This window comes from Culex quinquefasciatus, chromosome 2, assembly GCF_015732765.1.
Source record: "Culex quinquefasciatus strain JHB chromosome 2, VPISU_Cqui_1.0_pri_paternal, whole genome shotgun sequence".
NCBI lineage: Eukaryota > Metazoa > Arthropoda > Insecta > Diptera > Culicidae > Culex > Culex quinquefasciatus.
Window position 1 is genome coordinate 38,266,741 of NC_051862.1, and position 65,629 is coordinate 38,332,369.

General features: G+C 38.4%; 3 protein-coding genes and 1 pseudogene across 3 annotated transcripts; 2 read left to right on the plus strand and 2 right to left on the minus strand.

The window, feature by feature from the left end:
- The first annotated feature begins 1,364 nt into the window (after positions 1-1,364).
- LOC6037804 (retinal-specific phospholipid-transporting ATPase ABCA4) lies at positions 1,365-32,880 on the plus strand. The gene is given in 16 exon segments (XM_038258405.1): positions 1,365-1,700; positions 21,065-21,643; positions 26,170-26,901; positions 26,963-27,996; positions 28,055-28,505; positions 28,566-28,764; positions 28,819-29,002; positions 29,066-29,549; positions 29,607-29,822; positions 29,876-30,636; positions 30,692-30,789; positions 30,792-30,871; positions 30,928-31,845; positions 31,897-32,292; positions 32,363-32,647; positions 32,712-32,880. Coding segments are annotated over 15 exon segments (5,991 nt in total). The 5' UTR covers positions 1,365-1,700; positions 21,065-21,562; the 3' UTR covers positions 32,784-32,880.
- LOC6037805 (zinc finger protein 502) lies at positions 32,873-36,013 on the minus strand. The gene is made up of 5 exons (XM_001847628.2): positions 35,768-36,013; positions 34,356-35,714; positions 34,175-34,298; positions 34,028-34,111; positions 32,873-33,094 (listed from the first exon to the last, which is right to left on the minus strand). Exons 1-5 carry the CDS (start codon positions 35,879-35,881, stop codon positions 32,916-32,918), a joined length of 1,860 nt encoding a protein of 619 aa, XP_001847680.2. The 5' UTR covers positions 35,882-36,013; the 3' UTR covers positions 32,873-32,915.
- A 2,237-nt stretch (positions 36,014-38,250) lies between these two features.
- On the minus strand, positions 38,251-42,962 carry LOC6037806 (annotated as a pseudogene).
- A 103-nt stretch (positions 42,963-43,065) lies between these two features.
- On the plus strand, positions 43,066-47,173 carry LOC6037807 (RB-associated KRAB zinc finger protein). Its single transcript, XM_001847630.2, has 6 exons — positions 43,066-43,332; positions 44,427-45,737; positions 45,800-45,889; positions 45,954-46,098; positions 46,214-46,297; positions 46,364-47,173. Exons 1-6 carry the CDS (start codon positions 43,219-43,221, stop codon positions 46,774-46,776), a joined length of 2,157 nt encoding a protein of 718 aa, XP_001847682.1. The 5' UTR covers positions 43,066-43,218; the 3' UTR covers positions 46,777-47,173.
- Positions 47,174-65,629: the final 18,456 nt, after the last annotated feature.

The window sequence follows — 65,629 nt, forward strand, 5'->3', positions numbered from 1 at the left end:
AAAGAAAGAAAATGCAACAAAAAGTTCTTTAAAATATTCTAATGAAAAAAATACAAAAATCGTTGAAGTTTAAAAACCGACAGTGTCTCATTGATGACTACCCTACCCTACAGTAAAAATAAACTAAGATTTAAACATTTGTATCCATAAGTCTTCCAAAGAGTTTAGAAAGATAACAATTCGCAAATTTCAAAAAAAAAATTAAGGTGAAGTAATTCAATTAAAAAGCGAATAAAGATTCATTCAAGTATCATTTATTTATCATTAATCAGTTGACGATCGTTGACACCATTAGATAGCAGGTAATCTGGCAGAGGTGAGATTATTCGTTAGCAGATTTTTTTCTATAGAAATACTAATAATTTATACACGGGTTAAGACACGAATGCGATTACAATGGTAAAGTGTCTTTAATAAAACTAATAATAATACACGGGTTTTTGTTTGTCAACTTGACGTTTTTGAATACGAAACGAACTTGCTAGGAGCAGCAGTATCATAACTTTTAAAGGGCTGGAAAATTGTATAGTAAAAAATAAGGGCACTGGCACTACCTACATGCTCAACCAATCTAGTTTTTTTTTCAAACGCCTCAACGCAACTACGCTTCTAAACGACTCATTCTAGGCTATCATCCAAGGTTCTAGACGTACTAAAAATGGGATATAATAGGCGTTCATATTTACATGCAAATGGTTTACGTTGTTGAACTCTGACTGGGCAAGATATCTCAACCCTGCCCGACAACGACAACGCAATGTCAAGACCGTGATGTATCTTCCAAGTGCACCTGATGTGAACAGATCCAAAATTAACCCACCTCATGCGTGATTGCAATAAAGTTGGCAATTTTCACTAATAACAGTGTGCGGATACGTTGATGGAAGGGATGATACCGGCCATTACAAGTTTACCCTAGCATGTAACATCCAGCGTAACGATCATCACTGCCGTTGCGAACGCAACACGAGTTCCCTAGACCAGCGTAGTTCACGAAATAGAATAAAAACTGAAAAAAGTGAAAAAATAAAGAGGAAGCAAAACCTGCTCCGTCACACCCCGTCCAGAGCAGCGCCGACGACGTCCAGAAAAGCTCGCGCGAGTTTCGCAACTTCACTGGATTTAAACGGCTCCCGTCTTCCCGGCATTAGGTCAATCCGCTGAACGCGGAAGTGAGTATCGACAGCTTGGAGTGGTTGAGTCTTCTTCAATTCGGCGATATCGGGCGAACCTGGGGGCGGCAAACAACGCCAAACAACGAACGGGAGGGGAATTTCGCGCCATCACCATGCCTGAACTCGACGAACACTACAGGCTTGACTGCTTGGGACGAGGAGACTTTATAAATACTGCACAAGGTAGAACCCGCGAGAACAGTCCGTAGGACGCCTTGCACGCGGTTGGTTCCAGACACTCGGGTCCAGGTGAAGATCTCGTTTGGCGCGACGTGTGCGTGAGTGGAAACCACCCCGGCCGTGTTGTGCAACAAATCGGCCGGAGACATTGCCCGCAAAGACTGCAGTTCCAGTCTGGCACCGCCGCCGTGAAGAGATCACCACTGGGCTGGTGTGTCGTTGCAATAGAAAGGAAAAGTTACGAGAACCAGTTTTTCCAAGTGGCCGCAACACAAAAACAACAACATAAGGTGGATGAGGCAATCTCACCGAGACTGCTGGCTGAGCTAACTCGGCTTGCTACAGGTTAGTTTACGCAGAAAGAGAGGGAGAAACTACCGAAAGCTTAAACGCCGCCACCGCGAAGAAAAAGTGAGAGTGGAGGTCGTGGAAAGTGAATTAGCAGAGACCTGCAAGAGAGTGAGAGAAATTACTACGAAATCGCGCCTGATCGCGTGGTGAGAGTGAGAAAAAGATTCGTGAGCGCGAAAATTGTGTTGGTCGAAACGCGTGTACATTAGCGTGGTTCACGTTTCTATGAAAAAGACAAAAGTTGTTATTTTGTCTTGCATCAACCGGAATTTCGTTCTTTTATGTCCCCAGAAGCACTCCTGAAAATTTGAGCCCATTTGGTAAGGTCTAGGAGCTCCAGTTTTAATTTGAAATTTATATGGGATTTTGATTTATTTTCCATGGGAAACTATCTTTTTACATTGTATTAGGATTTTTATAAATCGATGAAATGGCTTGATTCTTATAGTAGGAGATAGGTTTTGAACTGGGAACAACTTTGTAGAACATACCAACATGCTAGGAAGTGACCCTTTAAAGATACAGATACTTTTAGATGGTGGCTTTTGAAGGGGCTTTACTTCAAAAGCCACCATCTAAAAGTATCTGTATCTTTAAAGGGTCACTTCCTAGCGTGTTGGTATGTTCTACAAAGTTGTTCCCAGTTCAAACCTATCTCCTACTATAAGAATCAAGTCATTTCATCGATTTATAAAAAAATCTAATACAATGTAAAAGATAGTTTCCCATGGAAAATAAATCAAAATCCCATATAAATTTCAAATTAAAACTGGAGCTCCTAGACCTTACCAAATGGCCTCAAATTTTCAGGAGTGCTTCTGGGGACATAAAAGAACGAAATTCCGGTTGATGCAAGACAAAATAACAACTTTTGTCTTTTTCATAGAAACGTGAACCACGCTAGTGTACATGGAGCTATTTTTAAAAACCCAAACCACCAAATCACGAAAATTTCACAGTGTTGATTGGTGCAATCGCGATCAGTGATGAATACTGCGAAGGCAAGACAAAACCATTATCGATTAGTGAGAGGAATTGACAGGGAGGGATACACGTGAGTGAGCTGATAATAGATGATCGGCGATTTGATGGAGATCGGTTGCAAATGACTGGGTGCAGGTTTGCAGGCACTGATGATGATAGCTGTAACTGCTGCTGCTTTGTCCGATGAGCAACGTGACGACCTGTCGATACCGGTTTGAGCGGGGAATTTATGACAGAAAAGTTTGGTTTAGAATTCAGAACTTAGAACTTTTCATTAATGCGTCAGTCTATTTTTTCGAATGTTGTGGTTAGAGTTTCTCTTCCCAGTCCAATCTTAAATATTCGTAGCCTTTTCATCCGATGTTTTGATTGTCCGCAGGTTTAAAAAAATGGAAAAATCATCGGAATTCGGTACATTGATTGAACATAAAGTGCCATGCGTCTCCAGCAAAATGTACTGGATTCTCATTTCGATGGAGAAGTTCGTTGGATATACGGTAATCCGTTATTTTGCCTTCCTCACTGAGGTAAGGCTAAAATCCTGTTCTACACATGAACTTTTCACATATAGCTCGTAAACCCACCTTCACGTAAACCTATCGAATCGAAAACTGAACGAATGTCTGTTTGTAGGTGTGTATGTGTGTTACCAAAGTTGTCACTTTATTTTCTCAGCACTGGCTTAACCGATTTAGACCAAACCAAACGCATTTGACTCAGTTTAGGGTCCCAAAAATTCGATAAGTAGTTCAAAAGTTATGTAAACGTTTGTGTTTTAAATATCCGGAGTCTATTCACGCCAGGTTACACATGACGCCATTTTGGATCTTTCCGGTGCCAATATTTAGAGAATAATTTGTGCTATTTAGTGCTCCAAGGGCAGATTGAGTGCTTTTCAAATTTTCATACAAACTCCCATACAAAATATTGACACTCACGCCTAGTTACACATGCCACCATTTTGGATTTTTTTGGGGCAATTTAGATGCTTTTGGGTTAAAATTTAGAGCAAAAAAAGTGCTATTTAGTGCGCCAAAGGCAGATTTAGTGCTCTTAAAATTTCCATACAAACTCCCGTACAAAATATTGACACTAACGCCAGGTTACACATGCTGCCATTTTGAATTTTTTTTGGGCCATTTTGGTAGTTTTTGGGTAAAAATTTAGAGAAAAAATTGTGCGATGCGATGCTTTTGTTTGCCTAACGCATTTTTGGTTGTTACTTTTTTGTATTCATCAAAAAATAACACTATGTTCAGCAAAGTTGTACGATTTGGTGTGTTCTACAAGTCCTTCATACACAACTTTGTCAAATTCCGTAACTGAAAAGCACTACAAACAAAAAATTTGCCGCGAACCAAAAATGAGCGTCGCGATGGTTGACATTACTGGTCTTCAGGGTGGTTCACGATTAGGCTGTTTTAAAAAATCTAATTTTTCAGGAATATTTTTGGGTTTTTTGTCTTCTAAAATGTTTTTGGACTTGCCAATTCAAGCAACTTTTTCGAAGACACAAAAAAAAAATATAATTTTTTATATGATCCAAAATATTATCAAAAATCGGTATTTTGACACTTTGGCTCAATTCTGACGGCAGAATTCAAAATCCATGGACTTTTCCATGAATTTCGTTAGGGTGGTCCCATACACAAATACACAAATTAGAAATTTTCAAGTAAAGATAATTTTCAAATGTTCGTTTTTTAGAGCTCTGAAAGTGCGTAGAACATTACTTTTCTCTAAAACTTAACCCTGAATTGCTACTTTCAAAAAAACTGTTTTTTTTTTAAGGTTTGCTCAGATGCTTTCTCTAAATTTGGTCGTAGAAGGCGTAGAATGCAAGATAAAATTTTGATGTCTTCTACAAAGTTGAACCGCTCTAATTTTCAATTAAGCCAACAGTTGCCCCTTCCCATTTGCAACAACTCTTCTGAAGAATTGAAATATTTTTTAACAATTTGTCCGATAAGGGGTGACACGGTTATTCTCCCACTTGATACATCATTTGACGTATTGTTCACAGGGTAAATAAAATGTGGATTTTGTAAAATGTCTTATTAAATTATTTTTCAAATCAAATTTACAACTCCCTTATCTGTGAATTTTCCCGAGCATTCCTAATATGTCAAACGAACCCAAAAACTGCTAGAATTAAATGATTATTCTTTTCACTGCACGTCAGAAATCATTAAATAAAAAATGAATATCATTTTCTTGTTGATCCAAACAATACAACGAACATGAAAAACCGCTGGAGTTTCCTCCCCCCTAACTGACTAGTAAACAAACCATTTCCCTCCGCGGCTTTTTGCCCGATTAGTCACGACCAATTACGTGCAATGCTACGCCTCTCGGATGATCTCGATTTTTACGCCGCTAGTCGCGATCACCGCGCGAAAGGGAAAATTACCGACCCGCGTCCACGTGGGGTGTTTTTCTGCAATTATCTCAGCACAGCTGAGCGATGCTGTAACACAATGGCGACGCTGCTGTGGTGGGGATTCTACGGAAAAGCATCCCCATGTGCGTCATGGAAATTGTAGCGGATCTCATCTGCATTTTATTAAGTATATTGTCTTCTAAGGTGATGTATTCTAATTGATTGCTTTCTCACGACTATTCTTGGAAAATTGGACAGAAAGTAAACCTTTGGATTAACCAGTGCACTGTAGTGTGTCATAAGGTTAAGCAAATTCATAATAATCAACAAGAAACAGGGTGTTCTACTGTCATTTTCTGTGATTTCCGTTAAAAATACAGTCGACTCTCTGGCTGTCGATCTTCTCGATATCAATAATTCTCCATCTATCAATGAATTCTTCAGTCCCTTCAATCTGCATACTTCGATTGGCTTTATTCCTCGATATTTTCTCTTGCTTGAAGGATCTCTTCCTCGACGGTCCCTTGGATTCTGTTTGCTTTAAAAATCTCTTCCGGTTGTCAATAATTTCAGTTTCTCATGGCTTGCATAGACATTTTTCTTGGCGAAACGAAGCTTTGAAGGGTGTTTGACATTAGTTTGTTTTTGTTTGATGGACGTTGCCATGATTCTCTCCCATAGCTGGGTATCAAGAAAACAATATTTTCAATCGAGTCTTCATTTTGCATCGTTCTGTAAACTGATGATTCTCTTCCTCGACGGTCCCTTGGATATTGACAACCAGAGAGTCAACTGTAATAAGGAACAGTGAATGCATAACAGAAAAAAAATCTTAAACTGAGTGAACCAATGTCAAACAATTGAAACTTGACACGCAATAGCAAGTGGAAAGATAAATCCATCGCGTAACGTTAACACACATAAATCATCCTCATTCCGCAGAGTTGAAAACTCGGTGCACGTTAAACTAAAAATATGCGGAATCGATCAGCTAGAGTTACCTGGCAGGGTTCAAATTAACTACCGGCAGAAACGACAGTCGCATATCAATGATGATTTCCATCGCTCAAACGCTCCTCTGCAGGCCGGTAGAGTTCAAAAAGCATCACAATGCGGACCAGGCCAAGCCTTCGAAAGTTAATATCTTCTGGGACCTACTTGTCACAAGTATGAGCAGACACCACCATATGATTGGTTACACCTTTAATGCTGTTTGTGCTGCTCAGGTGACACAATCCCGGCAATGATGCTATTACCAGTGTGGAGAAGAGGCCCCCTTATTGGCGATTGTGGTCACGTTCCGGATTGGGGCTTCGGAGTCGGTGATGGGTTTGCTTGATTTTTAATGTTTCTTGAACTGAATTAACCATTTTTTTACCTTGCAATGAGCATAACTTTCAATCTTTTGATTAATGTATTTATGTTATAATTAATCCTGCAGCAAATTAATTTTTAAAATAGTCATAACTGGTGTGAATCTTTGTTAACAAAAACATAAAATTTATATTTCAAAAATCTTTGTAAAACTTGATATTTTCAGCTCTCTTCGTGTTTATCCAACTCGGTAAAGCACGTTGAGCAAATTAAACACTTTACTTTTTTTCAACTTAAGAGCTTAAACTACTTTTCTAAACCTGATTGGTAGCATTGGTATAGAATAACATTTACAACGGCTTTGACAAAAGATCAGACATTTTCAATTACACTCAACCCCCGGTGGTTGGTCACTTTTTCGTTTGACACTTCTTTAGTTTGCACCCCGTTGGTTGGTCAAAGTCAAACTGAAAAGTGACGAACTAGCACTTTTCACACGGCGCTCACGCACACTGTCAAAACAAACGTTTGGTAGTGTGTGTAAACTCCGTGTAAAAGCGGTGTCAAACTAAAACGTGACCCCGTTCGTTTGACATCAGTTGGTGTCAAACCATCGGGGTTTAAGTGTAATGTAGATTGCCTTGAAAAACGTTTTCTTTAAAAAGACATTATCTACATAGAAAAAAATCATGGTAATATTACATCTGCACGGAGAAAAAAGCGTTCCGGAAATCCGGAAACAAAGGTGCATGTTTTTGCGTAAAATATTTGTTCATGTAATCGTGAACTCGTGCACGATTGTATGAACAAAAACTACGTTTTCATGAACAGAAGTGAAAAAAATCATGAACTAAAGTTCACGATTGTAAAAAAGCGTTGCGTTACGTTTTTAAACATAATAATTAAAGAAATACCGAATCGAAGAAGCCTGGAATATTTGATGATTGAAGACAATCTAAGTTACCGTTTAACAATTTGAGAAACGAAATACATTCTGGACTGAACATTCAAAACTGAACAGTCGCATTTCAAATACACTCTGCTAAATTTCATGGTGTTAAGTGTGAATATAATGACCGTAAATGGGTTGATTTAATTCTTTTTGGTCTATAAAAATAAAGGCTATCCCTAAGCCGCCGTCACAGTAAGTAACGGCTTCTTACCAAAATTATTAGTTAAAACTGCATTTTGCCCACTACGGCTGTTCGATATGCTTAAAACTTTTAAATAACATTTTTATTAGCTTCAAATCCTTTTTTCACATTTAAAAAGTGTTCTTTGAATCGTGAACACATTCCCACGTTGTTCCCTGAAATCGTGAACAGTGTTCATGATTTCGATAACAAGCTAAGCGCTATGCTGCTGGCGTTACGATTTTTTGTGAACACCTGTTCACGTATTGCTAATTGTTCATGGAAATTGTTCATGGTACGTTTTCGTACCGTGGAATATCACCTTGTTCCAGATTTCGTGGCACATTGTTCACGATTTTCGGAACGCTTTTTTCTCCGTGTGGTGAGGGGTACATCTTTTATGTCAGAAAAAATGTTATTTTACCTCTAAAAATGATTAGTTTTATCACTTTTCTGGTGTAATGTCACTTTTCAGTCCAAATTGAGGTAAATTTACATCATAAAGAGGTCCAACCTTTCAAATTTACACTTTTTTTACTGTGTACATTACATCATATTCACGCAATAGCACAATTCAGCTTTTAAATATGTCAAACTAAATTAATGTGAAAATTGCTTGGAAAATTATACAGTTAATCCAAAGGTATAATAATTTTTAAACACATAATATTTAAATGTCTGAACATCCATCACAAAGCATTTTTTTTTTTTGTAAATTTGGAAGATGTAATTTTGGAAGGTTGAATATAACCACGGACGAACGGACATGATACGGGGATTCAAAAAGTGAAGCAGGTTTTCATTTACTTCTTCTTGGCGAAAACCTGCGCAAGCGAGATCGCTTATGTCAAAATATTCGTGCGACGTGGTTTAAAACGTAAACAAAGCCAGCTCATGATGCAAATTCATGAGCACTTTTTGAAATGGTCATATGAATTTATATTAAAAATATCAATTCTATCAATTTTTCGACAATTTTAGTATCAATTTTAAATTACATAGAATCATAAAGACAAAATTAATGCGAAAAAAACTTTTTCTAGCATTATACTAATGCTAAATGTTGAAATTGATTATTGCATAAGACATTTTGAGAAATCATGCGTGATCGCGCATTGCTACCTCGACAACTTGAATATAGATGGTGCAAGTGATAGGGGAAATATGCCCATTTTAAGCCTAATAAGCGGTCGTGTTTGAATGATGCTGGATAATCTGTATTGTTCCTTGAAATTCACTAAAACCAAGTACACCAACGAGTAGAGCAACTTTTTGTGAACATTTCTGTTTATTTTCACTTTTATTAAAAGTTATACTGTTCCTTCTACAAGCATTTAACAAAAATATTTCAAAAATGCATTCTAATCAGTCGAGTGCATTGGGCCACCCCCATTTTTCTATTTTCAGCTTAGTTCTTTTTTTCTTCCAGCGCTCTTTTGGGTCTACTTAGTGCTGCCAAAATTGATGAAATTTTAAGCGAACACTCACGAAAAGTAGCATTCATAGCGAAAATTTCCTGGCAGCACTTGCTCACTCTAACAGGCGCTGCACCAGCATGTTGGTGGTGTTGGTGGCCACCCTTTGTTCTTTATTTGCCTTCGGTTCTCGCTCGGTTTACTTCAGCCTTCGATTGGAATGGGTATTCAAAATTGAAACGTCAAAAGACAGCGCGTTTGTTTTTTTGATGGTGCTTGCTAATTATTTACATGTTTCGGGATTATTTTTCAAGTGAGTGACTAAGCAATGGTCAAAAGAACATGTTGCCGGTAGTTGGAAGCAATTTTATTTCTTAAGCGCTTTGAAATCGTTAGCGCAAGTGAAAAGATATTGATGGCGACTTTCGTTAAGCAGTTAACCTCTGATCTTGCGTGGTGAAGTGTGTGCCACCAAAATGATGAGAAATGGTCTCGCAAAATAGAAATTATGATCAAAAGTGCATTAAATTTTGTTCTTTTTGGCCAGTAAATGGCATAAATTTGCGTGCTTACTCGAGGCGGTGCTGTTGCTGGTAAGTTTATTGCCTAAATAGTATTTTTGGAGCTTTAATCGAGTATCAAACTCTCCGTATGACGAAGATAGGTGTTTGATTAGAAAGGGTATATTTCCCCTAGTTTGCTTCTGAAATTTGAAGAAAATTTGTTCCTGGTGTCATGTCCGTTCGTCCGTGATATAACCTCTTTTATGATGTAATTTTACCTCAATTTAGACTGAAAAAGCGTCGGAACAAAAAAACAAGAAATCTGACTTGAATTATTTGTGACGATAAGTTATGGCATAGATTACACATAGATTATTCTGGAATTGCAGTTTACGCAACTTAAAGCTCTAGTTTGTTCTGGTTTCGCAACCGCAAGAGTTGTATAAAGTGTCATCAACTAATAACTTCTACTGGGAGGAGATTTCAAGCTCAATTTCAATTCGAAAATACGGAAATCTTCACACAGGTATGGTTGAACGCCTTCATTATACAGTCAGACTTAGAAAAAAAAGTTTGATCAGACTTTAAAAAAAGCCCTCTAAATGTGCCTCATCATGGTTCAAAGTTTCAAGCGCCATTCTAACCGGACAGAAAAAAAACCACATCAAACATCAAACAAGGTAAACAAACGAGGTACAAAAAACTAACTGACGATGTCAGCAACTTCTGATCAACCCTTGTGCAGTGAGCACATTTGATTGATCACATGGTGCACGGTAATTTCAAACACCACCAATTAGGAATGCAAAATTGTAGCATATTACAATTGCACGAACGGTGACTGTTAGGTCTCAATATCGGGCTTTTATTGGTGAGTTATGGTCAACGCCCGTGGTATTAATTTTACGCTTCGACAAACTAGAATGGATGTGCGCTTCGTGATTGTTTTGGATTGGGAAATTGCTGGAGCATTTCGATAATATTTTATGATTTCAACATGGTTATAGATTAGAACTAGTTAGCATTGAACTTGTGTAAACTATCAACTTGTCTAGTGACTCATCACGATTATCTAAAGAAACGATTACACAACTCGACATTTTTCAAGTCGACGTTAGTAAACGCTTTAATTTCGTCAAGGTATCATAGATTTGTGCTGTCTGAACAAAATCCAATCGACATCCTGAATTTTAGTGCATTTTTTGCGAAAAAATACAATTGAAAATTTCGGGTTTAAATGCTATGGAATCATCTTGATAAACCTTGCTCACACACGTTTATAGAGGTGTTAATTATGATGATTATAGCATTTATATCCGAAATTTACAAATATCATGAAATTTCACTCACTTCAAATTTTAATCACTTCATCCATGAAAACAGAACAATATATCGCAAATTATGTTTTCAAATAGCTGAAAATTCTTTCAGAACGTCGCTCATTAAAATCTTCTAATCACCCCCAAATAGACCGGCTCCAGAACACGCGCCGCTCCACCACCCAATTATCGTCAAGAAAAAATCTCCCCAGAGGTTACTTCTGCGTCGTTTTTCCACTCTTATTTTCAACAAGAAGCAACTTCAAGGTGTACTAGGGGAACTATACCCTTTCTCAGCCTATTTCTATTATCGGCCTATCAGCACTTTGATCATGAATTACAGCTGTCATAAAATGTTTTTGACTGTTCCAAAGTAATAAATAGCTCAAATAAAAGTGAGCAAGCAACTTTCTATTGTTGATACATCTTAAAATGTTGATTTAATAGCGGAAAACGGCAAAAGTGATGAGAATTGGTCGAACGGCTTAGAGTGATTAAAATGGGCATATTTCCCCTATTACGTACCAGTTTCGATAGCCTGACGCGTCAATTACTGGCTGTTGCTCATCGGCAGAACGTACGCGCTTTGTACCTGCAAGAAGTTTTGCGATTCTTTAGTGAAGAACTTTTCAAGATCATCGCCGTCTGCAGACGCGCCGTATCTAATGAAATGTCCGGTTTCGGAGTGACGCAAAACCGCTCCTCAGGGCTCCAATGTGAACGGACGGGCAGAAACCGGTTGCAAAATGTTTCCCAAATGTTTAATGGTCGCTTCTGGGTTTCCAGAACATTAAAAATTTGGGAATGAAGTTATTTTCGGTTTGGATTTGCAACCTTCGTGTTGGCGCGCACTTTGAAATGTTTCAGCCATCTGGACCATCCACTAACGTGGAATTTAATTCATTCAAATTATAGGTTGTACACACAGCCGTTGTCGTCTTCAAATTCCCTCGCCCGTCCGGGTGTGTAACCTTGAACTTTGTTTTTACTCGTTTTTAGCCGGTTTTGTAGAAGCTACCAGACTGCTGGAGACACTCCGGTGCGAAACCGGATCGGTGAGAGATTCTAGTTAGATGCTTTAAAATCAGATTCTTGGTGGAGATTCTACCGCCAAGTGCAATCTTCAGCATTTTTCCCCCACGAAATGACGCAAATTGATCTTTGGCATTTATATCGTTAAGAGCTGCGAGAGATTCAAAGAAGTCGATTACCAGTGGCCTTAGAGATGCTTACATAAAAAGCTCTTAATTATTCATCATCAAAGCTGGTTTTAATTCAAAAAGTTTGCTTCGATGTGTGGCTCACGATAACAAAGATGAGAGAATAAGATTCGGTGGATTTCTTTTAATCACACAGACCTTCAGATGAGACAAATTTAGGTAAATATTTGTCGCTATTTGTGGCACACTGAAAGATGTCTCCTGTTTGTTAAACACAGTCTCATCAGCAAAGTGAAACCAAAAAAAAATGATCAATCGCAGAAAATTCAAAGCATCTTTTTCTTATAGTCCACCTTAACAATGGAACTTAACATTTCAAAAGAATTAATTAAAAAAAAACAAACAAGCAGTGTATTCTTTCACTAAAAAAAGCTAAATAAAATAAAATTAAATGAAAATAAGAGTTTTTTCTGGCTTTAAAAAATGCATGACTTGATTTGAAATTATTTGTATTGAAATGAGAAAAAATCAATATTGTTTCATATTTTAATTGAACAGAAAGTTTAAGAGATATTAGTTGAAAACAGAGATATAATTAAGAAAAGCTCATTTCTCACAAAATTTTACCTTTGGGAAGCTGTATCTCAGCAATCTCAAATAAATCTGAAAGTGAAATTAGAGGAAAGCAAAAATTCAACATTTTAAACTGAAGATAATTTAACTTGAAAACGGTGCAACTCAATAAAAAAGATTGATTTGCAAAAACGGAGAGATTTTACTCATGTTAAAAGGTAAATCAAATAAGTAAAAAAAAAACATGATTTTAAATAAAGTTTAAAGTTTTTCGCTCATGATTAGTATTTTTCGTTTTGATCAAAGTTGGTTAAAAAAATCATTCATGATGAACTTTTTGATCGAAGCCCGTCTTAATGTGGGTTTTACGCCACATTTTCTTGAAAAAAATAAACAATTTAGTAAATTTTTCTCAAAAGTTCTACAGTTTTTGACAAAATTGAAAAAAGGAACAATAAGTAATCTAAAAAGATAGATTTCTGTTTTTTCAGACTAAAGAATTTTAAGATTAACAGTAAAGTAGTAAATGTTTTGTGATTTGGAATGGTTTTATTAGAACAACTTTATAACAAGTTTTTACCAGAAGTATGTTTTTTTTCTTTTTTAAGGCCATTGCAAATTTTATTTAAGGGGTTTCAAGCTAAATTTTCAAGGAACAAACTTGTAAAAATTATTGTAAACTATTTAGAATACATTTTATTACGTTTATTTTTGTATTTATAATCAAATGGCAGTTTTCTGACGAAACAGAAGAATCTCTGGCGAGTGTGCATGGACGAAGAAAAGAGAAGAAGTGATAGAAAGAGAATGCTCTTGCTGAAAATCACGAAATAAAAGAAGGGAGCACTCAAGCTATACTGCCCTTTTACGGCGATATGATGTATACGCCATTTTGGATATTTTCAATTTTATTGTACAGTCTGATAAAGAATCTTAAAAGATACCTCCTGACGAAAGAATTTTTCAAAAAACTGCTCTGGGGGCTATTTTATTAAGCAAACAAACAATGATGTATACGCCAATTTTACTCATCATGATGTATCATCATGATAATTGATAGAAGTCAAATTCAATACTATTTGAAAGTTGATTTGAGGTTTTTGGGACCAAATCAAGACTGGGCAATATTTTATTACATAATTTAGATTTAATTCTTGAGGGGACGTCCATTAGGCGTCATCCATAAAGTACGTCACGTTCTGAGGGAAGAGGGGGGTTTTGAGCAAGCGTGACATTGCGTGTTAAAAGCATAAGGAAATCGCGACAAAGGGGGGTGGAGTAAATTTTGGCTGATTTTAATGTGACGTACTTAATGGATGACACCTTATCCACATCCACGTAGATACTTTTTTGAAAATTCTAGACCTACCCACCTCCCATGCGGACAATTGTTCATGCAAAAAATGTGTTTATGGAGCGTAGACAATCGCTAAGGGAGCGTTCTTTTATTACGTACCGCAAACAGTTGGATTTTTAGACCCCCTCCCCTCATCGTAACAAAATTTCCATACAAATTTTAATTTTTTTGTACAGAGCGTAACACGGCTATAAAGCAGTTCTCTACGAAATCGATCTTTTTTTGAATTTTAATTTTCGTATTTTTTAATCCGGCTGAAACATTTTTGGTGCCTTCGGGGTGCCCAAAAAAGCCATTTTTCATCATTAGTTTGTCCATATAATTTTCCATACAAATTTGTAAGCTGTCCATACAAAAATGACGTATGAAAATTCAAAAATCTGTATCTTTTGAAGGAATATTTCGATCGATTTGGTGTCTTCGGCAAAGTTGTAGGTATAGATATATACTACACTGAAAAAAATGATACACGGTAAAACAAAATTTGGTGATTTTTCATTTAACTTTTTGTCACTAAAACTTGATTTGCAAAAAAAAACTATTTTTAATTTTTTTTTTATTTTTTGATATGTTTTAGAGGATATCAAATGCCAACTTTTCAGAAATTTCCTGGTTGTGCAAAAAATTATTGAACGAGTTATGAATTTTTGAATCAATACTGATTTTTTCAAAAAATCGAAAAATTGGTCGTAAAAATTTTTCAACTTAATTTTTCGATGTAAAATCAAATTTGCAATCAAAAAATACTTCAGTGAAATTTTGATAAAGTGCACCGTTTTCAAGTTAAATCCATTTTCAGGTGACTTTTTTGAAAATAGTCGCAGTTTTTCATTTTTTTAAATTAGTGCACATGTGTGCCCAATATTGAAAAAAATATTTTTGAAAAGCTGAGAATATTCTCTATATTTTGCTTCTTTGAACTTTGTTGATACGACCCTTAGTTGCTGAGATATTGCCATGCAGAGGTTTAAAACAGGAAAATTGATGTTTTTTTAAGTCTCACCCAAACAACACACCATTTTCTAATATCGATATCTCAGCAACTAATGGTCCGATTTACAATGTTAAAATATGAAACATTCGTGAAATTTTTCGATCTTTTCGAAAAAAACTAACTTAATCCACCTATGTGGTTGGAGCCTTCCTCACAACAATGGCTGTACACAAGTGTCATCTATTTTTTAGATCCAGCTTCCAAAAAGTACATCGATATCACTTAAGTGGCCATATCTCGAGACAGGGTTGCCAGATCTTCAATGTTTTGGACTCGTTGGAAAAGTTTTTTGATAACCTAACCAACGTCGGGTCGGATAGTGGACCCGGACATAGTTTACATACATTTAAGTGAGATCCGGCTTCAAAAAAGTACATCAATATCAATTAAGTGGCCATATCTCGAGACAGGGTTGCCAGATCTTCAATGTTTTGTACTCATTGGAAAGGCCTTTCAATTGTCTAACCAACGATGGGTCGGATAGTGGAGCCGGACATAGTTTACATACATTTAAGTGAGATCCGGCTTCAAAAAAGTACATCAATATCAATTAAGTGGCCATATCTCGAGACAGGGTTGCCAGATCTTCAATGTTTTAGACTCGTTGGAAAGGTCTTTTGATAATCTATCCAACGATGGGTCGGATGATGGACCCGGACATAGTTTACATACATTTAAGTGAGATCCGGCTTCAAAAAAGTACATAAATATCACTTAAGTGGCCATATCTCGAGACAGGGTTGCCAGATCTTCAATGTTTTGGACTCGTTGGAAAGGTCTTTTGATAACCTAACCAACGATGGGTCGGATGATGGACCCGGACATAGTTTACATACATTTAAGTGAGATCCAAATATATGTGAAAACACATTTTTATACATAACTTTTGAACTACTTATCGAAACTTCAATCTGTATAAAACTCGATCTATGGGACCCTAAACCAAGTCGAATGCAACAAGTTCGGGTCAAATCGGTTCAGCCAGTGCCGAGAAACATGAGCTAGTTTGTTGGTCACATACATACATACACACACACATACACACACATACACACACACACACAGACATTTGTTCAGTTTTCGATTCTGAGTCGATATGTATACATGAAGGTTAGAGCGTCCAATTTCCCGGGGTTACCAATTTCCCGGGAAACGGGAAATTTTCAACCAATTTCCCGGAAAATCCCGGGAATTCCCGGGAAATTTTAATATTATTGAAGATTGCTCTAATCTTAGTTCTGAATCATATTTTGCACCAAAATTGAATAGAACAGCGACTTTAATGGTTAAAATAAGTGTATAGATCAACTAATAGCTTGACTGCATGTAAAAATTCATACAACTATAAGAAAATGTATATTTTTCTAATTGTTTAAGCTCAAATCGTACAATAAATCAAAAAAATGATCTCTTGTATTTTTGTTGAAAAGTATTTTTTCATCAAAGTGTTTGCACAGTAAGTAAAATGAATCCGTAATCCGCAATCTTAAATTTCTTTAAAACTTGCCTCTGTGACCAGTTTGAGAAAGTATGGTTTGACACATTAAGTTGAAACGAATAAAATCATTCAGAAATTATTTTTTTCATAACAAATAACTTCTCTAAACCAAGTTAAGTTTTTCCTTAAAAATCTAACTTCTCGTGTTTGTTTAACTTCAAACAACTCAATGTTTTCAAATATTTGGGGCAAGTTATTCAACCATGTTTGCATTTTTCGGGCACCTCTTAAACAATAAAAAGTTAATCTTCTAACATCCATTGTTGCACCAGTGCTTCATAATTCTTTTACTTTAAATTGATTTTTTTAACGAATTGAAGTAATTCTTCTTGCAAAAACATATTTGAAGTATTTAATGAAACCAATTCAATTTTCATCTAATTTAATCATGGTAAACAAAAACGTAAATTATTCGTATTCTATATTCTGTATCCAATTATTCTTCAAAAAGCTTACTTGAATTGTAAAAGTTTATTTCCATTGAGCTAGGTCTATTACCAGTTGCTTCAGAAACCAATATTATCAGAAATAAATCTTGATATTAAATTAAGTTTCTCCATTTTTTCTAGAACATTTTTCATAAAAATATACCAAAAATATTAAGAAAATGTATACTTCCGCTTGAATTTCGGGAATTCCCGGGAAATTTATTAATTTCCCGGGAAACGGGAAATATTTTTTTACGGGAAATCCCGGGAATTCCCGGGATTTTTTTTCCCGGGACGGGAAATTGGACGCTCTAATGAAGGTGGGTCTACGACGTTTTTATACGAAGTTCATTTTTAGAGCAGGATTATAGCCTTACCTCAGTGAGGAAGGCAAAATACTAACATTTTAAAAGAGCGTAATATTGAATGTTTGACCGAAATCTGAGAGAACTGCTCTATATTCTCTGAAATGCAGCACTCGTAAAATGATAGTTTTTTCTATCACTCATTTACAATATCATTCAGTTTTTTAAAAATTTTGATTTTTGAGCCCACAGATCATGCAACTTAAGGAAAAACTTTTTTTCATGAATTCGTTGAAGTTTTGCAATATTTTAGTACAAGCAAATCTGTTATAATGTATTAAGCATTTTGTGATACTTGTTCCGAAAACATTTTGAATCATATGCTTGAAATTTGAAACTCTAGTTTTCTTGACCAGGGCCGAGGGACAGAACATCAAATACAATGTACAATCCTAATTGAACTTATTTGAAAAGATTTTTTGTTGGATGCGTTTTCATTATGGAAATCAGTTTAAAATAACATTACATTTAAGTAAGGACACTACGCAAATATGGAGTGATATTTTTTATTAAAACCTATGCTTATAAAATTACCGAGGTTTGGTTGAAAGTTGAAAGTGTGTCCGAATGGTACTTTAACGCAAATTTAAAAATATTATTTGACAATTTCCTAGTTGATCCATCATTCATGTAAACTTTCCCAAAAGAGTAAACTCGACATCGAGTCTTCGGATCGAGCCCACTTTTTCTCGCTCATGATCTCAAACGGAATCGACATCTACGTCATTATCACTGCAACCATTAATTTATGCTCTCGTTACGCGTCACACCTGGCTGTAGCGAGACCTACTTTCAGCTCATCGCCAATTTCATTCACAGGACCGCCCAGGTTTAAATCCTCAATCAATCTCTGGCAAACTGATGCAATCTCGCACTACAGCCCAGACGCCTCGCAAAAGTTTAATCAGCATTTCACACAGCTGCTTGGTACAACCGGCTCGGATTCTGTACTGGAGACGGGCTGATAGTGATCTTCCTCGTGCGCGCTCATCAACATCCGTGTGTAGTACGATTCCGTCGTGATAGTCGACGGGGTCCGTAGTAAACATCTTACTAGCTACTTATCTCCCCGGCGCTCATTTCCTGAGTCGTGACGACGTTCTGTTGAAAAATACTTTCAAATGTTTATTCTAGGGGACATTCTTCTGCTGAAGTTCTCATGGAATTATCCCCCAGCAGTGCAAAAAGCAACTGCACGTATCTTCATCGCGTGTCGTACAGGTATTCAGCGATGATCACATGAGCGCGGTGCCCAGCCACAGCCCTTTCCGAAGCCACCGCCAAGTCTCGGCTACTAAATAGCAATTGCGAATGCTAATAGTGCAATAAGGCATTTTTCCCTCGCTGGCTGGTCTAGCAGCAGCTGATGCCGGTTAGTAGGTACCTACAACAACACATGTCGACGAGATCGTGCTATCTTGTCAAACGTCGCTTTTTTACGTTTCTAGCAAAAAAAAAACGATTTTAAAGTTTGAGGAGTAGTAGACATACTCGCAAATCGTAACAGGTACAGGCTGGCCAATCGTCGCAGGTTAGTGACAAGACAAAAGCACGTGCGACAAGATAGCACGACCACGACGAGCTGATTCTCCGGCAACACTTGCCGGTGGCCCGCCGCAGCCCAGGTTTGTTGAATATTAAACAAGCGACGAACACGGCACTATTACGGTCAGTTTCATCGCAAAAGTGGTTACGATTGCGATGGACCCAGATTCATTGGAGCGGGTGAGTGGAAAACAACTTTAGTGGGTGGATGATTGATTAAAGCCATTTGGGAAAACTGGACAGCAGTTTGAAAATAAATATTATTTTTTGGTTTTCAAGTCTTGTCGCACCCGCCATTTTGACGTTCCGAAAAAATCGCGTTTTAATGTTTGACCTTGAATAAACAAAAACTAGAGCACGCGATGTAAACGATAACAAACACGTTTTGTTTGACTGGCCATTATGTGCATTGTCCCGAAGTTTGGTTGAAGTTGGTTGCTGGAGTCCCGAGTTATAATTACAAATGTTTACGGTAGTCTAACTTTTACGTGCGTCAAACGCGTTATGACCTAGAATCCATTTGGCCAGTTGTCGCACTTACATCAATTTTCAGGGAGTGACAAGCACGACAGGATTAAAACTTCTTTTATATGTAGAGTGACAACAATGGACGGAGTTTTTTCGGTTTTTATTGAATATCTCAGGATTGAAATCGAATTTTGGAAATCTGTGAAGAGCAAAAGGTGAGGCATTGTGAGTTGCACAAAATGACGTTCTTAACTCAATTTGGCGCAAAATGCACGTGCGACAAGTTAGCACGACGGCGACGAAGTGTTTTAAACTGCCCAAAATTGAAGATTCGGCTATTGTTCCAAATTCCAATAGTATTCCGAGAAAAAATCATTTTTGTATTCTTCTGGGAGCTATTAGACTATGGTTAAGAAACAAACAAACTCGCACTTTTTTGTATTTGACAGTTTGCCAAACTTGCAAACTTGTTTGCGGCAAACTCGCGAACAAAGTCAAATCGACGACAACATTTCAAAAGACATCATGTACATTTTGACACTTTCTGGGTTATTGCATATTCTGAAAGTGCTCCCAATAAGCTACCTCTCCACCAAAAATGAGCAAAAGTTACTTCAATAAAGCCTATTTAATAATGATTTTAAATAAAGTAACATAAACAAAATCTCTGGCATCAGCAATACTTGTTTATATAGCCCTGTCAATCTGTCAAAAAAAAGGCTACATGAACCTCGTGACGAAAAAAAGCAACATGAAAAAAGCGCCATGTACATTTACCGACGAAAAACGAATCATAACAAAGCGCCCCCCTCAATGACAGCAGGGTGATATAAACGTTGGTAATTTTAAAAGAAGTTATGTTTGTTTTTCTTAAATAAAATGACGGAAATAGTGTTTTTTTTGAATATGATGATCAAGTATGAATAAAAGCAACGTTTTTCATCGTTTGTTATCATTAGAACATCGTCTTTTGCCTTTATATTAAAATGGGAATTGAAGAATGATGCTCAACATTCAAATGCGTTTATCTCAAAACGCATGGTTAGTACATGATGCTTTTTGAAATGTTGGCATCGAAATGTATGTATGCTGACAATTCGAAAAACAAATGCAAGCAAACAAACAGAGCAGGGAATCTTCCAAACTGTCAAACAGTTTGTTTATAGCGAGTTTTTTTGTTTGTTTGTCGTAGTCTAATGCTTCCTTTACCACCTTTCTTCGCCACGGCAATTTTCAAGGGAAATGGGATATGAGCCGTTTGGTTTTTCGCATCGGCAGCCAAAACCAAACAACATTTCAGTGAAATTCAAGTTTTAGAAGAAGCGTTGGAACACATCCTCTACCACCTGGAGCGAAAATCATTTTGTAGTTATGCCTTGAAATACTTGAACTAAATCTTGTTAACTTGTCTGGAAGTCAATCCTAGTGATTTCAATGCTAGCGTGCGATATAAGCTACGAACCTTTCTTTAATCTACACTTTTTTTCATTCAGTCATTTGAGCAAATGCAAAACATGCGTTCGTTGGAAAATTTAACCTATTTTGAAGGATATGATCAGTTTTGGAGTAGTTCGATAGTGGTTTTGAGGTTTTTTTCTGCTAATTGAAAACAGGATATTTCGGATTTTTGAAGTTACTTACTTCACATGCCTCAAAGGTGGAGTTTAAAAATATTTGAAAGTTTGTAAAAGTTGGGTTTAGAAGCGTCAAACCATGTAGAATAAAAATCAGAATATCCGTTTTGCAGAGAATGAGTCTAACCATTTTTCCAGCCATAAAGCTAATAATTGCTCCTCTCACCAAATTTAATCTCATACTCCTTCCAACTACATCGGAGGCACCGATGATCGCCATAATTTTCGCGTCTATTCTATTCAAATTCACACCAAAATGTGTTCTTTATTTGTTTCCACTCTTTCAAGGTCACTGCCAAAACCCGCGCAAAACCACCAAAACCCAAACAAACAACGCAGCAGCAGCAGCCGTAGTCGGATAGACAACATGTGCCGCATTCCAGCAGTGTGATGGTGTTCAGTAGCAGCAGAGGAAGTGGCATCAGCAGCAGCAGCAGTGATGATAGTCTGGTCGTGCCAAATGCAGTCAAGTTTAGATTTCAAGAAATTAGGTGATAATTATCAGGTTAAGCTACGCAACTGTGATAGTCGAGGCGAACCTCGGGCTCAATTTTGGACAGTTTTGTGTAAATGGGTGTAGTTTTACGGTGAACAGTGTACAGAGCAGGCCTAAAGCCAACAAAAAAAACGTGAAACTAGTGACTTTGAGTTGTAGTTAGTTTAGGGTGTAAACCACGACAGTCAGCGAAACGCCGCAGAGGTTGGCGACCACTTTCGCCTTCATTACGACACACCTTCGGCAGTGCGACCCCAGCGACCGCCGGTTGGGGGTCCGGAGAAAGCACCATGAAGCTATCGAAGCATGTCGACTGGCTGCAGATACGGGCTCTGCTCAGAAAGGACTACCTGGCACGGATACGGCAACCGGTAAGCAAAATTAAAACTTTTATGGGCCAATAAAAACTATTGCCGGTGGGGGAGATTTTGTCAAACTTGTCACAGTAAGCACTAATCGAGTTTAAAACTTTAAAGCCAAACGCCACAGCAAATAAAGTCAGAGGTATAAAACAGCCACTTGGTGACTGATAACCGTTACTCTAGTCCGGGTTGTTTTTGTTTTGAACTCTGTACGGTAGCGATAACCCCCGTCTAGCACGTGATACTATGCTACGCAAAAATAGTGAGCGTAATGTTGACCTACATCAAACCGCTTTGTAGGCTTGCACTAATCATGTATTAAAATAGAAGATGACTGACTTGTTGTTTTTAATTGGGATTAATTGTCAGTAGACCAAACAATCTTAACCATTTTTGTGGGTCAGTTTTAGAAACGTTGATAATGATAATGTCAAATCCAAATTATAACCTTGATTGTTCCAATTTGTCTGGATTTTTTTTTCTCGTGTGCACATGTAACATTACATGTTTTATGTTTTTTTTCTTATTATTATTATGTTAAGTATTTTTTATGCAATCTTCTTCCTTAGCGTTTTTTTGCATTTTTTTTTGTTTGTTTAGTATGATTGCTGATAAATAGTCAAGCTTTTTCAAAAGTTAATGCAAATAATAGTCCTAATAACAACACATTCCCCAAGCCTAAGGAAATTTTAGTCAAATACACAACCAACAAAGAATATTTTTCTTAAATTCTAATGAGGATTAAAACAACAAGTGAACGCAGTTAACTCAGCTCAAAAAGGTATATTGAAGTGTTGACAAACTGCCTGTTTTACTGAGCTTATCGGTTGTGTCGAAATCTTCCGAACGGAACAAATGCGATTCAGTGTGTTGAAAAATACAGAGGTATTATTGTTTGACAGGTAAAAAGTTGTTATTTTTTCTGAATATATCGAGCACAAATCAATCTGACGTAGAAGAAAAAAATAAAAACATTGTGAATTAAATATTAATTTTTGCAATAAAGACTATTGCCAGTTTCGATTTATTATCGTTGCCTATTGATCCTCTTTTTAAAAGAGCAAAAAGTATCCATAATATATTAACCTTTAAAATATAATTAATGAAAAGTAACCAAGTTCAACAATATTGAAGGTGCTTAGCACATTTTTACAGCAAGACTACAGATTTAATTACCAAATAACTACATTTTTCAATGAAAATGTACATAAACCAAGTAGGGTGCCAAGACAAAATAAAAATTTTGGATAATTTTAAGAGATACCTTATTTTTAACATATTCGATGTATAAAACAAAAATCTTTCTCTGATTCGCGTCTATTATACCTATTTTACATTTTATTTCTCGTTTCAAATCAAAATAAAAAAAAATCCAATTCAAAACAATATCAAACAGTCTTCTCTTGGCAATATGATGAAAATAAGCTGATTTTTTGTATAGGCTTTTAAACATTTTAAAAGATTTGCATGGTCCAATAGAAATATTCTTAATAGTTTTTGTCTCTCCAATCAAAAATTACACTTAAAATCAAGAAGTTTAGAATAAAACCGATTTGAACTTCTTATTTCTTAAGTAATTCTACAATTTCTGATAATATGATATCATTTAGTAATTTTAAAAAAAAATCTGATCGATAAAGATATAGAGCAATTCTCTACGAAATCGGTATTTTTTTAAGAATTTTAATTTTTGTATTTTTTAATCCGGCTGAAATTTTTTTGGTGCCATCATTAGTTTGTCCATATAATGTTCCATACAAAATTGGCAGCTGTCCATACAAAAATTATGTATGAAATTCAAAAATCTGTATCTTTTGAAGGAATTTTTTGATCGATTTGGTGACTTCGGCAAAGTTGTAGGCATGGATAAGGACTACACTGAAAAAAATGATACACGGTTAAAAAAATATTTTTCATTTAACTTTTTGTCACTTAAACCTGATTTGCAAAAAACACTATTTTTATTTATTTTTTTAGGGGACATCAATAGCCAACTTTTCTGAAATTTCCAGGTTGTGCAAACATTGAATATTACGCCCTTTTGAAATGTTAATCTTGATTTAAAAATTTTGAAAATGCTGTTTTCGAAGAGATCGGAAAATTTCACGAATGTTTCATATTTTAACATTGAAAATCGGCCATTAGACTGAGATGTCTACATTAGAAAATGGTGGGCTGTTTGGGTGAGACTTAGGAAAACATCAATTTTCCTGTTTTTAATCACTTGCATGACATGATCTCAGCAACTAAGGGTCGCTTTTCAAACATATTTTTTTAGTTGCGTATTTCAATCAAAAGAGCATTTTAAGTTTTCATTTGACCTTTTTAAATGTTAGGCTAAATATTTGAAACTCTTAACTTTTTTTTCCTTAAAAGCCTGTCTAATACCCTTTCGTTTGCGCTCAAGACAGCTGAAATCGGTTGAAATGGTGCGGATTTATGATTTTCTGAAAAATGTGGTTTTTGCAAAAATCGACGAAAATTGTCATTTTTCGGCCCACCCTATCACGGCGTAGGTCACACCAATGATCAAAAAAAAATACGGGTCTAATTATTTTGGCCAAGAAAACCCTAGAAAAATGTTGAGCCCGATCGGAGAACTTTTTTTTCGAATCATGCTTTTTTCGTGGGAATTGCTGTATAGTTTGAGTCTCTTCTAATAGCTTACGTCTGGAGTTTTTTTTTTTTTGAAAGGTCCAATAAACCAAATTTTCAGTATTTGCTTCTTGGATGTTTTTTAATACCCCTGACTCAAGGCGGTTTCAAAAACACCCAAAAAACAAAAACTGAAAATTTGGTTTATTGGACCTTTTCAAAAAAAATGCAGACTTTAATTATTTAATTATATCTCTGATTGCTGCCTTCAACCACGGTGCTTGTAATAATGTTACTTTTACAAAATGTTAGCTATTATCCGACCATTAAAAAATAATTATTTAATTCTTCAAAATGTTTTTCATTCAATTTTCAAGTCAGTATCACGCGTTTCAATTGAAAACTAATATTTTTACATATGAAAAAGACTTGGATGAAATGTTTGTTAAATGTTGTCATTTTTAAGCATTTATTTACAAAAAATGTTAAATTTTACAGGTTTAACCACATTTTTCAAATTATACGAATTTCACGCTGTCCGCAAAATCGTTAAAATTCATATTCACCTTTTCAAATAAAAAAAAAAACTCAAGATTTGCAACTTGCACGAACCAAAACTTTTTTATATTTTTATTTATTAGGAACCAAAATTGTCTTTTTTTGCCTTCCTCACCTTAATGAGGAAATGCTATAAAACCACTCAAAAAATGAATCTCGTAGACCTACCTTCATGTATTCCTATCGACTCAGAATCAAATTCTGAACAAATGTCTGTGCGTGTGTCTGGATGTGAGCCCGTGCACCAAAAAAATATGCACTTGATTATCTCTGGACTGGCTGAAACGATTTGGACCATTTTGGCCTCATTTGATCCGTCTTGGGGTCCCATCAGACCCTAGTTAATATTAAGAATTTTAGAAAAGTACTTCAAAAGTTATGCTTAAAAAACGATTTTGGCTAATGTCCGGAAGATTGTAAAAAGGATGTTTTTGTCAGAAACCTCGTCTTGTTTTAAGTTTTTAAAACGGTATTTGAAAGACCTATCCAATAAGCCTAAGACATCGAAGATCTGACCACCCTATCAAAAGTTATTATCACTTGATTATTATTTATACACTTTTTAGAGGCCGGATCTCAGGTCATTCGATAAAAGTGATGACTGGGTCCATCATGCGACCCATCGTTAGTTAGAGAATTGAAAAACCTTTCAAATGAGCCTATAACATCGAAGTTCTGGCAATCCTATCGAATGTTACGGACACTTAAGTGTTATTTGTTAAAATTTTAGATGCCGGATCTCAAATATTTCGATGAAAATGACGACCGAGTCCGTTATACGACCAATCGTTGGATTCGTAATCAAAAGACCTATCCAACGCGTCCAAAAGATTAAAGTTCTGACGACTCTGTCGATAGTTATTAGTATATGAAGTTATATTTAGAGATCATTTTTAGGCTGAATATTTTTATTTTACCAAAAAACTATATTAAAGTAAGGAAGGCATCAACCACCTAACGGTGGATTTAGTAACGTTTTTTATTTCAAGATTTGTTCTTAGATTGATGCAAAATGTTAAGTATAATTGAAACAACAACTTTGCAAAATAATCCATTCTAAAATAAATTTACTGACCCAAATCCAAAGTTATTTGAAAAAATGTTTCAAAACATGCTAACACAAACTCATTATTTTAAAAGAAATTTTGTAAAGATAAATCGAAAAATTTGTTGGCAACTATTTTTACTATTTTTGTTTGCAGTTATCCCTATTTACTTTCATATGTTTCCAAGGTGAGATTTTCATAGGAATTTTAATGTTCCGTCATCAGAGGTGACATTGGATCTGGGGGGTGAGATTGGGTCATACAAAAATGCTTAAATTTATCTATAATATTTTAAATTTTAACCGTTATCTCTTCATCTACTGTCCCTATCCCCAGTGGATGACCATCGTCCAGTACGTGTGGCCCTGTCTGATCTTCCTCTCGCTGTACGTCCTCCGCAACCGCTTCCAAGCGAAACAGATCGGCGAGTGTCAGTTCCCGACGCGCCAACTCCAGAGCAACGGAATCCTCCCCTTTTTCCAGTCGTACGTGTGCACCATCGAGAACGACTGCAGCGATCCGAAAAAGTTCGAAGAGACTACGGACTTTGCGGTGGCACCAGTGACGCCGTTGCTGAACATTGTTCAGATCTTTCTGGACACACCGGCGTTGTACGATTCGGTGACTAAGCTGCCCAAGGATAAGAACTTTATCGGAACGGTTACCACGATCGTGACCAATGGGCGGTTTAAGGAGATCGAGGGAAACGCCGATAAGCTGGTCCGGATGGTACCGGAGATCCAGAAGATGGTCGGTGATGACTTCAACATTGAGAACTTGTTTGCCGACGATCGGACGTTTTCAAACTCGGGCAAGATCTTGTGCGGCAAGCCGTTTCCACGGAGTGATAATATTCGGTTCATTAACAACGTGCTGTACTCGCATGACTTTAATGGAGCCGATCCGGATGAGATAGCGGTAATGCCAACAGCTTACTGCAAGCAGCTGTATCGGGATGTGACGAACACGAACAACGGCAAGATCACCTGGAAGCAGCTGAAGCCGATTCTGCAGGGGAAGATTCTGTACGGACCGCCAAGTGAACGCAACGATGAGATCATCAAGTTTGTAAGATAAACTAAATTTGAATTTGAAGTTTGTTAAATCAACTAAATCTGGATCATTTTAGGCCAACCAAACCTTCGTAGACATGGGACGCCTGCGGGACTTCTTCAAGGCGCTCAACACAACGGTTCGTCTACTACACACGGATGCATCATTCCGGGACAGCTTCGAGGGGCTGATCGAGCTGGCCAAATCTCCGCTGGTGCAGATGATCGCCGGTGGTAACGTCAACATCGACCTGATCGAGTCCATGCTGAACGGGATTCTGAACGACGAAACCGTTGCGAAGACTCTGGAAACGATCGCCAGCATCTTTGAGTGTTTCTCATCCGATCGGTTCATTGCCGTGCCATCGGAAGCCGCGTTGGAAGATGAGGCGTTTAAGCTGAACCAAAAGAAGCTGTTTTTCGCTGGGTTGGTGTTTGAAAACTCGACGACGCCCGGGGAGATTCCGTACAAGATTCGGATGCGCACGGACGATACTCCGGTGACGGTAGAGAATCGGAATCGGTTCTGGTTCCCTGGTCCGGAGGCTAGCTTCGAGCTGGACATGAGGTATCATCGGGGGTTCGTCGAAATTCAGCACGCTGTAGATGTTGGGATTATCAAGTTTATGAAGCAAGAGAAGTCTAAGGAGGAAAAGGTAGCTGTTCAGGATACGCCTAATAGCTCGGGTTTGGGGTTAGGTTTTGGAGACGATTTCGGTAGCAGTGAAGATGAGGAGGAGGAAGATGAAACAACAACAGCAGCGGGCAGCACTACCGAGAATCTGGACTCGTTGTACTCGGATTTGAGCAAGAAAATCAACATATCTTCATCGGATCTTAACCGGTTTAGTAACAAGTCATCCCTGGATGACTATCTGGACTTTAAGGATGACGAGGAGGAGATTGAGTTGGACGAAGAAGATCCGCTTACTCTTAATAGTACCTCAACGACATCGGCCCCAAGTCGTCGCAAACGTGCCCCGCAGTTTAGTTTGCTGGATCTGTTCCTGGGTGGGGGATCCAAGAAGAAGACTGATGAAGTAACGTACAACGTGGCCAAAGAGAAATTCTACACTAAGCAGTTCCCATATCCGGCGTACACCAGGGATGAGTAAGTCTCAAGTTTCTTAAAATCTTTGTCAAAGAGACTAATGTGTGATGATTTTCAGCTTCAAGAAGGGTCTTTACCTCGCCCAATCAATCCAGATGACCTTCTTTATCGCCCTGATCGTGCACGTGTCCTCGTCCGTTCGGCAGAAGATCTGGATGAAGGAGAGTGGCAACATCATGCTGATGCGATCGATGGGTCTCAAGTCCACCTCCGACTCCATCTCGTGGGCCATCACCACGCTGATCGAGCTGAGCATCGTGTTTGTGCTAGGGCTAGCGATCTTCTACAGTGGTGGCATCCTTCTACATTCCAGCCGGATCTTCCTGTTCGCCTATCAGCTGGTGTTTGGTCTCTGCCTGATTGCCTTTTGCTACATGTGTTCGATGTTCTTCCAATCGGCCAGCATTGGATCAGTTTCGACGGTGATTCTATTCCTGACCACATTCCTGCCTTATATTATAATCATATCCCTCGGAGCGACACTCAGCTTTGCGTCAAAGTTCTTTGCGGTAAATTCAAACTTATCTAATAAAATTTATGAAAAATAAACCAACTAATCGAATTTTCAGAGCTTGTCATTTTCGACCGCCTTTTGCTACGCTTGGCGGCACATCATGCGACTGGAGCTGCAACATCACAGCGCAAACTTTATGTCTGCCTTTGCCGGCTCGATCGAGGAGAATGATCTCAAGTTCGGGATTCTGATGATGCTGCTCGATGCAGTGATCTACTTCTTGGTCGGACTGATGTACGAAAAGCTGACACATGGTATGATCGTGAACTCTCCTGAATTCGAGAAATTAATAAAGATTGGGTTTTCAGAGGACACAACGTTCTACAATGTTAACAGAACTAAACTGGACAAGAGTATTGGAGCAGAACTGCTGAACGTAGATGTGATCTACGAAAACAACAAGAAAGCGCTGGATAATGTTTCGATAACATTTAAGCGGGATGAAGTTACCTGTCTGCTGGGAAGAAACGGGGCTGGAAAAAGTACAATTATGTGAGTATTTGAGTATCAACAAGATCACAAGAATGCTCAAGATTTTTATTGAATTTCCCGCAGCAAACTTCTCACTGGTCAGATCCTACCGGTGGTCGGGGACGTTCACCTTCCCCTGGACTACGATCTGATCTCCGGCTTGCGGAACAACGCCGAACGCATCGGTCTCTGCTCGCAAAACGACATCCTAATCCCCAACCTTACCGCTAAGGAGCATCTGCAGCTGTACGCGCGCATCAAGCTGACCAAGGGCTTCGAAACCGAGGTGCAGCGCACGCTGGATAACCTCAAAATGGGCAAATACAAGCACTACCGAGCGTCGGAGCTTTCCGGTGGGTTCAAGCGACGGCTTTGCATCGCGATCGCGTTTTTGGGATCACCGAACTTGGTGATCTTGGACGAGCCGTGCAGCAGCGTTGATACCAAGGCACGCAAGTACATATGGGAGCTGATCCAGACTCTGCGGAAAGATCGAGCGGTCATCCTGGCTACGCACCACTTGGACGAGGCGGAATCGTTGAGCGACAAGGTGGTCGTGCTGGAGAATGTAAGAAATCATATTGGTCCCTCTGTTCAGACAATTGAAACTTTTTTCTTTTTTTAGGGTAAAGCAATTCTAGAAGAAAGCCACGAGGAGTTGAAGAATCGATTCACAAACACGCTGTACATCGACATGACCTTGAAGAGTCTAACGGAAGGTGATCGCTCTAGCATAATATCTGAACTTAACAAAAATTTAGATCAGCAGGCCAACCTGCGGTACGGAGTGTCCAAGCTACCGAAGAACAAGCTACAGTACAAGCTCACCTACACGGAGCAAATTCTCTGGATATTGAGTAGGTCCTCCTCAAAAAAACCAACATCAGCGATCACTAACCATTCCTTTTCAGCTTGCAATCCCTGTTCGACCAGCTGAACCAATTCCAGGACAAAAAGCTAATCCTCAGCTACGACATCAAGAACGAGAACCTGATGAACATCTTCAGCGTCGTTAACTCCAGCGAAATCCCTCGAGAAGAGATCGGAGAACCCGACATCGTGTCCGCCAACGGGCACCACGACTCCAAGCCAACCAAATATACTCCGTCCACATTCCAAATCTTGTCCAGCTTGTTCAAGAAGCGATTCCTGCACTTCCGTCGCAACTACCGTCTCCTCATCTGTATCCTCGTTCTGCCGGCGTTGTTCGAAATCATCGCCATGTTCTTCATGACCATCCGACCACCGGGTGAGTACGACAAGATCCTCGAATTCTCGCCAGACTTGTATCGAGGAGCAGCGGAATTCTACACCCGACTTGGCAACGGCACGGACTTCCAGCGGGAGGCGACCTCGAGTATTCTGGATCGCTGTCCCGAAGCAGACTGTTACCTGTTCAACTCCTCGGAAGAGGCCTTCAATTGGCTGCTACAAACCAACGATCAATTCAGCGAACGCCGGTACGGTGGGCTAACGTCACGCAAGGAGAAACACTTCATCTGGTACAACAACAAAGGCTACCACTCGATGCCGATCTGGTTGAACATGCTGGACTCTGCGTTGCTGAAGGCCGAGCTGGAGAACGGTAGCTACAGCATTCGGACCATCAACCATCCGCTGAAGATCGAGCAGGATGAGTTGACGTTGTCTTCCATGTAAGTTGAGATGATCTGATGGGAAAGAGATTCCGTACTTACCGATTTCCCGTAGCCTTCAACAGGTCGCCGATGCCGGTATTTCTCTGATCCTGTTGCTGGCGTTCAGTTTGGTCGTGGCCGGCGCTTCCGTGTACATTGTCAACGAACGAGTCAGGGTGAAAAGCGGCAGCAGCGTTTGGCTGGCATCAAGTTCAAGCACTATTGGGGTGTCACGTACCTGTGGGATGCCATGGTAGGGTCTGTTTGAGATTCGCTTGAGAACACGGTATTAACATGTACTTTTTGTAGATCTTCCTCGTTGCGATCGCCCTTGCCGTTATAGTCTTCAAGATATTCGCAATACCAGCCTACGTGGACAAGCAACAGCTTGGTGGAATTGTTCTGCTCCTGTTGTTCTATGGATTTGCCTCGATCCCAGCGATTCACCTCTTCGAGAAGCTGTTTAACGATGCCAGCTTCGCCAACATGTCCCTTTTCTGTTTGAACGTTATTACCGCTCTTGGAACGCTAACGATCATAATATTGTTTGATATTCTTGGTGAGTCCGAAACGTCAGAACATGTCCGTAACTTGCTGAACCGCGTGTTCCTCATCCTGCCACAACACGCCCTCGCCGACGGATTGATCGAGCTCTCCAAGAACTACATCCAAGCGGAGATCTTCAAGCGATACTACATCGATACGTACAAATCACCGATGGACATACTGGAACCCCATATTATCGGGCTGGTCTTTATGGGGGTGATCTTCATGATTCTAAACTGTGTGGTGGAGAAGAAAATCCTTCCAAAATTCTTTCTAGAGGTCGAAGAGGGCGAAGCTCCAGTGTACGAGCTGAAAACCGTCCACTCGGAAGAGATTATGACGAACGGCAATGGAAAGAAGAAGATCATAACAGCGGATCAGATTCTTTCTGTTGACCACCTGTCGAAACACTACCGACAAGGCGAGAACGTCGTAAGCGATGTCTCGTTCAAAATTCACTACGGCGAGTGCTTCGGATTGCTGGGAACGAACGGCGCCGGAAAGTCTACGATCTTCTCGATACTGTCCGGAGATCAGCTGCAAAGCAGCGGTAGCTACTGCTTCTTCACTACGGCTCATCTTTCGTACTGTCCTCAAAGTAGCTTCCTAGATCCGCTGCTAACCGTGGAAGAAGTGATCGAATTCTACGGCAAGCTGCGGAACGTGGAGAACATCGATAAGGTGAGATGACGTTATTTTTGCAAACCCCACGCTGAATCGTTTTTCTTTCAGCTGGTCTTTGAAACTCTCCGGGAATACCACCTGGAGCCGTACAAACGCATTTTGGTGAAGAACCTTAGCGGTGGTAACCGTCGGAAGCTGTGCGTAGCGGTGTCCTGCTTCGGTAACACCGATATCGTTCTCATGGACGAACCCACCAGCGACATGGATCCGGTGACGCGGGCCATCGTCTACCGTACCATCGAACGGCTAAACAGCCAAAACCGCTCGATCCTGCTTACGTCACACAGCATATCCGAGATCGACCACATCTGCCAGCGGATAGCGATCCTGAAGGACGGACGTCTGCTTACGGTGGACACGCCCGAGATTCTCACGCAGCGCTACGGTAACAACTACCTGATCACCATCTATCTGGAGGATAACCGCGAGGTGGATCTGGTGCGGGTAAGTTTGCGCTCTCATACAAGTTTCTTCGAGATCAACAATGCAACCCTACGCTTTCCCAACCCCACAGTCCATCAAGCGTGAGTTCAACGTCAGCCAGGAGCTGGTCCAGAACAAAAACTCGCTCCAGTTTGTAGCCAAGGTGCAGCCGACGGAGCGAGCTGTGCAAGCGCAGCAAACCACCGGTGTGGAGAAGCTACACAAAAAGAGCCAGGTTACGATCAACCTGAACAACAACACGATCGATTCTAGCCCGGCGTTGGCGAGTAGCATTAGTGCCCTAGTCGTTAAGCTGCACCAGTTTGCTCAAACCAACCGGTTACGGTACACGGTGGCGCGGTGTCTGCTGGATCAGGTAAAATCAACTGGAATTGCTGGATTCTCGAGAATCATAAACCAAGATTTTTTTCAAACAACAGGTATTCGAAGACATTCTCCACAACCACGAAGAGGAGCATTCCAACGAAGCGTTCGTTGAAAACTCAGAGTGAACCCGTCCAACCCTCACGCACCGCACAAAATTTAGGGGCCAATTACTTACTAGCAAACAGGTATTTAGGATAACAAAGAGGAAATTGAATAGTTTTACAAAGTTAGCTTTATTGATCCGAAATCCAACGCCATTAATACTGATGAAGGCTCTGCTGGAAAGATGAAGCGGCCTCCGTCGCAGGCATGGGGGAAGGTACGGGCAACGAGAGATGATTTTCCGGAGCTCTTGGGTGTACTTCGAGGTGCTTTTGGAGTTCGGACATTTTGCCAAACGTGCGATTGCACATTTCACATCGATATGGTTCAATACCTGAAACGTTAAGAAGACTGTTAAGGTTCCACACAAGCCGAAAATTCCGCATCCGCATTCGCAAATCCATCAAATTTGAAAACTGCTCATTGGCATGATCTTAGTCTAAGTTCCCGGGCAGACGGTAATAATAAGATTCATGCCATTTTAATAACAAATACTGTTAAAATATCAGAAAGTGTTATGAAATCTTCTTGAAAATCCATTTTTGCATAAGGATTTAATAACCGTTTATGTTATCATAACAAAATTTGTTATTGGTCTGATATTGGTTGAAAGCCAAAACCACTTTGGAATAACATTTTTGTTATGGAAGAATACCTCCATCTATTATTGGGATGATCGAATTAGTTGTTAAAATGACGAAAAATAATAACAATGATTTGTTCGAAGAACAACTAAAAATTTCATTAGTCTGTTATTACAATAACAATTCAGTAACAAAAAATCATAACGACGAATAACAAATCTTGTTATAAATAACATAAAATGTTATTGACCTAGTATTCTCAATTATCAAAAAATGCTATTCCCAGGTTATTTCCGTCGGCTCGGGTATACTTTCCCATAATTTTTCAACCAGCCTGAGGCCACATAGAATGAAATCCGAATCTGATAGTTGTTTTCAAAACTCTCAAATGAACCTGATACATCCTGTGCTGACTTCTCTTTCTTCATCGCTCACCGATACAAGATGCAAGAGCGCAAAGCAGTCAACAATGATAATCCAAAATAACCATCTGTCTCTTTTATACTCACGCAAAACAGTGCGACAAAGTAAGACAGCATGTTCTGTGCGAGCATCGCAGACAACGAGAGTGCAAATTTGGCAACGTCGCAATCTCTTCTCTTCTGGCGATAATTGTTTGCTTGTTTTGGCGGATCGCTCAACTTTCTCAGAGCAAGATGAGGGATTTGATAGAAAAATCTTACCCGTATGAATACTCTCGTGCTCGACCAACTGGCGCTTCCGAATGAAACTCTTTTCACAAAAAGAACATTTGTGTGGTTTAACTCCTGTAAATGTTACGAATTTATCATTCAAAGTTAACTGTACTGAAATAACTAAGAAAAACTCACCTGTATGAGATATTTCGTGCCGCGTTCGATTCGCGTGATGAGCAAACGTCTTGTCGCAGTACTTGCATTTCCACGGTTTCGTTCCGGTATGAGTACGCATGTGGTACTGAAGATGGTACTTTCCCTAAAATTAATTCAACCAAGATTATTTATTTAAGTAAATTTGTTGACTGCTTCCTACCTTAAAAGACTTCCCACACACATCGCACTTGAATGGCAACGCTTCGGAATGGATCAGCATGTGAATCTTCAGATTACACTCCCGCTTGAAGCCCCATCCGCAGACGGAACAGACAAACGGCTTCTCATCGTTGTGCACCAGCATATGCTCCTTCAGTGCCGGAACCGAAGCGAACGGCTTTGCGCAAATCTCGCAGCCATACGGTCGCTCATTGTTATGTCTACGTTCATGCTTGATCGTCGAGTTTCTACACCGAAACTGAGCACCACAGATGGAACACGTTGTTTCAGCGTAAGTATGAATTCGATTCCGATGCCGATACAGTGACTTGGCGCTTTCCACACACTTGAAGCACACCGGACACTCGTGCGCCAGCTTTGGGTCAAACGTTTCTCGCTTTTTACCAATGTGTTCTTTCTGACCATGTTCCAGCAGCTGCTGCTCTGTCTCAAACTCCTTGTAACAACCCCAACTGCAACATTTCGGTGTTTTCTGCTTCAACTGGACCTCCTTTTGACCCTTCCGTTCGTCGTCCCGCTCGTGGTGAATAACATGAAGTCGTCTTCTTCTCAGTGATATAAAACGAGACTGACAACGTTTGCACTGGTAGATGGGTTTGCTGGACAGAGCGGCTGCCAGTTTTACGTGATCCTCAAGAGATTTCAACCGTTTGAAGCCCACGAAGCAGATTTCACAGCAGTGTTCCTTGTTAATTCTTGATCGTTTTGCTCTTGTCTTGAAATGGATTTGGCCGTGCGTTACCAATTCTTCCTTTGTCCCGAAATCCACGCAGCACCAGCAGCAAATATGTCTTCCAGGACCAATTTGAATCGTCTCGTAAAATTTCAGCTCCTTTTCAGTTAGCGCTACATCTCCGAGATCGTCCTGATCGTCATCGTCATTCTCGTCATCACATTTCTTCGGCTTTCGCTTCGCTCGTGTTCGCTTCGGACGTTTCGTGGGTACCCCGTCTTCTTTCAAATCGCAATGTTCCTCAACTTCCAGCTTAGCTTCACCCAATTCAACCTCATCGTCCGGCATCTTCTGCTCTCCACCATTCCAGTCGCTATCGTTCCCATCCTCGAAATCCAACACCGACTCCGGTTCCGATTCCAACGGCTCCACCTTTTCGATCTCAACCTCTAGCTTCACCTGGTGCAAGCTGAAGGTATCGCTCGGTGGCTCTTCATCACCCCAATTGCAGTCCTCCTCGATATCCCGGAGCGATACTTCGGATTTGAACAACTGTCGTAGCTTGCGATCGGACTCGCGGACCTGGCCCGCAAAGTCCGCTATCATTTGTACTCTCGTGAGGCAATGCTGGCAAATGTACGACGGCAAGTCGTCGTCTTCCATAATCTAGCATACAAAAAATAATTTATTTGATGTAAGAAGCTAATTTTAATTCTTACCATTACTGAGCTACAGTCGACGATAACATTCGCAATGAATTGATCGCCCAATTTGGAGAAAATCGGCACCAGCTCGTTGCTTGTACTGCTCACACAAGTTCGACAAACGTTCATGTTTCAAACTCTGTTGTTAAAATATCATTTAAAATGATCAACTTCTGAACGCTCAAGAAGCATTCAGAAAATGTATTGCACGAATTGAAGAACACCTCCTACTCGATGTTTACAAACAAAACAACCTCATTGATAAGGTAGTGGTGAAAAGTGAACTCGCCTTAATGTTTTACTTCATCTGACTTCTCATGTTTCCTTGTGAGAAGTGAGTTAGCTTGTACTGGAGACCTGGAGAGTGAGATTGTGATCCAACTGATCACCGTGAAAACATATTTTTGATATTTTTGATATTTTTTGATATTTTTGATATTTTTGATATTTTTGATATTTTTGATATTTTTGATATTTTTGATTTTTTTGATTTTTTTGATATTTTTGATATTTTTGATATTTTTGATATTTTTGATATTTTTGATATTTTTGATATTTTTGATATTTTTGATATTTTTGATATTTTTGATATTTTTGATACTTTTGATATTTTTGATATTTTTGATATTTTTGATATTTTTGATATTTTTGATATTTTGATATTTTGATATTTTGATATTTTTGATATTTTTGATATTTTGATATTTTTGATATTTTGATATTTTGATATTTTTGATATTTTGATATTTTTGATATTTTTGATATTTTTGATATTTTGATATTTTTGATATTTTGATATTTTTGATATTTTGATATTTTTGATATTTTGATATTTTTGATATTTTGATATTTTTGATATTTTTGATATTTTGATATTTTGATATTTTTGATATTTTGATATTTTGATATTTTTGATATTTTTGATATTTTGATATTTTTGATATTTTGATATTTTGATATTTTGATATTTTGATATTTTGATATTTTTGATATTTTTGATATTTTTGATATTTTTGATATTTTGATATTTTGATATTTTTGATATTTTTGATATTTTTGATATTTTGATATTTTTGATATTTTGATATTTTGATATTTTTGATATTTTTGATATTTTTGATATTTTTGATATTTTTGATATTTTTGATATTTTTGATATTTTTGATATTTTTGATATTTTTGATATTTTTGATATTTTTGATATTTTTGATATTTTTGATATTTTTGATATTTTTGATATTTTTGATATTTTTGATATTTTTGATATTTTTGATATTTTTGATTTTTTGATATTTTTGATATTTTTGATATTTTGATATTTTTGATATTTTTGATATTTTTGATATTTTTGATATTTTTGATATTTTGATATTTTTGATTTTTGATATTTTGATATTTTGATATTTTGATATTTTTGATATTTTTGATATTTTTGATATTTTTGATATTTTGATATTTTTGATATTTTGATATTTTGATATTTTTGATATTTTTGATATTTTGATATTTTGATATTTTTGATATTTTGATATTTTGATATTTTTGATATTTTGATATTTTGATATTTTGATATTTTTGATATTTTGATATTTTTGATATTTTTGATATTTTTGATATTTTTGATATTTTTGATATTTTTGATATTTTTGATATTTTTGATATTTTTGATATTTTTGATATTTTTGATATTTTTGATATTTTTGATATTTTTGATATTTTTGATATTTTTGATATTTTTGATAATTTTGATAATTTTGATATTTTTGATAATTTTGATATTTTTGATATTTTTAGTATTTTGGTATTTTGGTATTTTTGGTATTTTGGTATTTTTGGTATTTTTGTTATTTTTGGTATTTTTGTTATTTTTGGTAATTTTGGTATTTTTATTTTTTTTAATTTTTGGTAGTTTTGTTATTTTTTGAATTTTTAGTATTTTTGGTAATTTTTGTTGTTTTGTTTTTTTTTTTGTGTTTTTGGTATTGTCTAATATATTTTTTTGTATTTTTGCTATTTCTGCTTTTTTTTGGTATTTTTTGTACATTTCAATTTTTGTAAGAATATGGGGTTTAGATAACTTTAATTTATAATTTAATTTTCTAACGTTTGATTTCAAATTTGAGTTCTGCGACCTAATTTTAGTCAAATTTGAGAGGTTGATTGCCTATTAATTTACAAAATGCATTTTTTATTCGATATTTTATCTCCACTGTTTTTGCCCCATCTTGAACACAGCAAAAATTGTGTAAATTTGGAAGGTGTAATTGTAGAAGGTTAAATATTACCTTTTTATGATGTAATTTTACCTCAATTTAGACTGAAAAAGTGACATTACACCAGAATAGTGGTAAAATTACGCATTTTCAGAGGTAAAATTACACATTTTTTCTGACATAAAAGATGTACCCCTTCCCAGATGTAATATTACCATGATTTTTTTCTCTGTGTAGACTTCAGACGCTTGGGAAATTTGGTAATCAAAGATGTTTGAAAACATATCATTTAGCAAAAATTTAGGTATTTATTAATCAATTTGAAAACCTTAAAATATTTTCCCTCAAACTAAAATTAATCCAGCATATTATTAAGAGAATAAACACCTCTCATGCACTCATTACATCGGCTGCTGGCTGTACCCGGCGCCGGAACCCGCCATCATGACGGCCGCCTGCTGCAAGGTCATCCCCTGCGCAACCGTGGTCGGGGCCGGCGGTGGGGGCATTTGCGGCGACATGGGCATCTCGGCCATCGGCGAGGGCTGAGCCAACGAGAGCTGATTCTCTGGCGCCAGCGGGTGCATATCCAGATGCTTCTTGAGGGCCGCCTTCTGGCCAAACGTTCGATTGCACATTTCGCAGCGGTACGGTTTGATTCCTGGTTGAGGTAGAGAGTTTGTTAGAGGGAGATTTTGAGGAAGAGGGGGTTGAAATGTCCTTACCCGTATGTGTACTCTCGTGTTCGATCTGATAACGTTTACGGATAAAACTTTTATCGCAGTACGTACATTTGTATGGTTTAATGCCTAAAAATAACAAGATTAAATATCCTGAATTTGACAATGATAATGAAAGATATCACCTGTATGTGATGTCTCATGACGAGCCCTGTTGGCATGATCTGCGAAGGACTTCTCACAATACCGACATTGCCACGGTTTGTGACCAGTGTGAATACGCATGTGATACTGAAGATGGTATTTTCCCTGTTAAAGAAAAACATACTTCAAACAATCTACTTCACTTTAAGCTTAAATGATTTCAATTAGTCTCGTAACCACACTTTACCTTAAACGTCTTCTGACAGATACTACACGAATAAGGAGTATCCTCCTTATGTTTCATCATGTGCTTGTTTAGATTACACTTCCGCCGGAAGCGCCATCCGCAAGAAATGCAAGCAAACGGCTTATCATCTGAATGCACCAACATATGAATACGAACCGCTTCCCTAGAGTTAAACTTCTTCCCGCAAATTTCGCACGGATACGGCTTAATGTTATCATGGTTCCGCTCATGGAGCAACACTTCATACCGTGTCTTGAACTCCTTCCCGCATACAGAACATTGATGCGTTGCCCGATACATTCGATGTCGGTGACGAGTCAGGCCATCACGCTTCTCGAACCGCTTGAAACATACCGGACACTCGTAACGGCGTTCCAGATCGTCCGATTCGATTCTATTGTCGATGTGCTGTTCTTTTCCATGGGCCAACAACAGATCTTCAGTGGGAAAGGATGCCAGACAGTCTTTTGCGCAGCAAATTTGTGCCCGTCGGGGTTTCTCATGGTCCGTCAGTTCGTCACGATGCTTCAGATGAATCCGCGCATGCTGCCGACGGTTCTGAGCCGTCACCCGTGTCATGCATCGACAGCACTCATACACTCCGTTTAGTCCTACAAAACTCTGCTTGTGTGTTTGCAACGCGCTTGCCTTGGAGTACCGCCGGAAGCAGACATCGCAGATGTTCGTTTTGGCTTCATTGACGTACTTTTTTTTGTTGTGCGCAACTTTCCCATGCTCCACAAGCTCCGCTCGATCAGTGAAGATCCTCAAACAAGCGCAGCATACATGAGTATCGGGATCGACCGACACTGTCCGGTACATTTCGTGCAGTGTTTCGCTGGGAATATGCTCATCTTCCGAATAATCATGCTTCGCGAGACTGTTCTCTCTCTTTCGGGCTCGTGGCTTTCGTCTGCGTCTGATAACTGGCTCGGAATCCGTCTCACTTTCAGTAGACTGAGAATCGTCCACTACTCTACGCTTCTGCCTCCGCATCATCTGTCGCTTAACCGTGGACAACTCCATCGGTGCATCGTCGTCATCATCCTTGCACGTTACCTTCTTCTTGAACAACTTGTGCAGCTCGTCGACCGATTCATCCTCCTCGGAATCGCTCGGTGCAAACCGCGTCCGCTTCACCATTCGCCGAGACTTCCTCGCCCTGGTTGCCCCAGAATTGCTCTCCGTTTCATCTTCCTTCTCCAGCTTCATCTCCTCCACGTGCACCTGTATCATTTGCCACGGCGAATCGTCATCGTCGACGTGATCTCCGCTGTCCAGCTTTTCGACCTCACACAATTCGCTGCGCTGTGATCGGCGCAGCTTGCGATCCGATGCGCGAACCTTCCGCACGAAATTTTTCGTTTGGCGTAGATCGCTGAGACATGTCGAGCAGATCTGGGTCGGTAGGCCATCGTCTTCGAAGATCTGTACGGGTTGACGGTGGTCATTGATTATGTTTCTAACAGTTTTGTAGCTCATTTAGTGTTGGAAACCTCACAGTTCTTATTGGATTGGAATTTACAACTATTAAATGACAACAAAACGCAAGCTAATACAACCTGAACGCCACTGCACTCCACGATTAAGTTGGCGATAAACTCATCCTCAAGTTTGGAAAATATAGGCACCAAACTATCTCCCTTCGTACTGCTACGGATGCATACACGACAGATCACCATCGTTCCTAATGAATCCTTATTAGAAACGCTTAATTTACTAATAAATTAACATTACTTTTTCATTCAACTATGCTAGCTTCCCATTGAAGAATCCTTCTGTAGCACTAGTCGAGTTGTCAAACCTTTTTCTTATTTTGTTTCCTTCTACGTCTTCTTGGGTTCATGTTCCAGTGTGATCGCTGCTGAACCTTCTCACTTCGTTTCTCACTACATCGATACATGAGTGAAACATGTTTACCAACAAAAGCCGGTCGTCAAATCACGCTTCTATGCTTCCCAAAGGGCGTATCAGCAACTTCGTGGCATTGTTGGATTTGACTTCCGAACCTTAACTATTTTACTTGTTTCCGTACATACAACATTATACGTCAAATGAAGGGAATTTCATACCGCTGGCAAAGCCTCACGTTCAGAAGGAAAAAGTCTTCTCTGGTCACCGATGTCCGGACGTAGAAGCCCCACCAACCCAGAGCGAGTTACGAAACAGTTGAAACCAAACTTACCCTCACGAATCTTACCTTGAACGACTTTCCGCACACTTCGCACTTGAATGGCAGCGTATCGGAATGGATCAGCATGTGCATCTTCAGATTGCACTCCCGCTTGAAGCTCCAGCCGCACACGGAACACGCAAACGGGCGCTCATCTTTGTGGACCGCGAGGTGATTCTTGAGCCCGTGCGTGGTCGTAAACCACTTGCCGCAGATTTCACAACCGTACGGACGCTCGTCTACGTGCTTGCGTTCGTGTGTCATCATAGCGGGTCGTGACTTGAACTCTTTGCCGCAAATCGAGCATTGCATTCCTGCACGGTAGATTCTGTTTCGATGCCGATGCAGTGATTTCTTGCTTTCGAAGTTTTTATAGCACACGGGGCACTCGTGCGGTTGCTTCGGATCCACCTCCGCGCGCTTGTTACTGATGTGCTCCTTCAGACCATGCTCCAGCAATTCTTCCTCTGTTGTGAACTCTTGGTAACAGAAACGATTGCAACAGGTTGGGGTTTTCTTCTTGCGCTTGAGCTCCAATTGGGCAAGTTTTTCATCCTCCTTGTGGTGGCATAGTGCATGCATGCGTCTCCGCTTGGGTGCCAGGAAGCGAGCCGAACATCGTTTGCACTGATGGATCTCCTTAGCTGACAAACCCGCTGCCATTATCATGTGGTTCTCGAACGATTTCACCCTAATGAATCGGCGGTAGCAAATTTCGCAAGAGTGCGGTTTATATGTTTGTCGCCTTCTCCGATCGTTATGTTCCACGCCATGTGCCTTCAACTCGTCCCTGGTTTCGAAATCCTTACAGCACCAACAACAAATGTGCCTAGCAGGATCTATTTTGACCAGTTCAAACATCTCCTGCTCCATTTCAGTCATTGTATCCTCCGCCATATCATCATCTTCATCATCGTCGTCATCATCCTTGACTACCTTTTTCTTAGCTGACCGTCGCTTAGGACGTTTCGATGACGATGCCTCTTCCTCATCTTCATCCGAGTCCTGCTCAACCACCGCTTTTTGCTTAGTTTTGCGTTTAGCTGTCGCGATCTCCAGCTCATCTTCTGACTGTTTCTGCTCGGCGTCATTCCAGTCACTATCGTTGCCATCCTCAAAATCAAAGCATCCGATTCTGACTCCCCCTCAGACTCAGAAACGGACTTTTCCACCTTCTCCACATCGTCATCGTACTCCACTTTGACCTGATCCAGTGCCGTGCTCAACACATCGGACTCACCCTCCTCGGTATTCGGTTCCTCAATGGCTTTGAGTGTGACTTCGGATTTGAACAGCTGGCGGAGCTTGCGATCGGACTCGCGGACCTTTGTCGCGAAATCGGCAATCATTTGTACACTTGTGAGGCATTCTTTGCAAACAAACGATGGCAAGCCGTCGTCTTCGACAATCTGTGATTAGAAAGAAGAATATGTCAGACATAAGTTATGTTGCTGAAAAAGTACATATCTCACCGTCACTGAGCTGCAATCTACGATAACATTCGCGATGAATTGATCACCCAATTTGGAGAATATCGGCACCAAATCACCAGAGCTGCTACTCACACAAGCACGGCAAACGTTCATGTTATCAATACCCTGTTTACTGAATGTATAACTTATAAGAATCAATTCTTACATAGATCAATATTTTATCTCCAATTTACAAGAGTTAACTATCAAACACTGACAAACTCACATAACATATTCCACTTCCACGAAAGATGTTGACAAACAACGCGTTCCATACAAATAACGAGTGAACCCAGCTGAACACGTCCCTCATACAAAACGTTCAGCTCGTGCTACACCGTCTGTCACACCATACCTGTCAATCTTCTTATAAGCGGCATATGAAAAATTTCTCATTCATAAAAATTTGTTGATAGCCGTGAACCACAGTGAAAAAAAAATCTTTGGGAAAATCAAAAATTTAGCTAGCTTACCTGCGGTCTGGTAGGCCAAACCACCGCTCGGCACCTGCTTGAGTCCCGGCCACATCGGAACGCGATGGAGGTTTGCCGAACCTGCATGAGCGAACGCTCCGTTCAGCTCGTTCCAGTTTACTCCAAGCTGGACGATGCCTTCATCGCCAACATCATCATGGAGTGCACCTCGATTCAGGTGAGGGTGTATTCCTTCGAGAGGAACGATATGGGATGGATAGAATATTGATTAGAAGAGGAAATTACACCCAGGAGACGGGCAAATTAGGCGAAATTGATTAATCTTTGGTGCTGAGAAAATATTTCAATCTATTGTTTCAATGTTAGTGTCAGTCGTAAATTGCAATTTTTTGATAGGTGTCGAGAAATCCTATTGGAATAAAGTAAAGGGTCTATCAACCTCAATTGAAACATATTCCAGCACAAAAAGTTACATTGAAATAAATAATTATAGCAATAATTTCACAATAAATCTGTTTTTACAAGCGATTTCAACATTTGTGATAAATAACCGAAGCTTTCTAAAATATTGGGATTAAGTTCGATAAATACATTGAAGGAAATGAATTTTCTCATTTATTCAATTCTTCCCTCATTTTAAATTGTACAATCTTTGGTAAGACATCCAGCTACACGGAGAAAAAAGAGTTCCGCGTAGTAATTTTAATAAATGCAAAAAAAATCACAAAAAATAGCTTCAGCCTGCACAGAACATCTCTTACTAGCGAACTTTGCCACTCTATCTTCTTCATAAAGTAAAAAATCACTGCATTTGTATGCGGTTAATGTGCAGGAATGACTGCATGTGATCATAAATTCCTCAATAAAGAGAAATGCAGTTTGAATCAATGGTTTTATTAAAGTTTACTTAAAAGTTAGATGGCCAACAATAGATGCAATTTTTCCCAGAATATTAACCCGATCAGGCGGTAATAACATCAATGCCAAATAATGTTATTAATATGGTCGGATTAGTTGTCAAAATAACAAAGCTCAACAAAAACATATGCTGAGAATAACAAGAAAATAACAAGCTACGATATTGCAATAACAAATCAATAAAATAAATGTTATTCATTTGTTATTACAAGACCAACCTTTGATATTTCCATGTTATTTTCAGGGCATTTATCTGTTATTTCAACAACTAATCAGACGATCTCAATAACAACAATCTTGCATATCATAATTTCTACGTTTTTTTTACGTCTGATCGGGAAAGTTATCACTTCGAAACTCTAAATATGTCCGTTTCTTGTTCCTTGGAACCAGATCCGCGAGAACGATGGCCTCCCGGCCCACATATGCTTCCAGTGTATGGAAACGCTGCGCCTTCTGTCCGCGTTCATCAAAACGGCTCGCGACTGCGATCGCACGCTGCGAAAGCTGTGCAAAACCGATGAATCGGGCCCATCGGTGAACCCGATTCTTCTGCCGGGCAGCTCGAAAGCCGAGTTCTCTTCGCTGCTTGGGGCGGACGATACGGATGTGTTTCAGTTTGCCGAGGTTAAGATCGAACCCAGCGACGAACTGCTGGCCGAGGGAGTCGAATCTGAGGAATCGAGCGATGACGATGATGGTCGGGCTAGTGGGGTAGACTCGGATTCGGATAGTTCCGAGAGTGACAGCAACACCGTCACCGAAAGTGACTGGGAGGGTAGCGAGGAGGAGATTGTTCCCAGACGTATCAAGAAGGAACCTCGCGAGGGCAAGCGGCGTGGTAGAAAACCGAAGGCGAGATCGTACGACTCGGATGATAGACCGATGCTGAACAAGCGGAAACCGAAGTATGATGATGATTTGGAAATGAACGACTTTGAACGAGAGCTGTACAACGAAATCAACGTGGAGGATGGCAAACGAATCTGCTGCGGTTGCTTGTTGATCTTTGATACCGACCAAGAGCTCGAATCCCATCGGGCAAAGGTACACACCCGGAAGCGGGAGGGTCGTGCAAGCAAAAAGGAAGACCCTCGAGTACATTGCGATGGCTGTCTGCGAAAGTACAAATCCACGCGAAGGGTAAACTATCACAAGGAACGCATCCGACAGCTGGAGGTGATCTGGGAGTGCAAAAAGTGCCGGAACCGTTTCTCGGAAGCCACCAGAAGACGAGGCCACGCTAAGAAGCATCCAGCCAAGATGGTCGCAACGGCTATCATGGCACCGATCAAGGAGGACATTCAGCAAGAACTCGGCTGGATCTGCTGCGCTCAAGCGTGTGCCCAGTCCTTCCCCGATGAAGCTACCCTAATGGCACACGCCCTAAAAGCCCATCAAATCAACAAGCAGGAAGCGGAAATCGAAGGCAGTCAAGACAAGACGGTTCAATGCATGATCTGCTATCGCCGGTTCCACGACAAGAACGGGCTGATCAACCACCAGCAACGGCTGTATCGGCTGAACAAGTACCAGTGCGCTCTGTGCGGGCTGCAGTTCAGCAGCGGAGGTCGGCTGACGGAGCACGAACTTACCCATGGCAATGAGAAGCCGTTCAAATGTGACGTATGCGGCAAGGCATTCACGCAGAAGGGAAATCTGAAGACGCACATGACGGTGCATACGAATGAGAAACCTTTCCAGGTAAGCTACACTGCTTGAATTTATCAAATGATTTTTAAACGTTTTCTTTCTCGAAAAAATAGTGCACAGTTTGCGGAATGTCATTCCGGCAGAAGGGTGGTCTGAAGACGCACATGTCCAACCACATCGAGACCCCACAATTCAAGTGCGAGGTAAATTGATTGTATTTTCCCTGTTAGCTCAAGACCGTTGATATTTCTCTTTCAAATCAAATAGGTTTGTTCCAAACTATTCAAAGCAAAGCTGCATTTGCGATACCACATGAGAATTCACAACGGGGAGAAGAAGTTCCCCTGTCGTTACTGCGAGAAGGCATTTACCGATTTCACTAACCGTATGAGACACGAGATGAGCCACACGGGTAAGTTGGACAATAACCTTAATTTACCATAGTTTCAAAGTATTTTGGTAACAAACTCTCTTATCTGAACACGAGCATTGTATTAGAATTACTTAATCATATAATTTTCTTGCAGGCATCAAACCATACAAATGTTCATACTGCGAAAAATCCTTCATCAGAAAGCGATTCCTCGTAGAACACGAGAGCACCCACACGGGTAAGTTTTTCAAAAAGCACTTCCTTCTATCAAGTAGTAATCCACTTCTTTCCACCCACTCCCCAGGAATCAAACTGTACAGCTGCGAAATCTGCCACCAGAGCTTCGGCCAGAAGAACTCGCTCAAGAAGCATCAGTCCACAGCCCATCCCGGCTACACCAACATCGGTGGCAATAATACTGTGGGTGCTGTCCTTTCGGCAGCCACAACCCTCAATACCGTCACCAACATTAACATCGGTGGAATTAACGTTGGCATCAACGTTGGTATCCCGACGCCGGGCAGTGCCTCGGTCCACTCGATCGATTCCGCCTCGATGTCCCCGGGCGCGTCCAGTTCGATGCCACCCCAGACGCATCCGATTCCACTGACCAGCCATCAGCAACAGCAGCTGATGGCCGTTTTTCACCAGCAGCAACAGCAGCAGCAGCAGCAGCAACAGCAACATCAACAGCAGCTTCCACATCCGCATCAATAAATTTGTTGGCTGGAGTCACCCCAAGGGTGGTAGTTAACCCTTAACAGCTCAGACAAACAGACGACATATTTTTTTCAGCAAAATTCAATAGTTAATGCTGAACTACCATGCGTCCCCATCGACTATATTTTACTCAAGCAATTTGAAGGAGACGCTTGGTCAAATGATCCTTTTAAGCGTTCCGATTAAAAGAATATTATTTTCTAAGGATCCAATCTGTTTGTCTGATGCCAGTGTGAACATTCGTGAATTACCGCCTATTTTATGATGCTCTCTCGTGCAGTACCGTGCCGCTGTGCCGACCAATTGGACTTGGCCAGCAGTAAAACATTCTTTCATACTAAACACATATATAAATACATAAACAATATAGATACATAAAGTTTGCTACATTACACCTCGAGGAGTTTGTGACAAATGGAACAGAAAAGAACGGCCCGCCAGTTTCATGGCCTGTCGCGGACATAAACCATCTTTGTATGCACGGCCGGTCTCCGGTTCTCCCAGCCGTGTGTCCACCTGAAGCAGCGATAAATTTTGTCACGCTCGATAAAGTTTACATGTGCCGAACCGAGCATAAAAACATGTTTCCAAACGGTTCCGTTGAATTGCGGCGTTAGAGAGACGTTTGGTTACGGGCTGCGGTTCCTAAACGGAATGAGGTTCTCAAAATATCCATAGAATTCACTATCCAAAATCGGTGTTTTACACTGTACAAATAATCAAACGTGTAAAATATTAGGATGCAAATTAACATCTCGTCGATTGTGTGCTCTCTTGTGATGACGACCATTTTGGAAGAAAATGGATTAATGATGACGCTTTGTTAAACTTTTTTTGTTAAACAAATCCTACAAGATGCTTTATCCGGATTTTGGAATATCGCTTCCGGTCCCCGGATATCATAACCCAAGTAACAAGCAAAATGCTTCTACTTCTTAGCAGGCTTTATAAAAGATTTAAAATTTGCTACTCGGCGTTGTGATGATATTGAACAAAGCTTTCAAGATTTACGATAGAAATCTCTTGAAAGTATCTTCAAGAGCACTTTAGAAGCATGGCACATAGTTTTATGTCACTCTTCGTTGTTTGACTTGAAGTTATCCCAGAGAGGTTATTTTTAAGACCATTTTACATTGCCAAAACTGCCTTAAAACTGAATTAAAACTTCTCCGTTTAATGAAAGCATAATTTAAGAGTCTTTGAACTTGATCTGTCAAATCACTAATTATTAGTAAAGTCAGTCAGTTTAGTGACAAGAACCGATCACCAAAGTGCAAAAACCCGGGAATCACGTAAAATATTTCGATAATTACTGGATCCAGCGTGGACGTAATGATTAGCACTTTCGGCAAGGTCTACGCGATCAAGTGCAAGCCAATTTCGCCATTTAGAATGCATGGCCAAAATTATGTTATCTTCCGGCACGTCGAGCAACACGCAAATCATGGGGTGTGGATCTTGCTGATAAGGATGTTCGTGAGAACTGCCCTGACGGCCTGTTGCATAACTTCTCCGACACGCAAAATCGGCACGACGCATCCGGACCAGAATTAGGCGTTTCGAGATTTGAAAAAAATGTCCCGCGGAGTGCTAGTGTTTTTGGTTGGTTTCGTGTTGACTGTGACTAAAAATGCTCGTTATTTCAACGATATTTTTTCCCTGTGATTTTTTTTTCGACAGGTGCTGGCCGAAGAAGCTTACCCGGTTGAGGATCTAGATGACGGTGCGTGCCGCGAGCTCCTGTCCGGCGCCCAGAGCAAACTTTCGTCGGCCTCTACTGATGTGGAACGATACTTTATTTTTCTCCGTGATAAACGAGATGACAAAAAAAAATCAATGAAATATTTCAAAAATATCAGAAATTAACTAATGATCAGCGATGGAAGAATCCCCATAAAAAATCTTTTAACGCTCATCAAGAGAAAAAAACATTGGAAGAGAACTTGGCTCGCGCTTGAAAAATCGGTAAAAGGAGACTGAAAAAAATCATCACCGGGATAAATCGGCGGAACATCGATGTCTCTACTACACTTGCAGGTGTAATGTCACACGTCCAAAAATTACTTGTCACTGTTCGTTGATGAACAATGATTGTAAACAAAACGAAATAAATTGATCAAAGTAGTGCTAACAATGAGAATCACAAAAAAAATCATCTAGGTGCTGATTGGTGTTTTTCGAAAAGTTCGGGAGTATTTTTTTGCGTGTTTTGTCTTCTCTTGCCTTTGCGGCTGAATAAACTTCGCAAGCGAAAAAGATTTTTTTGTGATTATTCCATCCCTAGTCATGATAGTTAACAACTATTAGAAACAAAAAATATCACATTTTTGTTTCCATTTCAGAATTGATCTTGATTGAAATCTACAACTTTACAATAACGTGAAAAAATAATGCTTGACTTTGACTGAATGAATTCATGTTTGTTTCTTTGAAGATCAGTTTCACGAATATATTTTTATTTTTATTCACGAATGTTTAAACATATAAATTGCTAAGTTATACACACATGTTTGTAAATGTTGGTTCAATTATTTTAATTGATGAAGGAATACATTGGAGAATAAACTGATATTAAAGAAAAAAAATTTAAGAGCGGTGCTAATTTGTATTTTTTTTTAAATAACTGAATTCAACCATAATAAAATAAATCTTATATCACAATTGTACATTTTTGACCATGTCATTAATCTACGCATGATGAGGTACTAGGATGATGCCTTGAAATTTTGCATAATTTACGGAATTATTCTGTGAAAACCCGTTTGTTATATTGACCAAACCCCCATACATGAGGGCCGAGGTACCCCAACGGAATATCTCCGGTTAAAATGGGCCATGTTTGTACACCATCTGACAGTTCAAAATATAAATAAATCTGAATCTTTTGCAAACGGAAGCATCCAATTTGATCAATTCCATCAAAAGTAATAAGATTTTTAAGAAAAAAATAAGGGTCAAATATTTACACGAGCGTTTGAGTGTTAAACGCTCCAATTTCGTTAAGGTATGATGTGTTTGGGCTCCCTGATTTGTGCTGCAATCGACTGAATTAAATTTTAGTGAAATTTCTACCAATAAATAAAATATTAAATTACGGATGAAATTCATATGTAATCATCTTAAAAAACCATGCGTACCCACGTTTATCTTTGCGGGTAGTATAAATAAGGGGGTGCGCCTGGTTGCTTACAAGAAGGGGTGTTTGGCTGCGAATTTTTTATTATTTTTTTTTTGTTATTGGCAAGGTATTCTTCAAAATTCAATGTTTTCGAAATCTCACTTATAAAAAAAGTTGTGAACTTATTAATAAAACATGTCAAATGGGTTATAAATCTATTTTAATGGGAAATATTAAATAAAAAAGTTATTTACCATCTAACATTTCATCACATCGAATTGCTTCTTTACATTTCCATTTAATTTAACAATTTCAGGTTATTTTGTGCGACTACATTTTTACCAAACAAACAATGCAATCAAAAAATCCATTCATTTGTTAGGGAAAGAGAAGTTATGTTTGTATTGGCCAAAAATTTACAAAACAAATTAAATAAAATTCAGAATATAGAAAAATTTGAATATTGAGAACCTCCGAACAAAAGGATTCGTCGACGGAAGCGTCGGAATGTGGCCATTACAACCCTTTGCAAAAGAACACACCATTTTTGGCAAACTAAGCTAATCGCCTCTCCATGATGTAGCCCAGTGCCAAAAACATGCCAGGCTTTTCAGTAGCGCAAATGCGTCATAACATGGGGACGATGACGTCAATTGCAGTTGTACCGAAAAGGGCATGCATGATGTGCATTGTACGAGAGAAGCAGCAATAAGAAAAAAAAGGAGGATGAGGAGAAGGATCCTGGGAACCCAAATAAAGGAACTCGTAGCTTGCGTAACGGGGCCCGACCCGGCCTGGTCCGAACCGACACACGCGTGCGGGGGGCAATGTCCTGGCATGGCCTCGGTAGCGGTCAAGTGAGAGAAGTTTGGACGCTCTTCGGGTTGTGGTCCCTCCGAAAAGGATTGGCGCTCTTTCCGGGAAAGAGATTGCTCTAGCATGTATATATGGGTGTGATTATGGGCTTGTTTTCGTGTGAATAAAGCAATCGAGTGTATTTGTGCAATTGTTATTATTTTAGGATTTCTTAATTTGTATGTTCAATGGCTAAAATTTAAAAAAGAAATTTCAAGTTGCAAATAAAAAAACGTTACTTAATCCACCCTTAGGTGGTTGTTGCCTTCCTCACATTTAGAGGGTAATTCTATCCAAAATAGATATACAAGGGTCCAACCTTTCAGTGTTCTATCAACTTGATTCAATATTCATACCATCAGATTGGGTAGTCAGATCTTCATAATTAAGGGCACTTATCTGCTTATAACTTTTGATAGGGTTGTCAGATCTGCAATCTACTGAACTCGTTGGAAAGGTCTTTTGATCACCTATCCATCGATAGGTCGCAAGATAGATCCGGACAACGTTTTCATCGAAATATATGAGATCCGGTCTCTAAAAAGTGCATAAATAACACTTAAGTGATAGAGTTGTCAGATCTTCAAACTTTTGAATTCGTTGGAAAGGTCTTTCAAATACCATTCTAAAAATGTATAACATGACGGGGTTTCTTACAAAAACCACCCTTTTTACAATCTTCCGGACTTTTGTTAGAATCGTTTTTTACCATAACTTTTGAAGTACTTTACTAAACTTTATAATTTTCAAAAGCGACTTATGGGACCCCAAGACGGATCGAATGAGACCAATACGGTCCAAATTGGTTCAGCCAGTGCCTAGATAATCCAGTGCAATTTTTTTTATCAACATCCCACCACACACACAGACATTTGCTCAGATTGTGATTCTGAGTCGATAAGTATACATGAAGGTGGGTCTAGGATGTCAAATTAAGAATTTCGTTTTTCGAGTGATTTATTAGCCTTTCCTCAGTAAGGTGAGGAAGGCAAAACCATGCTTCCCAATGGAATTCAGGACGTGAAAAAATAGTTGACTGACAGAATTTTCAAAATGTTTTTTTTTTGTCATTCAGAATGTTAAAAAACTTTTTTGAACACAGTCTGGCTCAGAACAACTTGTTTAATTTCACAGAGACCAAAATATATATTCCTAATAACGTTTCCTAATAATTCAAGGCCATATTTTGAGGTATTCAATTTTTTAAATTTATTTTGACTTCTACTTATTGATATTTATAATAAAAATAAATTTATTGACCTTCAATTTTTGCCTTTTTAACATGGAGAAGGAGTTAGGAGTTAGACAAATACACAGAAAAAAATAATGTAAATTTGGAAGCTGTAATTTTGGAAGGTTGAATATTACCTCTTATATGATGTAATTTTACCTCAATTTAGACTGAAAAAGTGACATTACACCAGAAAAGTGGTAAAATTACACATTTCCAGAGGTAAAATTACACCTTTTTTCTGACATAAAAGATGTACCCCTTCCCAGATGTAATATTACCATGATTTTTTTTTCTGTGTAAGTAAATGTAATAAATCTTTATTCGAAGGCTTTTCGAGAATCAGGAAATAATTTAAAATGTCTTAACTGCATGGGAAATGTTTAGAACCGCAACACAAATCTTAGTTATTTGTAAAATTATATACTTTTAATAAATTATTTTTCCCTTTTTTCAAAAGTCCTAAAGTTTAGTTAATTTTTACGAAATGACATTTCCAATTATCATAAGAATTTTTCAAAAATTGAAAGAGTTTAAAATTTCAAGCTCTAATATCATTTTTTTTTTTTCAAAAACTCCCGAAAGCAAAAAAAAAATTTTCTTTGGTTTCTTTAAACTTCAGATGTTTTCTTTCAGAAAAATTAAAATTGTACGCTTTAATTCGAAATTAATTCAGCCATTTTACAAAAACTTTTAAAGATTGGTTAAATGAGCCATACTATCGGAACAATCAAAATTTCAAAAATGTTCTCAAATTGCCGAGAATTTACAAGCAAAATGGGCACTTCTCTAACATCGGCGGGAAGGTTAACGAATGCTAAAAATTGACCACCTAAATTTTAAAGGAATTCTAACGCTATCCAAACCCATAATTGGATTTCTAGTACCTCTTAATGGCCCAACCTGATATAAATTTTATTTCTCAACGTCACTCCGGTTATGTCACTGTATAAAAACTTAGACTTCTAGTGCTATATAAAGTGTTACAGTATTTTTAATTAAAATAATCGTTTTTGAAAATAAAATAGCAAATAATGCTCATTTCCAGAATAATGCTAAAATTATGGTTGAAAATTTTAATTAAATTTTTAAACTCTTTTTTTCTTGTTTGGATAAACAAACATCGGAAAAATAATTGTAGGTATCTATGAAGAACTTAACATTTTTTAAAGTATTTGTGTTTAGTTTGATATAACGAGTTTGCTACTTTCTATATTTGTTTATAAAACATCAAATAAACCTAAATGCATATAATATCAATTTTCGAAACAAAATACTAATGTTTTTAATCAAAACAAAACAATTTGAATAATTTTAATGTTTTCAATGATATAAATCCGCCACTCTAACTTTAATCCAATGTTCAACTGCACTACAAAAGGGATGCTGCACCTACTAACACACTCCCGTGACCAAATGCATTCCATGCCGAGAGAATGAAAAAACTAGGTTAGTAGTATTCATTAAAAGCATCCTTTAAAACGATGCATTTTCTCAATTTCCCACACCAACACAGCAAACGCTTCTCGCAAGAGCTTTAACAAGCGCTCCCATCCGTCGAATCTCTCCACTCTCTTTCGCCATAGAAAATCCTAGAGAAAGAGCCCGCATGCATGTGTTGGTACAGGCGTGCTCATTTTCCTGCTGTTTGTTCAATTTCCGTTTGACACACATAATTGCAACAATCAGGCGGTGGAATGCGTGAATTTCCCGCGGCCTCAAAATTCCGTTTAATCACCACCACTATCGAACCGACATCGGCACTATTGTTTCTCTTTAGGCTTGCACTACTTTCGCATTCTGTTTTTTTTTTTTTGTTTTTTTTTTGCGAACAATTGGATTCTGTTTGATTTTAGATTTTGCGGACAGTTGCTGACAGAGCGAAACCACCGCCAAATGCCTCTGGCAGTGTACAAAACTGTTGAAAAATGCACGCAAACAATGGTGCGCGAGTGACGATCTGTATTTGAGAACAATTACGGGCATTGTTTGCATCTCATCAGCAAAGGCTGTCAAATTTAACATAAAAAGCAATCAACGAACGTTCAAGTAAAAGGTTGCATTTTAGCTTTGATTGCATGGAGATGCATGGTACTCCAAAAATAATTTATTTTATCATGTTTCCACGACTTCAATGAAAATAATCTTTGTAAGCAGGATTAGCGAAAAGAATGGCAAGAAAACACTTATAATCTCAAAAAAGCAATTTAAACCTTCAAAACACGTAAAACCAAGAAGGAACATACCCAGCATCCAGAAAGAAATTATCGCTTTGAAGCCAGCATAGGGTTCTGCGTGCCACACAGAATGAGGCCACCGTAAAGAGAGAGAGAAAGAGAGAGTGCATCCGGTCGGTTCGTAGGAAGGGAGGTTGTTAAATACTGGCAGGAGGTTTGTGGGGCTTCCAGCAGTTCCGGCGTGAGGTTACACGAGTTCATAGCTCCAGATTTGATGTACTTTGTTTTTGGGGGTTTTCAAGTTATATTTTTTGCTGTCTGAAGGGGGAAAAATTAATGGTTTCTGACAATTTGATTATATCACTAACCCTCTACTTCTCATTTTTGTCTACTGCTTCGTAATTTTGGGATTTTTTTGTTTATCGGAAAACTTTACTTCTCTTTTTCGTCGTTTTTTTATAAGCATTTACTGATTATGATTTTTAATGATAATTTTAGACCAATTCTACAGAGGAGCGGCCGTGGCTGACTGGTCACGGTGTTCGCTTTGTAAGCGAATGGTCCTGGGTTCGATTCCCATCTGCTCCCAACGAGAAAGTATAGGAAATATAAATCTTGAAACTCTGAACATGAACGAAAAATCAAAGTCGCTCGAGTCGGGGTTCGATCCCCCGTTCTTTGGATTGGTAAGCAAAAATGCTAACCACTAGGCCATCGCGACTTGGTGAGCTATGACTGGAATTAGAAATACTGTTAATATCAACTATATACGCGCTGGGTCCTTGTCCATTTGACAAGGGTTCGGAAGTTCTAAATAACGTTTGAATCCGATTGGTCCAAACGTTCTTCAGGGCGGGGCTTGTCGATAAAGCTGAAGTACCTCGCGCTCGGCTAGCCAACGTAGAAATGGGTCACCGAAGCTCGGCAGAGCTAACACCTTCCAAATGCCTATGCGAGTTATTTGCATGTATAGAATGTAGATCTTAAAAAATACATGGAAACAACTCAATTTGTAAGAAGCGACCGCGTGGTCCCGTTTGGTTGGTTGCACACACACACACACACACACACACATAATTTTAGACCAATTCTACAACAACAAATATTCCAATTTTGGCACAACAAACGAAGTTTTCATAACATTTATACATGAAATTTAAAATTTTATTTAGCGACCTGGAAATCATTGAAAATCAATTCTCTCGATTGAAACGTGTTCAAGGAGTCCAAAACTATCATACCTTGATGAAACTGAAATGTTTACTGACCTCAACTTCAAAATTGTCGAGTTGTGTAATCCAAACATTGGCAAAGTTACTTGAAACAGACATATTAATTATCCATCCAAACATTTTCTACAAATTAATGATTTCTCCTATCCAATGCTTTTGAAAGATTTTAAGATCGAGGCACGTCTAGAGGCTGGGTTGGGTCTAAGAGGGTTAAATATCTTTCGACACTCAGCATGAAAAATATAATAATAAATTAATCAAAAATCAACTGGGATCGAACCCAGTCCACTGAGGTGAGAGGCAACCACGCTTTCCACTACGCCACCGGTCTCGGCTAATAATGAATTAAATAAAGGTTTGCAAATCGAACTATTTGTTTCCGAGATATCGCGAGTCATTTCTCACAAAATTTGATATTTAACAGGCTGTATCTCAATAATCAGCAGTCCGATCAACAAAGTCAAATAAAATTGTAGGAAATATTTACAGCCTTTTAAAAATATTTTTTGCAGGGGTGCTTTCCCCTGTTTTTTTAAATAGATTAATTGCAAAAAATGAACATGAATAAAGTCACCTACAAATGCCTATAACTTGAACACGGTGCACTTTAGGCTGGTACAAATATTTTCAAAAGTTTTTGTCAGCAGCCCCCTTCAAAATCGGCCCAAAAAATCACGGCGCAATATTTTTGTATTTTTATCAAAAAAAAACATTTAACGGTACCGCAAAAAGTTTATTTTTCGCTAAAATTTTTGGTTTTCGTCATATCATTAATTTTTTGAAAACTGCTGTTAAATGCTTTTTTTTTTTATTCATATGTTGAGACTAAGGCACGTTATTTAATTGTTTGTTATATTTTCGGAAATTTGTTTCTATGGTACAGCCTATTTTATCTGAAAAGTAATCATAACCTACAACATCAAATAAATCAGAAAACCTCATCTCAAGATACAGATTTTTAATATTCAGTACCCATGTATAGAAAAACTTAAGATGCATCATTTGGACAAAGTTTTATTTAAATTGAAAGAAAAAAAGAAATCAAACAAAAATTGATTTGCAAAATAAACAGAGAAAAACTTAACTTAATTTGATTTTGTTTGCAATCTTTGTTGGGTTAGCATTTTGTTTGGAAAACATTATTGTTGATCAAAGTGGCAGATTATTAACGTAATTTAAATTTGAATTCAAAGTAACTTTGTGAGTCAATTGTTAGTTTAAAAAAGTAAAATAATGGATTTTCAAATATTTAAGAGCGAGTTTTTCATCAATGTGGGTCGTATCGAGGTGCTCCGATTTGGATGAAACTTTCAGCGTTTGTTTGTCTATACATGAGATGAACTCATGCCAAATATGAGCTCTCTACGACAAAGGGAAGTGGGGTAAAACGGGCTTCGAAGTTTGAAGTCCAAAAACCCTAAAAAATCTTAAAATTTGCTCGCATTTCCGTAAAACTTCATCAACTCCAACTCTCGTAGATGCATTTGAAAGGTCTTTCGAAGCACTTCAAAATGGGCCATAGACATCCAGGATTGGTTTGACTTTTTCTCATAGCTTTTGATCATTACTGTTAAAAATTGATTTTTTTTAAAACCTCAATATCTTTTTGCAACAGCCTCCAACACCCATACTCCTGTAGGTCAAAAGATAGGTAATTTCATGGACTTTAAGCCTACGGTATTAACTTTTTGGCCAATCGCAGTTTTTTCTCATAGTTTTTCGATTTTTCTACAACAAACATTTTACAACGTTAGTTTTTACCCTGTAGGCCTCCATAGCGGCACTTTTTGGTCTCAATTTTGTCATATTCAGAATCCTCGGAAAATTTCTTGTTAGTTAGAAGTATTGGAGTGGTAAATTTGATTGAAAAAATAATTAAATAAAACATTTTTGAAAAAAGAAATTGATTTTATTTACCCTGCAATCAATGCGTCAAATGCTGTATCAAGTAGGCGAAAACCTGTTTCACCCCTAATCCAACAAATTATTTAAAAAATATTTTAATTCATTCTAAAGGCAATTTTTCCAATCAAATTTACAACTCCAATACTTCTAACTAACGTGAAATTTTCCGAAGATTCCGAATATGACAAAATTGAGACCAAAAATTGCCGCTATGGAGGCCTACAGGGCAAAAACTAACGTTGTAAAATGTTTATTGTAGAAAAATCGAAAAACTATGAGAAAAACTGCGATTGGCCAAAAAGTTAGTACCGTAGTCTTTTAGTCCATATAATTACTTATCTTTTGACCTATGAAAGTATGGGTGTTGGAGGCTGTTGCAAAAAGATATTAAGGTTTAAAAAAACAATTTTTAACAGTAATTTGCAAAAGCTATGAGAAAAAGTAAAACCGATCCTGGATGTCTATGGCCCATTTTGAAGTGCTTAGAAAGACCTTTCAAATGCATCTTCGAGAGTTGGAACTGGTGAAAGTTTTACGGAAATGCGAGCTATTTTAAGATTTTTTTAGTTTTTTGGACCTCAAACTTCGAAGCCCGTTTTACCCACGCAGAAAAAAGTTTTGTAGAATCAGCCTGTACGAGGTTTGAATCAACAAATTTTTTGTTGAATATAATCAACGCCGATTTTGCGTTGAAACAAACCTTGATTTTCTCGATTCCACAAAAGTCTTTTGCTGTTTTGAAAAAGCTGCTTTGACGTTTAGCGTTGATTCAACAAAAAATATTATTTTCAAATCAACAAAACGTTTTGTTGATTCAAATATGCCTTATTTTTCTGCGTGCCCCACTTCCCTTTGTCGTAGAGGGCTCATATTTGGCATGAGTTCATCTCATGTATAGACAAACAAACGCTGAAAGATTCATCCAAATCGGAGCACCTCGATACGACCTCTAGAACAAACCGAGCAGAATTTACAAATACTGCCTCTTAAATCATTTTATAAGATTTAGGTCCCTTCCTAACCATTTTTAAAATATTTCTCATTTGAATTGAGAGTAAAAAAAAGTTTTTTTAGAATGCATCATACAGCTGTCCAGTTGTTTTACAATCATTAGTTTATAAAAAAACAAGCTCTTCCCGGCAAACTTCGTCCTGCCTTTTTTGGTTTCCTGACGTTTCTTCCTTTTTTGCTAATTCAGCCTCCTGTGATCAAAATTTAATTTTACGCAGCTTTTCCCATACAATCTGCAGATTTTATATTTAAAAAATCAACATATTTTCAATCAAGCCATGCTAAAACAATGATTTTCATAGCAGAAAAGTGCATTTCTAGAGTTTGTTTAATAGGTCCTATAAACATTTGTAACACAATAGCTTATAAGACCTTTAAAAAAAACTCAAGATTTCAGCTTGTGTGTTAGGCTTCTGTTTCATTTTAAATTTTGAAGTTTTTTGAAAAAAATAAATGCCCCCTGATTTTTTGGACCAACTATGAAAGGAGGAGATATAAACTTTGAAAAATATTTGCAACGGCCTTATGCCAAACAAACAAATGATTGACACAAAAACAAAAAGTTACTCGAACCAAGCCCTGCCCAACCAATCCCGGCTCAAAACGAAAACATGCACAATGAACCGTGTACCTGGTGCCAGAATTGTAATCACCTTCTCGCCGAGATTAATCCGCATGTGGCATCCTTTGCAACCAGCCAGAGTAAAGCACACCTGAAGCAACCCGACACAAAGAGCGTACCAGTAAAATGCGAAGAGTTCAGAGTTCCAGGAATACAAGATCCCTGCCATTTATTCATCTTATTTGCCATCTCCCCTTGCTCACCCTCTGCTTCCGCTTCCTTCTCCAACCCACCCACCCCGAAAAGCACAAAGGGTATTGTTCGGCGATGCTTTGCCCGGGATCGAGACCAGCAGCGCAGGGGGAGCTTTTTATGTATTCAACTCCCATCCCGTCAGCCGGGGGGCCAGGCCCGGTGTGATGATGGTTTCATATAATATGCTGCGAAAGCGTCTAGACGGTGGGTAAATAAATGCATACACCCTGCGAAAAAAAAGGACATCCCCGCACAAAACACAGGTTTTGTGCAGGAGCAACGCGCCCAGGAACAGTTGAAGCAAACAAACAACAAATTGGAGCATCGACTATTGAGAGTTGTTTTTTCTTGGGGGGGGAGCAGGGAACCATTTAGTTGGAATCTGGCCTGGATTTGGTGAAGAGGGTTTTCCATTGTGCTGGCACTTGGTTTTTGAAGAAAACAAATCTGCATTCTTATGCTATATTTTGCCTACACAATGAGAGAAAAATCAAAAATCTAGATCGAGTAACATTTTTTGTAGTTCATTGTAAATTTCTATTTCTATTAGGCTAAAACCAATTTTATTCAAAGTTTTTGTTTCGAAGTACACAACCTAGGCGTCATCCATAAAGTATGTCACGCTCTAGGGGGGGAAGGGGGGGTCTGGGCAAGTGTGACATTGCATGTTATAATTATAGGAAAAGCGTGAAGAAGGGGTGGAGGGGGTAAATTTTGTCCGATTTTTGCGTGACGTACTTTATGGATGAAGCCCTATAAGGTTCTCTAATTCAAAGGGGTGAACTTGAAGCATAATTTGTACCCGTTGAAATTCTAAGAAATTTGCTCCAAATTGAACTTTTTCCACTGTCCTCAACAGTCCAAAATAACTGCAAGCTAGCATCATTAGGCAGCAAAAGTACGTCATTCAACTTGGAAACTTTATTATTCTGCACCAGGCATTCGCCTTGCTCGATGTCACCATCCAGCCAACGAGTACGGGACTCAGACAACGGTTTTCGTTTTGCGATAGGACGTCACAGTCAGAGTCATGAACATCGATTATGCCAACCAACTGCTCTCCGCTGCTGGCTGTGACTATGGCACGCGATGTTGACGCTGGCTGAAGATCGTTTCGAGTGGAAAACAGAAAAGCAAATAAGGACCTCCTTTTCATCTGCTTTGAAAGGTGGGGTTCGTGAATCCGCATAGATTCATCTTAGTGGGGGAGCTTGACGGTTGATGTTGGACGTGACAGTAAATATGCTAGGAAAAGCTTTGGTTTTCAAAGTGCTGCAACACCAAGCGTCTTCATCTCTTAAATACACTTAGATTTTTTTAACCAAAATCTGTTGAGAAATTGGTAATCTTGAGATCGATAAACCATCTCTTAAAAGTGATCAAATTTTAACGAAATCAATGAAAAACCTGTTTATTAAAAAAAATACTTTACTTTTACAAATAAATATATTTCACTCTGAAGCATAACTTTTTGAGGTTATAATTTTTAAACGTTTGGATCCTACCTTCAGTTAGTGTTGGCTTTAGTTTTCCTCTCATTCTGTAAAACCAAACCACTATATACAAACGAAAAGTTAAACCGATCTGCTGTCACTCCAAATCTATTCAACCCTGATAAACCATCAATTCCCCCTAGCTAAACTCCAAAGTTCCTAACCGCCACCCCAACCCAACCGTGACCAATTTGTGTTAGGTTAGGTTATGTACGAATAGAACGTTCTCTTTGTTCTGTCCCCCGTCCCGAGGTGGACTTTCGAAAGAAGCTTTAGTTTCGGTCGATGCCGCGGTTATGTAAAGACACGAACCCCTCCTAACAGAATGCACGTGAGCAAATCTTTTGTCCAGACACATAATGCTGCCGGGATGCTGCTGCTGTTAATATGCTGGAATCGTCTACACATTGCAATCTGCAGGACTACCCCAAAAAAATGGTGAAAAGTCAAGCGACGCTTTTTGGAGCGGAAAATTCTTTATGACCACATTGAATACATTTTTGCTATTTACATTAGAACAATTTAGAACTTCAAAATTGATTTACATTGCAATAGGACCAGTTTGCTTCTAAAAAATATTTTCAATAATTTTGTTATGTATTTTTGTATAGCCTCTTAGTCAAAGCCAAAGTGTCTATTAGTCAATGTGTGGTGAATTATGTAAATTAAAAAACACTCTAGATTTTTTTCCGAATTTTGATATTTTTTTCCGCTAGGCACCTGACATAAACCGGTCTGTTAAATAATATATTTGGGTGATTCTCTACCAACTCACACGAAATCGGGAAAAGTTGCCCCGACCCCTCTTCGATTTGCGTGAAACTTTGTCCTAAAGGATAACTTTTGTCCCTGATCACGAATCCGAGGTCCGAGTTTTGAAAAAGTTGGTCGTCGTTGATCATGGCCGTTCATGTTCACCAATGACAGACACGGACGACGAAACAAAGAGAAACGCAAAATAATAGTTTATGCAACAAGTGGCAGAAAGAAGATTTTTTCAGCACGTGTCGTACATTTATCCAACGAGGTTCACCGAGTTGGATAAATACGACAAGTGCTGAAAAAATCAAGGTTTGCAACGAGTTCCATACTACTTTTTTTGCATTTCTGAAAAACACCCATTGAGTGAAATTATAAGTCGAATGTTCATGTATTTTGTCGATAAATCGTTTAAATCAAAAAAAAATGTTGAAAAGTATTACTTTTCAAAACTAGTGCTGAAAAGTTCAACTTTTCAGCATTCATTTCAGTTTGAAATGTGTTTCTATTCGATTCTGTAATTTTTAGTAGATAATAGTAGGCTGTTTCGTCACGCGAGAATGGCAGGAAAAGTAGGAAGTTTTAAAACGGAATTGCAAAAAGTAACTTTTTGCAATTCCGTCGTGAAACTACTTACTTTTCCTGTCATTCTTGAACGACGAAAAAGCCTACTTTTCTGTACCAAAAATAACAGAATCGAATAGCAACACTTTTCAAAATAAATGCTGAAAAGTTCTACTTTTCAGCACTGAAATGGGTGCTGAAAAGTTGAACTTTTCAGCACTTGTTTCGAAAAGCAAGACTTTTCAACATTTTTTTAGATTTAAACGATTTATTGACAAAATACATGAAAATTTTACTTAAAATTTCACTCAATGGGTGTTTTCGGAGTTGCAAAAAATGTTGTATGGAACTCGTTGCAAAACTTGATTTTTTCAGCACTCTTCGTATTTATCCAACTCGGTGAACCTCGTTGGATAAATGTACGACTCGTGCTGAAAAAATCCTATTTTTGCAACTTGTTGCATAAACTACTATTTTGCAATTCCGTCGTGAAACTACTTACTTTTCCTGTCAATCTTGAACGATGAAATAGTCTACTTTTCTGTACCAAAAATAACAGAATCGAATAACAACACTTTTCAAAATAAATGCTGAAAAGTTCTACTTTTCAGCACTGAAATGGGTGCTGAAAAGTTGAACTTTTCAGCACTTGTTTCGAAAAGTAACACTTTTCAACATTTTTTTGATTTAAACGATTTATTGACAAAATACATGAAAATATGACTTAAAATTTCACTTAATGGGTGTTTTTCGGATTTGCAAAAAATGTTGTATGGAACTCGTTGCAAAACTTGATTTTTTCAGCACTCTTCGTATTTATCCAACTCGGTGAACCTCGTTGGATAAATGTACGACTCGTGCTGAAAAAATCCTCTTTTTGCAACTTGATGCATAAACTACTATTTTGCAATTCCGTCGTGAAACTACTTACTTTTCCTGTCATTCTTGAACGACGAAATAGCCTACTTTTCTGTACCAAAAATAACAGAATCGAATAACAACACTTTTCAAAATAAATGCTGAAAAGTTCTACTTTTCAGCACTGAAATGGGTGCTGAAAAGTTGAACTTTTCAGCACTTATTTCGAAAAGTAACACTTTTCAACATTTTTTTGATTTAAACGATTTATTGACAAAATACATGAAAATTTGACTTAAAATTTCACTCAATGGGTGTTTTTCGGAATTGCAAAAAATGTTGTATGGAACTCGTTGCAAAACTTGATTTTTTCAGCACCCTTCGTATTTATCCAACTCGGTGAACCTCGTTGGATAAATGTACGACTCGTGCTGAAAAAATCCTCTTTTTGCAACTTGTTGCATAAACTACTATTTCAAAACTTTTTTTTCGTAAAATCGCGATAACTCGTTCACATATAAATTTTTTGTAATTGTCTGCTCTACAACTATGTAGAACATTATTACACTCTAAAAAAAACCCTGCAAAGTTAGAAAAATCACGAAATATTAAAATGAAAAATTTTGTTATAAATGAAAAAATGACCCTTCTGGGTCAATGTAGATTCGAAAAGAACATTAAATTTCCCTTAAAATGACATGTTCCAAAATTTTGTACAGTCAAAACCGGAAAATGGCAGAGTTTTTTAAACTGTTTTAGTGTTTTTATCGATGAAAAATACGTTTTTTCGGAATTCTGAGTACGCCATCAAATCGGATGTCTAATTTAACAAAAAACATAAAAAACACGATTAAAAACCATTTCTGATCACTATTTTTTTCATTTTATTGCAAAAAAAATTTTCGACAGGAAAACATTGTTTCGATGGATCAACTATGGTCCCCTTGGAACTGTCGAGTAGGAGCTTTTCTGTCAAGAAGGACCGCGAGGTTAATTTTTCAAAATTGATTTAAAAATCCATTTAAAACTCTTTGTGATCGTATAAAGGGTCATTGTACTCAGAAAAATAAGCTTTATCTCTGTAAACAATAATATCAGCAATCTAAGCTTTATTTCAGGACCCAATTATTAAAAAAAACACCTCTTTTTTCGCAAGTTCAAAAATGGAAGGGGTCGTACCGCCCCTCCGTCACTAGATATCAACAAACGGACCTCGGATTCGTGATTAGGGACAAAAGTTACCCGCAAATTTTCACGCAAATCGAAGAGGGGTCAGGGCAACTTTTCCCGATTTCGTGTGAGTAGGTAGAGAATTACCCAGCTACGTTGGTGTGCGGCACTTTCTTTTCTCTTCCAGAAAATAACAGAAGAAAACAGAATTTAGATGTTTCAACAGGCGCTGCAGATCCGTGTACTGCATACTTAATTATCTTGCCATACTGTATTTCCCTAAGCTTTTCCAAGCCTTTTGTTCCATTGTAGCATAATATATAACATTTCCGTTGAAACGGTAAGAACATTGTGAAATGTATTTTTCTTACCCAATGTAGCATTTTTCATGCAATTTAGCGGAGTATCTTTTTAATTCCGATTTTAAAATACGAAAAGCTCTTTGCTAGTGCAGTCATCACCTACTGAGCCAAAAGCGTTACAGTACAAACATCACGCTCGAAACAAGTATCCTCAAAAGGAACAGTACAAATTTTCCCAAAAGGGGCTCTGATGTGGTAACTTGTTTTTCCACCCTTCAACTTGGCACGGCACAAGCAGCATCAATGTTGGTTGGACACAAAACAAACACACGGTGGATGCTGTGGTGGTGTGGTGTCTCTCTTCGGAGCATCATGATTCTGACCAACCAGGCAAGGAAGCTCGCCTTGAATTGGATGCTGGTGTAAAGATGATGATGAAGTGTTTGTGGGGGTGGGTGAGGGGTGTATGGTCACCAAACTAGACTAAGAGATTGAATGGAATAGTAAATGCCGTTCTGAAAGCTGCCGCTACTGCCCCAGCTGAATACATTGCCTTGGCTGAATGGAGAGCAAGGCCGTCTCCAAAGCGGACGAAAATAAAGATGTTAATAGGTTCTGATGGGTTCTCATGTGAGCCCGTCAAGATTTAGGGCAGGGATATTTACGAACCTGACAATTGTGTTTGGATTACAGAAGAACCATTATCGGAGAATAGAATAGACAAGCTCTCACAATGTTGGCAGTTACAGGAGGGCAAAGTTTAATAGAAGCGTCTTATTGGATTATTTATTCGAATCGATTCCATATTATGTGCCCTCAGGTGCGTTTCTGTCTTCGAATGACACTGCATTGCAAATTGCAACAGAGTATGAAATATTCATCTGCCTTGATGCAGTAGTGGGGCAAAATTGAACCTTTCTGCTGAAACTGGAGGTATCGATAGCACGTCTCTGGTAGGATGCTCAGAAGAGCTCAGAAGTATGCAACTGTACAGCCTGACCAACAGACGTCGTTTTAGTATTGATGAACTTACGATTATACTTTTTTTGTTTGAAGAAGAAAACAACAACTTCCTTCTGAGCTTTGACATCATGAATTGTGATTGGACATTAAAAAATACAATAAAAATAAAACTTCGTTACAAAAATTTCCGTATTCTTGTTAACTATTTGAATTAGAATGAAACATTATCCTAACCTGGGTGCTGAATAGTGGTTCGCAAAACGGCCTCAATTTCGAACTGTCAAAATGGAACCAAGTTCGTGTTGATGCGGTTGTATCCATTCAGAAACTGTCTTTGTTGTTTGACTACTGATTATAAAACAGCTCATTTACCAGTAAGAAAATAGTCATGCTTG

Coding starts and splice junctions, on each gene's coding strand:
- LOC6037805 (XM_001847628.2), bottom strand. CDS start 35,881: ATGAACGTTTGTCGAACTTGTGTGAGCAGTACAAGCAACGAGCTGGTG. Junction 34,299..34,355: donor TGTGTGGGAAGTCTTTTAAG/GTAGGAAGCAGT, acceptor AATTAATTTTAG/GGAAAGTACCATCTTCAGTA. Junction 33,095..34,027: donor GCACGAGAGTATTCATACGG/GTAAGATTTTTC, acceptor TTAACGTTTCAG/GTATTGAACCATATCGATGT.
- LOC6037807 (XM_001847630.2), top strand. CDS start 43,219: ATGGAGGTTTGCCGAACCTGCATGAGCGAACGCTCCGTTCAGCTCGTT. Junction 45,890..45,953: donor CCCCACAATTCAAGTGCGAG/GTAAATTGATTG, acceptor CAAATCAAATAG/GTTTGTTCCAAACTATTCAA. Junction 46,099..46,213: donor ACACGAGATGAGCCACACGG/GTAAGTTGGACA, acceptor ATTTTCTTGCAG/GCATCAAACCATACAAATGT.